At 32.8% G+C, this 58213-nt stretch overlaps 4 protein-coding genes across 5 annotated transcripts; 3 read left to right on the plus strand and 1 right to left on the minus strand.

Annotated features, from left to right (window-relative positions):
- Positions 1-28664: 28664 nt before the first annotated feature.
- LOC123670243 lies at positions 28665-35022 on the plus strand. The gene is made up of 5 exons (XM_045603753.1): positions 28665-28788; positions 28869-29318; positions 29402-29458; positions 33760-33881; positions 34754-35022. Exons 1-5 carry the CDS (start codon positions 28665-28667, stop codon positions 35015-35017), a joined length of 1017 nt encoding a protein of 338 aa, XP_045459709.1. The 3' UTR covers positions 35018-35022.
- Positions 35023-39166: 4144 nt separating this feature from the next.
- LOC123654401 (histone-lysine N-methyltransferase SETMAR-like) lies at positions 39167-39919 on the plus strand. The gene has a single exon (XM_045590314.1). The coding sequence runs from the start codon at positions 39167-39169 to the stop codon at positions 39917-39919; it is 753 nt and encodes a 250-aa protein (XP_045446270.1).
- Positions 39920-41081: 1162 nt separating this feature from the next.
- LOC123670252 (28S ribosomal protein S31, mitochondrial) lies at positions 41082-44243 on the plus strand. 2 transcript variants are annotated; one of them, XM_045603762.1, is made up of 6 exons: positions 41082-41228; positions 41288-41574; positions 41935-42058; positions 42419-42586; positions 43136-43356; positions 43932-44243. In XM_045603762.1, exons 1-6 carry the CDS (start codon positions 41218-41220, stop codon positions 44189-44191), a joined length of 1071 nt encoding a protein of 356 aa, XP_045459718.1. In that variant the 5' UTR covers positions 41082-41217; the 3' UTR covers positions 44192-44243. The 2 variants fall into 2 exon arrangements, with proteins under 2 accessions (XP_045459718.1, XP_045459725.1); XM_045603769.1 differs by having other exon boundaries at positions 41300-41574.
- A 6296-nt stretch (positions 44244-50539) lies between these two features.
- Positions 50540-54957, minus strand: LOC123657840 (glucose-6-phosphate 1-epimerase). Its single transcript, XM_045593349.1, has 5 exons — positions 54907-54957; positions 54381-54561; positions 51716-51872; positions 51186-51337; positions 50540-50706 (listed from the first exon to the last, which is right to left on the minus strand). Exons 1-5 carry the CDS (start codon positions 54942-54944, stop codon positions 50698-50700), a joined length of 537 nt encoding a protein of 178 aa, XP_045449305.1. The 5' UTR covers positions 54945-54957; the 3' UTR covers positions 50540-50697.
- Between the last annotated feature and the right edge of the window lie 3256 nt (positions 54958-58213).

A 58213-nucleotide genomic window follows, 5' to 3' on the forward strand; every position in this document is an offset into this window, starting at 1 on the left:
AAATAAACAAATGGCAACAATTACCACTAACAAAGAATAAAATACGCAAAATAAGACACTCACATGTTAAATTCCGTGATCAAAAAGTTATAAAAAAGTGGCGCGAAACAATCTGACGTGTGATTCTGCCTGACGCTTACTTGGAACTGAGCGGGGATCGTAGCATCGGCGCGGGGAACGCTTACGCCATACTCAAGCAATGCATGAGAGAGCACTAACACGGTATTTTTTAAAATATTGCGGTGACCGGCATTGTCGCCTGACCGGTAATACCCCTTTTTACCCTAATTGTTAGATATTAGGCTATTGTCACAGTGGGGCAGAGGGTGCTAAGAATCTTTTTAGAAAAGAAAAATGACAAAAGGTGTGTTGTTGTTACACGATAGCGCTTAACTTCACAAGAGCCGTGTTGCACTCGCGTTCCTGCATAAGGTGGGCTTCAATATTTTAAAACACCCACCCTACAGTCCAGATCTGGCTCCTAGTGATATTATATCTTTCTAAAAAATAAAAAAAGAACTGCCTGTTAAGAAATTTTTCGGATAAAGATAAACAATTTTTGCACGATGCTACAAATAAGTTAATTGAAAGGTCTGAAAAATATATTTTTCTTGAATATATTAAAAAGGAAAAATAGTATTATTTTTACAAAATATCTACCCCCGGGAATATAAAAACGCACCCTCGTATATTCGCCGAACAACTTAGCAGTAGACACTTACAGAAGATCATAGCTAAATAATACTGCTTTCAAGCAGTGTTGTGTTCCTGTTGGTGAGTAAGATCACCAGAGCTCCTTGGGGGGGGGGGGATCATTGGGGATAGGGTAGTCAACGCACTTGCGATGCTTCTGGTTTTGCAGGCGTATATAAGCTGCGGTAATCGCTTACCATCAGGTGAGCCGTACGCTTGTTTACCGACCCAGTTATATAAAAAAAAGTATTAACACATTGATTTATTTATAAAACCCGACCACTCTGGTGTAGTGATACTGTGTTTATACAAATATTTATTTCCGGTCTGGTTGTAAGTCCTTGTTGGTCTCCCCACCATGCCTCGGAGAGCACGTTAAGCTGTCGATCCCAGTTGTTATCTTGTACAATCTAATAGCGATTGTTACTCATTGTAGGGAATATATCCACAAACCCGCATTAGAACAGTGTGGTGGATTAAGCTCTAATCCTTCTCCTACGTGGGGAAAGAAGCTGACGTCCAGCAGTGGGATATTACAGGCTGAAGCGTTATAAAAAAACCCTTTATAAATCAATTTATTAACATCATGGATCGCACGACTATCTATAACTATCGCGCAGTTTGGCGGGTAAATAAATTGTAAAAAGATTTGTTTCAAGTAAATCAAAATCAAAATCAAAAACAGCTTTATTGAAATATGCCCCATGAGCACGTCGTCATTTTACAAATTAAAACTTTAAATTAGATTAGTAGATTCTGCAGAGAAGAATCGGCAAGAAACTCCGCAGTTACTCCGCAATTAAAGAATTTATCATTATTTTATGTAAAAAAATAAATAATAATACTTGAGTAATCTAAACTACATTAAGAAAAGAATCTCGTATTACACTATGTGAAAATATTTAGTAGGTTAAGTGAATCACATTCCGCCATATTAGAGGCTAGACTAGATCTGAAACAGGCCAAACAATGGGACTGATCGAGTGACACAGAAATTGGAGACTATGTCGCCTTGGACCACTTAAGATAGCCTTGGACTATGCACAAGCCCATAAGCACCCGTGCCGGCTCATCATCATACCCATTTAGAATTGAAAACGTAATTATTTTTATGTTTTATAATCCAAAGATTGGAATACATTAGATTTCCATACACGCTGGATTTCTATAACTTTTGAGGGGTAAGGTTTAATCTATACAAATAAATAAAATTGGAATGTCTGTTTATAATATTAAAATAGCCGCTTTTTACTAAATGCATATTCATGTATACACGGTACATATACCAAAATGACAATTTTTATAATTCAAAAATATTAAACATATCTCTACTATTAAGCAAAATTACTTCGATTCTTTAATTTCTAAGAAACCCAGACAGTATGGCACCGTAGGTAACATAATAACCTCTTAACGATTTTGCGATCAGACAATCTACGTACAAAAATACCTATTATGCAACGTCATCCGATGACAAAAACTACTAAACTAGTTTATTACTTCTGGAAAATAAAGTTCTATCATCTGAAGATTAAATCTAAATTTGTTTGGCTATTCGAGTGAATTTCCGATTGCTTAACATACGCTGACTTATTCAATGTAAAACTCAGCACAACGCTCTTAGGCTTGAAGATCGCATTTTACAAAATAATGTTACGTTGTAAAAAAATCGGTAAAACCGAAGTAAATCATAAAGTCATAAATCAACTTCAGAAAGTATTTTTCGAGTTATGAATTTCAATAAGAGTAAGTAACGATATTTACTTTTAGGCATACGCATCGTTAACCTTTTTCAGCTTAGCTTTTTTATTTATTATATTTGATGTAATATAATTTTGTTTGCAGGCAAACGAAAAAAAATCGACTTCAATTACATCGACAAGTAATACAACGTAGGTGGACGAAAAATTAGTGAAGTAAATACGCATTATCAAAGATTACTCCAAAAGTTGTAAACAGATTTCAACGCAATTTAAATGTGACCACATGACAAACATCGGCTTTCGATTAAATTAAAAATCATCAAAATAGGTACACCCAGTTAAAAGTTATGCGGATTTTCGAGTTTCCCTCGATTTCTCTAGGATCTTATCATCAGATCCTAGTTTCCTTATCATGGTACTACACCAGAGATATCTCCTTTCCAACAAAAAAAGAATTATCAAAATCGGTACATTCAGTAGAAAGTTATGCGGTATAATACAACGTAGGTCGACAAAAAAAGCGTCAAGTAAAAACGCATTATTAGATATAGATCGAAAAGTAGTTGTTAGATCTCAAATAAATTTAAATGGGACCAATTGACACACACCACCTTTCGATTTAAAAAAATTGTCGAAATCGGTCCACACGGTCAAAAGTTCTGATGTAACATACATAAAAAAAATACAGTCGAATTGAGAACCTCCTCCTTTTTTGGAAGTCGGTTAAAAATACTAATTTTCACACTGAACACTTTTAGTAATTACCGTCTCAACCGATCGAGGGGACTCACCGCAATTGTAATTTTGAATTGATAAATATTTCGGCGACGTTGCACACGTTTGAAACTACTTACCACTTATCACACGTGACCGTTCACATGCTAAGTAGTTTCAAAATGACTATTATTTATGAGTATGTATTATTTATGAGTGTTGATAATGACCGTGAACGCTTAAAAATTTATAATTTTCACACTTTTACGTTCAGACGTAACAAAGTTCCATGACAAACTCTAACTATCCAACTATTCCTTTCCGGAGGGAACACCTATCATGAACTCAATCTTAGATAAAATCTACTCCCAATCTTTTTTATTGTTGTTATTATTTCCCAGATATGCGCACAAAATTAAAAAAAATATGTATCTCAAAGATTATAGTGCTAGTGTAACGTGTAGTGTAATAGTGTAGTAGGGGGGAATTTCATATCACCTGTTTTGTGAATATATTGCTTTAAAATTTTCGTATATACCAACCTTATCCTGACAATAACAAACAAAAAAGAATTTAGAGCAATCGTTCGGAATATTCCTATTCGGAAGCTATGTTTGAAATAACGTAGCTGTTATTCATATACTTCACAATAAAAAAATACTTCAGAAATAAAAGATGAATCTTTGTAAAAATATGTAATAAAAAATATGATGATTAATTTGATAAAAATTTTATAAAAATTAATAACTTAGCTTTGGAAGTAAAACCATGATAAAATATTATTTAAGTAGTGTAGCGTAAAAATATTTTTACAAAATTTTCGACACTACAAAGTTATGTCAGTCAATTATTTCACGTGTGACGCGACCTTACAGCAGCTATACTGCAGAATGTTTATTAAAAAATGTGCTATTCAAATCGAGTCGCTATCGTGCCAGATAAAAATATCATTCAGACCACCCAACTAATATTACTACAAAATATAAGTGCCATTTTACTAAATACTCACTTACACATATACAAATTCTATATCAATATAACGTAATCGACCTTGAGTAAGTAATTAATATCTAAATAAAATAAAATTAAAATAAATAAAACTCTTGTTATGAAAAAAGTGCGTTTAATAAAAGTTAATAAAGCCTGAAAAGTAGCACTTTTATACACATAACCTTTAAATGTAATAAAACTTAAAAGCCTCGAGAATTTAAAACTTTTTTCACAAACAATGAATAATTTCCGATAATTATTACATTAATTAATTATTTATCCGTTAATAAAATACCAATGCAAATATCACCACCTTACCATACCATACTTAATAATAATAAAATAATGCTTTTAAAACAGTAGTAATCATAAATATTAATAATACTTATAAAACAGTAGTAGCCTAGTAGCACTATGGCTACGTATTGAACCTTGTTATTTCCAAAACAAGTTTTATATTGTTTAAAAAAGTAATGTAACTTGTAAGAGTTAAGACAAGACATCTGAAAATATGGTGAATACTATATTTGATATTTTATTGCTTATCATTATACATATACATACCTACTTATTTCACTTTTCGCTAAAAATACCAACACTAAGCATTCTGTCGCCAACTAAGTTCGTTATTTACAAATAATTTTCTCAAGGCTATTCTTAAACAAGTAAACATTGATCACGTTACAATTTTGCGTCGTAAATATACGTCGTAAATATTGACGCAGAACCTAAACAGTTATGACCTAGCTCTCCCGAAAAAAAACTACTGACTCTGATTTCAAGTAAGCCATGCACAGTTATGTAAACAAAGTATCGATATTACAGTGTCTTATTACATAGATATGCTACTATTTTCCAATAACTGTCAATAAATACAAACAATTAAGCGTATTCGAAGTTATGTCATACATTAGAAAATGAATTAACGTACTTTGAATATTCTTAGACAAAAGTCAACTGTAATTATTATGAAATAAATTATGTTATTCTGAGCGACACAGCTTCGTAAAAAAGAGGTGAAATATTATTGATATTATTAGTAATTAATGCGTAAGTAAAATGAAATAGTAAATAGGTATTGTGCAATCTTAACATCGGTCAGCATCCACAGCCTACGTTTGCTACGCTATCATTTCAGTAATAAATCTTATTATGTATTGGACCTTTTTTATTCTAAAAATCTTAGCGTAAAATTTTTTGACTTTTTAAATTTCAATTTTCTTGTCAAAGTGTTATTAGCTACTAAAAACAGATTAACCATTATATAATAAAAAGTTTTAATTTTGATCAAGTAAATTAACTAAAAATATTAACAATGTTATATTAACAAAAGACTAACACCCCTAACCTAATCTAAACATTAAAAAACAACTATGTCCTCAGATAAAATAAATAAATAGCATTCAGTAAAAATTTTATACATAATATTATAAAAATTACGAAACCTGAAAATATATACATATAAACAGATGGTCTTTTACCGAAAAAGAAGTTCTGGAAAAATGATCAGGTCATTTAACTGTGTTTTAATCATTAAACTACTTCTCTAAAATTATACTCGTAGAATAATGAAATGACGCCGCATCACATTAGTGGATTTTTTTGTATTAATATGAATGACGGAAACAATTTTAATTCAGGTCAGTGAACCCTTTTTAACAACGTTAAAATAAAAGGATGAATTTAAATTGTTTTAAATATTTAACTTAAACAAATTTGTTCAACATTTTCTAGTCCTAATTAACATTTCTTGCAATAAATTTCTTTTAATACTTATTTCTAAGGATGATTATACTGTAAACACACACATTTGTAGAGTGCAGATATTATGTACAAAAAAATTAAAAAAAATACAGCAAAGCTTTAAAAAGCTGTAGCGATATGAAATGCTATGTTTTTAATGGAATCTATAAACAAGTTTGATACCGTTAAATTTATTATACGTGTGGTAAAACATGCGAATTTAGCAAGAAACTGTGTGCTATGTAATCCTTATAGATTTACTACGTAATTCAAAACATATATATCGCGTGATTGGTTCCGATTAATAATAGATCAAACTCTATTTTAATTGTTTTTTGAACTTAAAACAAAATTATTATATAATGGGTGTTTGGATATAAGAGGAATATGGTGTAACATTCCTAATCCACCGTTGAAAAGGGAGGATCCTCCGACCAGACGAGTGTTGTGTCTGGTGGGCTACTGCCCCGAAGGTTTTTGTCGGGTTCTTGTATATATTGTTCAATCGCTCTCATAATTTTACCGTCGCGATGTAGGATACGTCAGTTTTTAAGTTCGTAGATAGATGTCGCTACAGGTGTATCGAGCAATAAAAAGCATTAAAAAAGCGAAAGCTTTCTGAAGAAATCTGCAAGTTTCCGGAGAGATTCTGCAGTGGATCACTTACTGACCGATATTTAACAGTACCTACTGAAGTCAACTGAACTGAACTATAGCAACTTGTAAACATACTACTGCTAAACAAAAGCCACACCTAAAGACAAGATGGCGCTTAATTTAACACACAGTCCCACTGCGATTTGGAAGATGGAGTTGCTGTAACGGCTTCATGTGTTCTCCGAGACTTCATGGAAAGACGAATAAGGACACACCTAGACCTGAACCAAATATTTGTATAAATACAAATGTCTGCTCAGAGTGGAAATCGAACTTGAGACTTTCGTAATGAAATTGACCGTATCACTCACGAGAAAGTAAAACAAATTTATTTATTTTTAATGAATACGGGTTTTTGTTAAATTCTGTTGACTTTTTCAAAAAAAAAAAGATATTACTTAACTATTTTTTATAAATATCCCTACATGTATACTATATACACAAGTATATGTAAATATCACATTTTTATTTCTTTTTGACCAAAATCATTTTCACTTTAGTAAGTACTTCGACACAACGCATTGAATTAAATACAAAAATCAACTTAAGACTATAAGTATTAATGTACATCATCTATTAATAGCTATATCTGATTGAATATAAACACAAGTAAAGCTATTCACTTTATTATAATGGTATATTAAATATTTTAAAAAACCAAATCTAACAAAGTAATATACCTACCATGGTACCGTTATATTTTTAAACTTCTATACAGGTGGGTATTTTTCGTGAAACACTTTCACCGTCCCAGTCTGACAAAGGACTATGACACTTAACGGTTTGAGACACGACATACATGTCAGGGTAACTGTAGTTAGTCAAAAATAGAGATACCTACTGAATTTCTTTAACGTTGTTACTTAAGAAAAAATTCTTTAGTTTGTGTACTTAACGCACAAACTGCTTCATACCTCGAGTAATGCCCACGAATATTTTTTAAGTAAAATTTCTTTATGCTCGCTTGACTTGGGAAGTAAGCTGGTGAACGCGTGACGAGCGCGTTGCGAAAACTGTGATCGGGCGAGGTGAACGGAAGTTGAGAGGGAGATATAAGTTAGTGAAGACAGAAAAAGAGAGTTACGTTTCGTAAGTTTTACTTCAGTCGTGTTGTCTAAAGCACACTCGTTTTTTTTATACCTCAACTGGGTAGTGTCATTTAAAATATCTTTTTTAAAAGTAATAAAACATATTCCGTAAGATGGTTCAGAGTTGTGTTAAAATTACGTCAAAGTCATCCATCAAAATCCACCATTTAAAACAAACAACCATAGAAAGTGTTTTTGTAAAAGACGAGGAGCCGGTAACATTATCTTTGTCATCGCAAACTCTTTTTTATGGTAATCGAAAGTTTTATTTGCAGAAAATAATTTTTATATAGATATATAGATAATAAAGTATCTTATATGAATGACTGCCTTACAGGATTGATGTTCTTTTTCTGGAAACCCTTTCAAGACACTTCGTTCTCGAAAAAAACAAACAATAAGAATACGAATCCTTTTGACCCTTTTCCTTTTAACATAGATTATTTCATCATTAGAATACAAACCTTCACAAAGTACAGTAACATTTTTCTCACGAACAAATATCTCAACGAACGACGAACAAATTTCTTCAATACTAATGGAACTAGAGTTCGCTAGAAAGTAGAGATGTTTTATGACTCCGCTTCAAGGTCGCTTCAGTACTGAATCCAGAGAATCTCCCTAGACTTCCATCTGTAGACTGGCGATGTGCCAGCATTTGAAAACTAAATAAATAGGTAAGGGAGAATTTCTTTGGCAGACGGCCAGCGCAAAGTTTAGGTTGTAATATAGCTGACCAGTCTATAATGACCTGGGTCGGCGGATCTATTGCCCGCACTGCACGTTCCCGAGATGGGAGGCGACCTTAATGTTCGAGGGAGCCTCTTCGGAGGCGCTCAGGGCAAACACCAAAGGGATCAAAAAAGTGCAATACCGTCCCAGTGATTCCGCCCAGGCATAACGAAGGAACACCTTAAGGATTTTAGTCGCTGCGAGTCCGATGTACCCTCCAGTTCACCCCTACTACGAGGCATCCATAACAGATTTCCCCTGGGTAAAAAAAAGGTTGTAATGTAGCTCTATAAATAATACGTCACTTCTATGATTACTAGACGTAAACGTTTTTAACTCATTCAACAAAATGTTTTTCATACTTACATATGTAGTGAAATCATTTGAAAATCACCTCCATTTGATAATCTTGACTGAAACGTGGTTAAAAAGTGATGACGAAGCCAAAAGATTTAGGATTGGTGGGTATACACATTATTACAATAACAGGACTAATGTGAGAGGTGGTGGAGTATCAATATTTGTCAACGACACTCTTAAACATATCTTAGTTGAAAGTGAATGTTTAGACGACAATCACTTTTTGTGGATCTATCTCAGGAATTTTTCGCTGAATGTGGGAGCCATCTACAGAAAACCAGACACTAACATCAAGGCCTTTCTTGATAAATATTCACACCAACTTAATAAAGTTAAAAGAGGTCTTGTTTTTGGTGACTTCAATATTAACTTACTCGCGTCGGAACAATCGACTTCAATGTACAGAGATGTTTTGGAAGAGAATGGCTATAAAATTATGAATAAAATTGATAAAGCTCACTGCACCAGAGAAACCTCTACATCAAAGACTCTCATTGACCACGTGAGTTGTAATCTAAAGGAAAACAACTACCATCTAGCTATAATAGAATCATCAATGTCAGATCACAAACAGCTTTATTTTGAATTGAAAAGGTATCAACCAAAAACTCCAGAAAAGGTACCATATGAAGCTATTGATTATGAGTTTCTTTACAAAACAATGGCTGACATTGCAGACAAAAATGAAAACAATTTATTCAATATTTTGGAAGAAAGGCTTTTTGCAAGTGTAACTAAAAGTAAAGTATTAAAATATAAACTTCTAAATTCTCCCCGACAAGACTGGATTAATAAAATAATAATAAATGAAATAAACTGCAGAAATGCTTTGTGGAAAGAACATAAACATAACCCAGAAGACAAAACAAAACATGCAGAGTTCATTACGAAAAGGAATGAAGTTACTAAAATGATTCAACAAACAAAAAGTTCATATTACCTAAAGTCATTTGCTGCCTGTAATAAAAAACCTGCCAAAATGTGGTCCCTCATCAACAGTCTTTCAAGCAACAAAATCAAAGAATCTAGTGGACCAGCTAAGCTGCATATCAACAACGACGATATAACAAGTACGCAAGAAATCTGCGAATATTTTAATGACTTTTTTTCCAAAATTGGCTTGTCTCTGGCAAGTGAAATCAAGAATAGCAATTTATCTGGTGATTCCGCAGTATGCGAAACTGGATCCACTACACATTCACTCACTGACTTTTCACCTGCAACCACAGATGAAATTAATAAAATAATAGATAATTTAAATAGTAATACCAGTTCGGGAGTCGATGGGATAAACACTAAGTCTATTAAATGTGTAAAAAATCTAATAATTTATGAGCTCACTCAATCTATAAACAACTGCTTACGATTGGGAATTTTTCCTGATAGTCTTAAGATTGCAAAAGTTACTCCAGTCTATAAAGCTGGAAGTAAAACCGACCCAGGGAACTATCGCCCCATCTCGGTTCTTCCTGTGTTATCAAAGATCTTTGAGCGGGTCATTTATAATCGCCTAGAACAGTACCTATCCTCTCAAAATTTCATTTATGAAAGGCAGTATGGCTTTAGACCTAAATCAAATACACTCTCGGCTGTGACGGACACTATAACTAAAATAAAACTAAATATTGATAAAAAGCATATTGCAGTTGGTATTTTCATCGACTTAAAAAAAGCCTTTGACACGGTAAGTCACGACATATTGCTTAATAAATTAACTAAAATTGGTATAACTGGAAACGCACATAAAATGCTTAAATCGTATCTCAGTAATCGTTGTCAAGTAGTCAAAATCGGAAATGCTCAAAGTAGTCCTAGAAATATTATCTTTGGAGTTCCCCAAGGATCCATATTGGGGCCTCTTTTATTCTTAATATACATTAATAGTATTAGTCAGATTGGATTAAAAGGTTATCTTTCTCTTTATGCTGATGACACTACTTTGTTCTACTTTGGAAGGTCAATTAAGGACATATTGTGCTGTGCTCAGAGTGATCTCGATACCTTAGAAGGGTGGTTCCACGGTAATTTGCTTACTATTAACGTATCTAAGACTAACTACATAATATTTTCCGCGAAAAATAAAAAGATTCCCGATCACGAACCGCTCAGAATAAATAACCAAATAATTAATAAGGTAGATAAAGATAAATACCTAGGTGTGGTTCTGGATAGCACTATTTCATGGAAGCCACATATGGCTAGGGTAAAACAAAAATTAACTTCTCTTACGGGTTTATTACGTGGTATTGTGCAATGTTTGCCGCGAAAGGTGAAGTACAATGTATACAATTCACTTGTGAAGCCACACCTGGATTACCTTATAGAGATTTGGGGTACAGCTGCTAAAACGAACTTAGCACTTTTGCAAATAGCGCAAAATAAACTCATAAAGGTTTTATTCCATTTTGACTTTTTAACCTCAACTGACAAAATTTATAGAGAAACTAAGATAATGGACATTTCACAAACTTATATATACAACACATGCATATTGATTCGAAAGATTCTTAATAAAGATATACATACTCACCTAACTTTCACAAAGAAATCTCAAATTAGTAAAATTAGGCTTAGGAACGCTGATCACATTGTATTACATAGACCGCGAACAAATTACGGTAAAAAAAAATATAATGTTTGAAGGCGCTCAGCGCTATAATAAACTACCTCTAGATATAAGAAATTCTAAGACGACAATAACTTTTAAAAAGCTTTTAAAATTTTATATTCTAAATAAACAAATAAAATAAAAAAAAAATAAAAAAAAATAATATATAATATATAATTAAAATAAAAAATAGATATTAAAGAAACAAATATTAATAACCACTACATACTAAATAATTACGCAATAATAATATACACAAAATTAATATATCTTTAAAGTACACACATGCCACATCCAGTTTCGCATAGTCTAAGGAATCTTTAAACATAATATTCATTTGTAAACAAACTTTATGTAACTACCTCCAATATTTTTTACATTTTTTGATTGTACGTAGCTGCCTACTATTTATGTGTTATGTTTAAACTTTAATTGTTTCTTATGAAAGTGAATTGTATTATTCTTATAAGAAATAAAGTTCTTTAACCTGACATATGTACGTATTTGTTATATTCTTATCATTGAGTTAACTACCTATATAATCAAAGCTCAACCTATGTCTCTATAGACAAAAATTAATGGACTGCACCAAACTTGATAATTCTTTTTTGGTGTTCATTATTGTCAGGAAAAGGTTTGTGTTTACAATAAAATGGAGGTACGAATTATAAGAAGCTACTTTTTCGGGTTTTATACGGGAGGTCCTCCCGTGACTTGTAAGGTTGCTGTAAAGTATCCGAAACGTCGGGCATCTTAAAAACGTAATAAACCGCGATAAAATCGGAAAAAGTTGTTTCACGATAATGATAAAATTCGCGTAAACATTAGAAAACAATATATTATGTACGAAGGTACTAAGTTCACCAGCTCAGTTGTACAAAAATTAAACAATGTTCTAAATTTTATTTTCTAATATATTTTCGCGCAACGTAACAATAATGAATCAAATATAAATAAATGAATAACGGTACGGCTCACTTGACACGTACTTCACATTAAAAATGTATCGCTTTTCACGTCTTAAGAGAAAAAAAAGTGTAGTCACAAGTTCATTCACCTATTTTAGAATGTGACTCATAAAATATTTGAAGCAATTTTTAAATATTCACAAAGCTACCTACCTCGCATTCTAATTCAAGTATAAATTTTAAGTTTAAGATTTGTTCGATATTAAAACTCAATTTTTTTTATTTTGTAATGCTTTTTTTATCTTTCTATTCTTTATTCCGCCTTTACTTCTTGCTACTCTGTTTTTTCTTGTAATAAAATTATTATTTAAACAAATAAAAAATTACAAATTTAATTAATTTAATTAGTAATTTAATTATTAAAATGTATTGACAAAGGATTTAAAAACAAATATTTTAAAAAGATAATAACAAACAAACAAAATAATTAAGCTGTATATAAATATATGTTTCATATTTCGTAACCATTTTACTATTACGCTAATTGTTATAATTGGTCTTCAAATGATTCAATCAGGAATGTAATGATTTTGCTTTCTTCGAAATCCGTGCGTGAGTACCGTCACATAACGGAAATGAAAAACAAGAACAAAACATAAGTAACTGATACTTTATTCAAACTGATAGAGTATCTATTTTTAACCGAAGTGACAATGGAAATTAATAACAAACCTTAATTTAATGTATAATAACAAGAGATAATTAAAGATAAGCAAAGGAATTTAGTATTATCTTACATAAAATACAGAAAAGACATCGGTTAAACATATTTTTCTTTTAAGAATCGTTTAATAACAATACCCCAATTTATGTTTTATGAAGGAAAAGATAATGTTATGATAATATGATGATTTCCCATTTTTGTGGATTTTTGGAACGAAGTTCCTTATGGGACGGTGCGGAGGGATAGCCGGGAAGAAACCTTCGTAACGTTAAATAAGAGCGTAAGATTCTTATGTATAGTCATGTATGGTGGTTATACAGTGTCCAATGTATAGTCTACGTGATGGCTGTTATTATTATATCATTCGATAATTATTATATGTTTTTATAAATCATTGTAAATAAAATAAAGGTGTTAAGATAATTTTGTAAAGTTGTTTTATTTTTATTATCATCGATAAAAAAATCATAATTTAAAATGTATACCCGAATAATTATTTTCTTTATACCTCGAATATTGAAATTAATATTTTTATAATAAGGAACTTCGTTATCTGGTGTCCCAGGACACCACACGGTTTTTTTTAATCAATAATAATATACATACATACATTTCTAATCGGTTTAACCTCTTTCGTCTGATAATACTAACACACAATAATGTATACACTTACATAAGAACCACACCTCAACCAAACTCTTTTAATAGTAGCTCAACCAATAACGCAAGGCGTAGAGTTCCGTAGCGATACTATTTGAAAAAAAAAAACATTGTACCCACACTACAGTGGTACACGTAAGCTATGTGTGCTTTATATGAATAAAAGTAAAAAGCCGACAAAGATACCTGTATCCCATTGTTAAAATTAATGTACATGAACATTGTGTTTGATTTTAAAACTTTATAGTATCGAGGAAAAGAATGTGCGCAGTAAAACACTTACAAGAACTTCTAAAAGTCTACATTATGAGCTCCTGTATTTCAATAAAAATACGTAATGGGCATCAAAACGATTTTTTTAACATTGTTTCAAATCCGTAGAATACACATTGCAAGATTATAAAACGACAAATTTAAACTTTTCTTTAACAATTTATTAACCGACTTCCAAAAAAGGAGGAGGTTCTCAATTCGACTGTATTTTTTTTTTTTTTTTTATGTATGTTACATCAGAACTTTTGCCCGCGTGGACCGATTTCGACAAATTTTGTTTTAATCGAAAGGTGGTGTGTGCCAATTGGTCCCATTTAAATTTATTTGAGATCTAACAACTACTTTTCGAGTTATATCTAATAATGTGTTTTTACTTGACGCTTTTTTCGTCGACCTACGTTGTATTATATCGCATAACTTTCTATTGGATGTACCGATTTTGATAATTATTTTTTTGTTGGAAAGGGGATATCCCTAGTTTGGTACCGTGATAAGGAAACTAGGATCTGATGATGGGATCCCAGAGGAATCGAGGGAAACTCTCGAAAATCCCTAATAACTTTTTACGGGGTGTACCGATTTTGATAATTTTTAATTTAATCGAAAGCTGATGTTTATCATGTGGTCACATATAAATTTCATCGAGATCTGATAACTACTTTTTGAGTAATCTTTAATAACGCGTAGTTGCTTGACTATTTTTTCGTCGATCTACGTTGTATTACTTGTCGATGTAATTGAAGTCGGTTTTTTTTTTCGTTTGCGAGCAAACACAATTATCTTTAATAACAACTTAGAAATTAAAGTTGGCAAAATGTTTTAAAAATAAGACTATGGAACCCAATAAGGATCACATATCGAAGCCGAGAAGAAACGGTAGTGTGATTAATGGATCTTATTGTACTTTATGTTACGGTGTCAGAATGAATGACCCAAAAGCAAACATCTTTAAAACGGTAAAGTGGGGCAGGGGCATTGACAGCGTTACTCATCCCGGAACACAATTAACATGTGCGTACAAGTACAAAAATAAATTATGCGCTTAGAACTTTATTCAGACCACCGATAAAAGTCTAAGGGCTGGTTTCACCAGCTTAAGATACATTTTATCCTGCACATAAGTTACGAATAGATTTTAACAGCACGAGAAAAAATAGCCCTTTGGGACCTATTTCTCCACAATTAAATTACAACTTTTAGATTCAAATTTTCCATCAAAAATATATTATAAATATAATGGAATTACAACCGATGAAACAGGTTTTAATAATAATATAAGTCTGAATATGATCAAAGCAAAAAGTGAAATTGAAGTAACTTTCTTCTTAAAACACTAAAAATGTGACACAATTTATTAAGTTAAATAATAAATTGAATCGTTGGTTCAAATATTAATAAATGTTTAGTAATTGTATTTCAGCTTTCACCAGAAATTACTGCGCTAAGTGGTTTTGGGCTCCGTATAAATTGTAGCACATTTTTAACCGACTTCCAAAAAAGGAGGAGGTTCTCAATTCGACTGTATTTTTTTTTTATGTATGTTACATCAGAACTTTTGACCGGGTAGACCGATTTCGACAAATTTTGTTTTAATCGAAAGGTGGTGTGTGCCAATTGGTCCCATTTAAATTTATTTGAGATCTAACAACTACTTTTTGAGTTATATCTAATAATGCGTTTTTACTTGACGCTTTTTTCGTCGACCTACGTTGTATTATACCGCATAACTTTCTACTGGATGTACCAATTTTGATAATTCTTTTTTTGTTGGAAAGGGGATATCCCTAGTTTGGTACCGTGATAAGGAAACCAGGATCTGATGATGGGATCCTAGAGAAATCGAGGGAAACTCTCGAAAATCCGTAATAACTTTTTACTGGGTGTACCGATTTTGATAATTTTTAATTTAATCGAAAGCTGATGTTTATCATGTGGTCACATATAAATTTTATCGAGATCTGATAACTACTTTTTGAGTAATCTTTGATAACGCGTAGTTGCTTGACTATTTTTTCGTCGATCTACGTTGTATTACTTGTCGATGTAATTGAAGTCGGTTTTTTTTTTGGTTGCGAGCAAACACAATTATTTTAGTTAAATTGTATATCCTCTCTGTAACGGCATAATATTTGGGCATGCATTTTACATCAAAAAAGTTGTAATGACGTATTTAACAATTTGCATTGTTTTAATTTATTTCTTTTTCTACTTCTAAATGATAAAAAAAAACCGGCCAAGTGCGAGTCGGACTCGTACACCAAGGGTTCCGTATAAACAATATTATTAAAGTTATCTTATACTATTAAACGAGCAATTCTTGTATATATATATATATATAATCTGGATCTCGGAAACGGCTCCAACGATTTTCATAAAATTTAGTATATAGGGGGTTCCGGGGGAGATAAATCTATCTAGCTAGGATTCATTTTCAGGAAAAGTCGTTTTATCCCTGTTTTTAGGAATTGAAAAAAATATCGTTAGAATACGAAGGTAAATTTCGCATAAGTCAATGTAGTTGCAAATAGCTCGGTGGGAAATCGGCCACTCGGCATCAACCGAGAAGATCATGGTTCAAATCCCCATGTCTCTGATCGATTATTTTTTCTTTTTCTTTTTCTAATTGCACTCGATATTTTTTATTTAAATAGACTGTTCTTATTTTTTATTATTATGTCGGTAAAATCGAAAAATATTATTCATATTTTATCAATATGTAATTCGTATTTATACTTTATGATTTCCAAAAAACACGATTTACTAAAAATACCGAGCTTAGCTCGGTCACCCGGGTACTGTTGATTATATGATGTAAGTAAAATTTATGCTTTTCACAATTTGTCCTTTATCTGTGCTATAAGACGTTGCTTCGTAAAAATAATTTTAAACTTATTATGTGTGTGTGTATATATGTCGGGAAACAAGCGTACGGCTCACCTAATGGTAAGCGATTCCGGGGCGAGGTGGCGAACGCTAGCGCGATCCCATCGCGCCCCACCCAGGCGGACGACTGCTCACACGTGTTGGTTTTTTAACCGACTTCCAAAAAGGAGGAGGTTCTCAATTCGACTGTTTTTTTTTTACATCAGAACTTTTGACCGTGTGGACCGATTTCGACAAATTTTTTTTAATCGAAAGGTGGTGTGTGCCAATTGGTCTCATTTAAATTTATTTGAGATCTAACAACTACTTTTCGAGTTATATCTAATAATGCGTTTTTACTTGACGCTTTTTTCGTCGACCTACGTTGTATTATACCGCATAACTTTCTACTAGATGTACCGATTTTGATAATTCTTTTTTTGTTGGAAAGAGGATATCCCTAGTTTGGTACCATGATAAGAAAATCAGGATCTGATGATGGGATCCCATTTATCGTTGTGTCCATTTGTTATAAGTATTCTTTGACAGTTAACAGGAAAGTGGACATAAGGTGCCAATCAAACCACTAATTGCAAATTCATGCGACATTTCGATCCTTTATTGGACCATCATCAGGCATCTACAAAATACAAACATTGAAGAAAGTTGTACAACTAATTAATCCATACAACAACAAAACAAAGAGAACCAAACCATCAGTACCTTTACATGTAGTAGTCAATAGACATCTCCTTATTAAAGTTCTTTCATTATGTAAGATTCCAAATCCAAATACATTATATATTATTTTTAAGTTATGTTTTAAGCTGTATTCTATGAATTTTGAAAATTTATACTAAAACATTTAAATTTGATAGGTAACAATATGCACAATTTTAAGTTATTAAGTTTTTTGGTTTGTACAATTTGTACAAACAAAACGTATGTCATAGATAACAATATCATAGCTTTGGCTAGTGGCTGTTGCTCTGGCGGTTGCTGGTTCGATCCCCACACATGGATAACATTGCTTTTTTTATTTATATCACTAGGTTGGCAACGACATCGGGTACGACTCATCTTATGGTAAGAGATTACCGTATCTTATGGACGCCTGTAACACCAGAAGCATCGCAAGCGCGTTGCCGACCCAATCCCCAATCCCCCCAGGAGCTCTGGTCACCTTACTCACCATCAAGAACACAAAACTGCTTGAAATCAGTATTATTTAGCTGTGATCTTCTGTAAGGAAGACTCTCTACCCCAGCCGGGTTGCTCCATATTTTGAGCAGGAAATTCCTGCTGTGCCCTACGTCAGTTGCTATTAGACATACAGACATTTGTCGTAAGCTTTAAGGCTTAAGGCGCTTGTGACATAGTACTATGTATCGGACCCCCGACACCGTTGAGTGTAAGGCATTCATTATTATTTTTACCTGTATCTTACATAAACCGATAAAAGGGCTGAAGAGCAGTGTGTTTGAGAGTGTTCTCAACGTCACTAATAATAAGAGTCAGCGTCAGCATCTGTTGTTTCACACGTGTTGAATCCCCATATAGTTTTTACAACGAATGAACTACAATAGAACATTATTCTTACTAGCCACAGCAACCATAATGAAAAATATTGAAGATTAATGCGAGTGCAAACACGAGGCACATCTAGTCTCGTGTAAGTGTCTCGTGTAATTTAATAATAACTAACGAAATATATTCTAAATATTTTTATGAAACAATAAAGTTTAGTAAAATTATTTGGAATAGGTACATTTTGTACGTGACTAATGTCACTGATGTCAGGAAACGAATGATTCAGGTACAAATGAAGACTATTTACCTTTGCTCCATAAACCCTAATATACGCATTCGTGTATTATGATTAATCCTAACAAAGAATTCATCTGTTTGGATAATATCGCGAACCGGCGCGCGGTGCGAACTCGACAATTTTTTATAGCACTGAACTGGGAAATTTTTTATAGGGTTGAAACCGTAAAGCTTTTAAAAATCAAATTATTATTATATAAAAAATGTACTCCTAAGTATTATTTTTATTAAACAAAATAAAATAAATTACAACATATCGCACCTTTGGTGGTACAAGGACGCATCTTACAAAAAATCGTAAAATGAGTTAAATATGCAGAAATGCCCAAAAAACACTCTAGTATCTAGTGGGACAAAGACTCCCCTTGGATTCACTTTAAAAGTCGCCACACGGCAATAGTGTCTTTGTCATTTTGGATCGAATTGGTGAGCGTTTTGGCGCGACATGATCTCATTGGTCAGTTGCGCCGTTGTGTCGCGCCGTTGCCCCCGCGCGCAATGTTCTTATCTTGGAGCGCCAAAGCCGCGAAGGTAAATATGCCTTTTGACATTTGATATTCCTGGAGAGACAAAGTCATATTTAGCACATTTATGCCTTTTTCGTGAGCAAGTGTTTGGAGCGACAAAGCCATTGTAACAATTTGTGACTTTGTACTGCCAAAATTTTTATTGTTTTATAGTCTTATGAACAAATGTGGTATTGTTATTCCAATAAATGTTTTATAAAATAGGCATAAAAACAATTCATACTTTCTCATTCCGAATTTCTTTCTAACTCCGAGTAATTAATAACACTGTGACAAATAATTATTTTTCTAATTTTAAAATGGTGTTGCTATTTAAACTTTGAAGCTTTATTTTAAGTTACACAGTTAAATTTTCAGGGAAAAATGGGATCCCGAAGTCGAAAAATTTTGGTGATGTTAAATGATGACAAAGACATTGAGAATATCGAAGAAATGTATGTGCCTCAAATTGATAACATTCAAGCCACCTTCGTTGAAGACCACCAGCATAAAAAAATCATCATCATATCAGCTCATGGACGCCCACTGGTCATAAGCCTCCCATAATGCTTTCGACGACGATCGGTCCTGCGTTGGTTTTGTTTTTCTGACGGTGGGTCTTGAAGAACTTAGACCCCACCGCACGGACAATTTCTACCAGCCCGTCGTTGAGCTGAGCTCGTCCACTCTACGCAGTCGGCCAGGCTTTCAAAGCGATTTTGGAGTTCGAGTTGAAAGCTAGTACAGCAGGTTGCCAGACTTGAGGGTCATCGAGTCCCCTCCCTCTCTTCGGACTTCAGATAAGCCTATAATATCCCAGCTCAACCTGCTGAGAGCTTCTTCCAGCTCAATGAGCTTCGCGTCGGTCCGCAGCGTCCTAGCGTTATATGTTGCCAGGGCCAAGTGTCGTCGTTGGGTGTGGTGGTCTGGCTTCTGCCGGATATTATGGCCCGCTGCCCCGCCGTTACCGTGGCCACCGCCGTAGCCAGGACTAGCGGGGCCGCCGAGGACTGGGGGACAATTTTTTGTCGTGTCTGCTATTTAGGGGGATTTGGCATAATCGTCACGCTTGCCAGGCGATCGCAGTTGTAACCATGTATTTAGAAGGCGCTGATGCCCACCCTCTAGTGGTTTTCTCTCTATCGCCTCTTACGATACCCACGGGATGAGATGGGGTGACACAATTTACGCCGGTCGGCGAAGAATAGAATGTGAAGACAAGCGTGAGATTACAGATACATCTTTAAGGGATAGATCTCGTGCTATGTGATTCATTTGTTTTTTATGAAAGCATTGTTGCTATTATTATTTTAGTTTCTTAGATACGTTTTCTTTTATATCGTATTTTTTTTTTTTGGTAAAGATTTACTGTAAAATGCAAAAGTACAACAATAAATATGAAGATTGTTTGTAGTTTTATGTTTGTTAGTTTTGATTTGTTTAAGTAGAGTTAGTGAGTAAGTGAGTTTGATTTGTTAGAGTAAAGTAAAAACGGACTGATTACTATGGACAAAGATTTTATAACGTTAATATTAACGCTAATTTTAGAGGCAAATTCCAAAGAGTTTCACTAGAGTTTTTTAAGATTTTTCAACAGAAGTTCCTAAAAAAGATGTATAATTATAAAATAAAACATTTTTTGCAACAAATAAACTAGTTTCTATTTTTCAAAATCTTTAAAACACAAACGATAAATATGGTCATAATTACAAGACGATTTAAATGTTGGTGGAACAAAGGCATAAATGTACACCTTATTTTGAAAAAAAAATATTAATAGCAATTAACAAAAAATATTTGACACTTGCAAAGTACATGGCCATATTCACAAATAAGTGGGTCGTATTTCATGCAAATAACAAAGACTTTGAAGCAGTACAAAGACGAATAATACGACTCGGAATGCAAAAAAAAAACTTTAAAATGGCTCTCCAGTAAAATTACAAAAAGTGCAGTTGAGCCCTTGTACCACCGAAGGTGCGAATTATGTAAAAAATTAAAACAGTTGCACAAGATAATGGTTTTAACAACTATAACACTAAATGGTGGTTTTTTTTTCGGACAACCCTCAGCCTGAAATATAAATTTATTAAAAAAAAACAGCTGTTTATAAACCTGTAAAAGTGTGCATTAAATAACAACGTCAAAATGTACATATTGAAAGCCTTACTAAAATTTAAAAAGGTTGTACTTTCGTTACTTTACTGTCCATACCCAACCGGAATATCACCGGTTACCCTTATAAAGCAGTAGTCGTAATAATTATAATCAATATAGAATCAGTATTGTAAAGGCTTTTAAAGCTTTTATAAGGATAAAATTATGAGATTAAAAATTATAAATATATTATTGTTTAAATTCTAAATTTTTCCTAATTATTTAATAAATATGACACAAAATAACATCAGTATATTCTATCTTACCCTAGTCTAATATAAAAACTCTTGTAATAGTTACAAATAGGTTATACGTATTAAAACTTAAAAAAAAATTCTTTACAGAATATTATTAGTATAAATCATACCACATGGAATGGTGGCAAAATGGGTTTCGACTTTGGATCGCAATGCTGTTCAACTGGGAAAAGAAATAGCCTGAGCAAACCCCCTCTCTTCCTCAGTCTTAACATTTACAATGTATTACACGATATTTTAAAATAACTATAAAATAGATTTATAACTTTCATTGAGTACCTACGTTAATATAACAAGTTTAAATATTTATGAACAACAAAATCACCAGCCCTGTATGATTCATTATCAGAGCTCCAATTTCTTCAGCGTATTTTAGTATGCGTTGTACGAGACACTTTCCAAGTATTAAATAATGCTTAGGTGTATACATACACGAACATGCTTGACCCTCGACGTCGGTTTATTACCTTTGTAGACATCTTTAAAAAAAAAGTCTGGCAAAACATTACAGTAAACTGAACCAAAAAGAATTAATGTGCAGGGAGGGAATTTGGACCAGATAATGTCTTTATAAAAAAATTAAACAATTTCAATTCCTATTACTTTCTCTTATTTATTCCTGTTTCATTTCTATTATTTCATTTTTAATTCCTATTAGAACTAAAAATCTATCTTTATATTAATGGTCAGCTTACAAAATAATTGTCCCTTCGTTTTAGCGTAATGATACTCTTCTATAAAGGAATTTGTATTTCATTAATAACAGTCTTTCTGTTCAAAGATAATGTTGAGAACTATTTTTAACACCTTATCACAAACATTATTTCATGATTTTTATATAATAAATCCATGATACATAATTATAAAATGTGAATAATGTTTTTTCACATAGGCAATAAATAATATTTTGTGTATTACTTTTAAAGTATATTTAAACATGTTTTTTCCTTTTTCCGAAATAACCATTCTACCGTGCACATATTATATACAAAGTTGTGGTTACTTGCAAAATAAATTAAATTTTTTATTGTTTGGGATTTACCGTACAACTTTTAAAGCACTTGACAAATAACAATGGTATCAAATCAAAGTTAGTCTCATGTCATTTATGTGTTCCTGAAATTGAAGCCTTTGAAACGTTATTTTTTTATTATTAGTAATATGTAGCTATTACATAAGTAATAAGAATATTATATTAGATATATCATTATTCTTATGACAAATACTGTAATTTAGCATTAGATTTACCAAAAACACTTGCTCATTTTAAATAGAAAAGGATTATTATAGTACTTAACAAAAATAAATTATGGTCATTATCATTTTTAGCCGATTTCAAAAAAAGGAGGAGGTTACTCAATTCGACCGTATATATATTTTTTTTAAGTGTGTTCGGGGATAACTCAGAACTCCTTTATGAACCGATTTTGATAATTCTTTTTTTTTTTAGAAAGGAGATATCCCTAGTTTGGTACCATGATAACGAAACCAGGATCTGATGATGGGATCCCAGAGAAATCGAAGGAAACTCTCGAAAATCCGCATAGCTTTTTACTGCGTGTACCGATTTCGATGATTTAGAATTTAATCGAAAGCTGATGTTTATCATGTGGTTGGTATGGTTATCACATTTAAATTTCATCAAGATCTGATTACAACTTTTGGAGTAATCTTTGATAATGTGTATTTACTTGACAATTTTTTGTCTACCTACGTTGTATTACTTGTCAATATAATTGAAGTCGGGTTTTCTTCGTTTACCTGCAAACAATTATGTTTATTTTTAATTGCAATATTATTTATGGCCAGGCTATGTATATATTAAAATATTTATTTATTAACATATAAGTATTTTATGTTTATGTAAGTCTATCATATCGTAGTTTATATCTAATTAGTTTGATAATATTACGTACTTTTATTACTAAATATGTACCCAATGTGTTTAACGTTATTTATTATTGATTTTACTTTTCTTTCCTCCTTAATATGTATGTGCACACTTCTGCTAATGTATCGTGTCCTATGCCCGAAGGTTATCTGGAAGAAATCACTCTTTAGCGATAAGATCGCCTTTGTACATGTTATATTGTATCATTTTCATATGTAACTATATTTCGGTATACATTAAGAATAAATAAAATAAAATAAATAAATAAATAATGACAGTTGATTTGTCGTTGTGTTTCTGTCTTGAACTTCAACGCATGTGAATTCAACTTTCGACTCGGACTAAGACATCGGGACAAAATTATATTTAAAAAAAAATATTTCACAGCAAGCAATCTTTGCTTTGTTTATTGTACAAGGATAACGCATTCCTTTTCTATGTAGCCCAGCAGTAAATGTCTTTGTAGTAATAGTCCTTGCAGTCCGAGCAGGTAATGTTTCTTTATTGTTTTCTGTTATTTTTTTTTTAATATGTATGGAACTTTGGAATTTACACACACAACTATGGAAGCCCGTCACAAATAACAATACTTACAATTAGTAAGAATTTCACAAAAAGTTTAGTTTAAGTCGGTATTTGCTGTTACTACTTATTTTGGTATTTTAACGTATATACTGCCAAGATTAACAAACTTTTTTAGATTGAAAATAAATAATTAGTTTATCTTAGCATGTCATACCTTTTAACGGGTACTTAATTCATTTTAACAAACAATAGAATGAAAGTATCTATACTACTAGGTACCTACTACTATACTTAAGGTGGCAAAGTGCGCCTAGCGGGCAAATGCACCTACCACGAATATCTCGAAAACTACCGATTGGATACTAGAATTGACACCTTATATCGATGCTACAAACTAAATCATATTTCTTGGTGAAAGTCACAGATGGCTCTGGTCTGAGTTTGAGATACGCGCCATCTTATTTTCACTCATGTTCAAAGTGGTGAGGAGAGATGACTATGGGGTGATCATCTTCGTATAAATCTCAAGAAATCGAGTTTTTACCGATATACGAGTGAGGTAAGTGCACAATTTAATTATTTTGCTTTATGATTCTGACTTTTATTACTCCTATCTAGTAAAATTTATATATTTTTTGCAAATTAAATATTCTAAACTCAAATTTATATAGTTGGGGAAGCGCCTCATACTGACTTTTTTTATGGCGCACTTCGCCGCAATCCAGAGGTTACAAACTTTTTAAAATGTGTGTCTTTGTTAAGTATTTATGTAACTTGCAATGTTTGTTTGCTTGTTTGTATGGTCGGGTCAAATCTTGCAAATGAATTTTAAAGCAGTTATCTTAAACCGATATAGATGTAATTTGCATATACGTTTAAAAAAGATGGCGGCTTATAAACAAGTACCCCCTCAAAACTCTCCGATGGCATTAACTAAATTGTGCCTGAACAAAATCAACTTTTCATTGAATTTAAACAAAATTCCAATCAAAACTTCAACAAGCAACATAGACTCAATAACCACTGAAAAAATACCGTTTGAAGATTTATTTCTGGAAACTATAAAACAAATTCCGACTACTGGTGTCAAATAAAAAAAAAACAAGTGAAGATTTCTGGAAGCGCTGAAGTAATAACTCATGAAGATGTTATAGCAAGACTGAAAAAAAAGGAAGATGACAAACTTAACAAAGAAATAAAAATGGAATGAAAACTCAAATGTTCTTACTTATTTTTAAAACTTACAAATATTTTAATAGTTTTATAATATTTTTATCTAATATTAGTTAGTTAAACTGACTGAAATAGGTACCTATATAGAATTACTGAATTTTGTTATATGTACCAAAGCTCAAGTGCCATTTCCAAAACATAACGTAAGCTAATTAGATATTCGCTTATTGTTTGTCAATACTTATTTCACTCGATCTCTTTCACTTTTGTTAAGTTGTAAGTGTAACAAGCCTTGCTTGATTAATGTTTTTGAATAATTACAACTAATATTATATTTTTAGAAGATGTTTCTCATTGATTTTCTTTTCGTTACCTACTTTTGTTAAGAATTTATAATAAATATTACACTTAATAATTAATTTCAATGACTAACTTCTTATTTCAGTCCCATTATAATACCAAATAAGTAGTTCCATACCATGGTATTCCCATCGTAAATAAAAGAAAAAATATATTTGACATTCGATTATTAATATTTAGAAAAAAGGTTTATAGCCTCTGACTTAAGATTGTATGGCGCACTTACCCAAAATTTGGTTTTGAATACACAGATTCCTCTAGAATGTGGCTATGAAAAAAAATTAAATGTCATTCGTTTTGTTGCTTGTTTTCTTATAATAATATATAAGGCTGTTTTTATTCTAAATGCTCCATGACTTAAACACAAGTAATATTGCACCAAAGTCAACTATGAAAAAAGTATGGCGCACTTTGCCCCCGTCACCTTATTACACAGAGAAAATTTTAACGGAAAATATGGTGCAGCCAAAATCCTGCAACCACGAGCGCGAGGCAGCGAGCGGAAATCTAGTCAGTGTATAAATGCATTATTATTAAATAAGTAAACGAAACTATTATCTTCAACATTTAAACGCTCAGATTAATAAACAAAACAAACTTTTGTTTATTAATCTGAGTTTAAACGGTTACATTTCCGGTTTACTGAATGCTAAATTTTTGTAAGATATGTAGTACTCGATAACATGCTTACTAATATATTTTTAAGTATACTCAAGTTAGAACATAAATATCTGAAGGATCGTTGTATAGTACCTACAATAGTACTTTGTTGTTCCAAATAGTTTTGTACGGTATGTCGTACATAAAACTCATTTATTACATTTTCATTGTTTTAAAACTTATTACACAGAATGGGACAGACTTTATCAATGCGAGTAACCTAAAACAACGTAAATATCGCTCTATTTACAGTGACATGTATACTTATGTAATACCTAGTATTATTATGTTCGATAAGAACATCCTACTATGGATTTGCAACTATGTAAGTATTAAAAAACGGACATTCATATAATTATGATAACTTAATAACAAACGCTTTTTACCTTATAATATACAAATTACTTAAAAATCTTACAAGCTCTACCTGACTTTAAACAAAAAAAAAAAATCTAAAATCCTTCCCAGATACGAACTAACGTTAAGTTACCTGGACTTTAGGATCAAGGTTTCTCTGGCGCCTATTTTTTGTCCCTACTGAATCAAGTTTATTTATAATATGTAAGTTGAGACAGAGAGAGACGATATAAATAGTAACGGAAATATAAAATAGAAAATGTCTACAGGAGCGCAGCCAAACGTTTACAGAGGATGCAGATCTAATATTAGTATCTATAAGGTTTTCTACGCACATGTCAAGCATTGAAATTCTTACATCTTAGCGACTAGCCCACTGCAAAATGCAAAAACATTCCGCGTGGAGCGCGCTCACGAATAGCCCAGCTATATTTGTCCACATGGGCTTAGAATTCAGATAAGGCTTTGTTTACAGTAACCAAATTCATTATCATGACATTTCCTTTAACAAACGCTATAACCTACTTTGTGTTGAAGTACAATTATGACCTTTTGACGTTTTTAATTCTCTTAACCTATTATAATGGATTGCAAATTATCCGTTTTAAAATAAAAGGTTATCATATAAATATATTTGTAAAACAATCATAATACATTTTAAAAACCCACGTTATATTACCTAATGGTTTATACAAATTAAGTTTCTAATCGAAACAAAGATACGTGCCATATCAATATCAAACTAGATAAATAAGATCTCTTTTACATCATATTTTAATTTTGAAATTTAATCAGAAACATTACATCACAAGTGATCAATCTTAATATTCCTAGAAGGATTAACGTTTATTATGTTAGTAGTATCCTCGAAACAGGTTTAGAGCATATGGAAAAAGATTGAGATTGTAAAAGTGTCTTTACCAGACATGCTATGGTAGCAGCTGGTGCATACCACACATACAGCTTTATAAATCTTAACGATTATTATTATTATTATTATACTAACAATAAATTACCTTAATAATAATTTTAAAAATACGTAACGTTTCTTTTATTTTTATCACAAATATATTCTGCTGATTAACATATAAAATTCCCAAAAATATTTTCACACTTCACGCCACAGAAATCTAAATAGGTAATAAGTATGTAAGTTGTAAGTAAGTTGACTTATTATTTAGATTTCTGTGCTTCACGGCAATGTGGTATTGCTATGAATCAAACTATATACCTAGTTATAAATATTTGAATATAAGTATTTCCTATTGTTTAAATTTTATTTTTTTTTTATTTCATCAGTAGTAATAAGTAGTTACCTACTTTTAATCTCAAGTAATTCTAAAATTTATAATATTATGTAGGTAGGTGTCGTATAACGTATTTCGCCACATATTCCCCACACAGATATTTTGATATTCACGAGTTATGTAGTATAAAATCTTCTAGTTAACAGTTTTTATTATTTCAATTTGTACAGGATAAAAATAAGCAAACCTTAGTTACACGATAAGTTTGAGTAAAAAAGTAAGAATTAATAATTTAATTGCAAATACATTTATAAAAAAAATACAAATTTATCTCAATAATTAATTGCTTATAATTACAATTAATTAATGACTAATATCTTAAACAATGGACGATCCAACTATACGTCAATTACAAAATATTTGCTGAAAGAGCAATTTCAGTGGTTTCAGAAAAAAGGAACTATTATAAGTACGATACGGCGAACCTTCGTCGTAAAACCTTCGAGTACCCAGCGCAAAACAGTCGCGAACGCGCCTCTCTTGTCGGTCGGCCTACATTCCGTTCCCATCGCGCTTGCGCTTGTCTCGGAGCAGTTCGAATTTGGCGCGTCGACAGTAGCGGTCAAGCCGCGCTCGCGCTCCAATGCCAGCTGACGCCCGAACGGACGTATTAAAAGTTTTGCTCGTGTTATTTACTTTTCTGTTTGTTTTGGTGCGGTAAATAGACTTGTTTTTAGTGGATAAAGAAAAAATCTTTAAATGTAGACGTTTTAAGTGAAATGATACTATATTTATGAATTAAAGTTAATGTTATTTTAATATTAATGCGTAAGTGTTGAATTTTTTTGTTATCAACTCGCGGTTATCGTGCAGACCGTGCGAACTTTTAAGCTTTACTTCCTTTGTTTAGGGACGGTGACGCCTACGCTGATGATTGTGTGAATGGAGTGTAGTATACTAGAGTAGTACGCGTAATCAAAATATTTACGATGGATATCGAAAGAAAAGTAAATCTTGGTGAAGGAGTCCCTTTAAACTCTTCAGGACCTAATATTTTTTTGAACACGAATAAAAATAAAGTAAACGACGGCACTGTTATTCATCTGAATACAGGTGATTTTCAGGTCCAAAAATTATCGCTATAGGTACATAAAATAGAAACTTAAAATTATCATCTTTTTTTATTATTTTAGAAAAGCCGTCGGACGTAGGTTTTCACTTCAACACGACCTTCTCGATCGCATCTTCAATGAAACTAAAGTTTATATTTGTTCTAAACTTTATACTTAGTGTCATATCTTTATTATTATGCTGCTCAATTGCGTTTTACTACTGGAACGAATCTACATCGATGAAAAGACAGCTAGACAGCTTAAAAGAACAGTTTCTCGTTCAAAATCTAAAAGAGGGAGAGCTGCTCAAAGCTGTTCAGAGCCCATTGATATCAAAGTTAAGACCAATTCAGATGAAGGGACATGAGGCCCGTGAGGGTCGTATGGACTTCGAGAATAGCGAATTATCGTCAAACGCAAGGAGATACTATGTTGAGAACCTTGGTGAAGATATGTTACTTGTAGACTCTAGTAAAAAGAACCCTAGTCATGATAAACTTCCTACATATGATTTAGCAATGTTCAAAAAAGGTAAGAAAAACCTGTCTAAATTAATGTCCCGTTATAATTGTAGAGTTTTTAAACATAATTTAATTTTTAATTAAATTTTTCAGAACCTTTAATCGCACATTTTAATGGAGCTATGAGAGAAAAATACATGGGTACTCAATGTAAGTAAAAATTACTACGTTTCTTAAGTAAGTAAAAATTACTATCTTTCTTTTTAACTGACTTACAAAAAAGGAGGAGGTTCTCAATATGACTGTATTTTTTTAATGTATGTTATAACCTAAGAACTTTTTACTGGGTGTACCGATTTTGATGATTCTGATTTAATCGAAAGCTGAGGCTAAGATCTAATAAATACTTTTTATTAATTAAAAAATTTTCTTAATTATAAATTTAAATTAACTACAAACAAAATAAACACCTGTTATATGCATTATCACAAACAATTATGGTATATAATATCCTTTGTTTAGAAAAAAAAACTCAAGTTCTAATACAAACAAATCAGTACAACAAACCAAGAATGTTGATTAAAATGTTAATTTATACCACAGTATGAGTGTATGCTGCCTTTACAATATTTGCAATGTGTGTTTATTACGCATGAATCAACTGTTTTTATGTACTCAACTGCTGTATTACAATGATATAGAGTATATTGTTGTAACAAATTAGGAGCTGTTAAGTACAGTCACATAGTAAAGTACCTAGCATATGTATGTACCTAGCATATGCATGTTATAATTAACAGTTGATCTCTAGCAACAATTAAACAACCAGACGTAGCTATGTGATTCCTTTTTTACATTCCATCCCATTAATTGGCAAGTGCAGTCATGCCAATAAAAATATGCATAGAATATCCTTAATGGATGAAATGATCAAACAGGCAACTAGCTTCACATTGTCATTCATGGCATACATTTAACACATTAGTAGCATTTTAAGAGAGTTTATCTGGAAGTAGCCATTACAACATATTTTTTTATTAGTTACAAGACTTTTCAGTAAAGCAGTTATTTTAGAAAAATGAATTGAAAAATTCAAAACATTATCTCTAAATGTATTAAATATTTAATAAAAATAAAACAAAATTACATTTTTTTTTTGTCCATAATATACTATATATATTTAATTCTCTACTCTGAAAGAATAAAGTTTTAATATTAGACCATTTTGGATAAATGACGACTAATCCTATTTAAAAACAGGTCAGATAAAAATTACATTTTGTTATGTCAACATCTAAATTTTGATACAATTATATTTGGAGGTCAGAGAATCACGATAAGAGCTCATTTTAATTTAGATATATCTGTACGCTTAATATATTTGTACATTTATACTACATTTGTACATATGTAGCGAAATTGCACAAAGCACTTACTGGAAAATAATCACCACTTGTAAATAACAAAGGCACTTTAAAAGCATTGCCTAAACCCTTCAATTATAATTATAGTTTACTAGCTGACCCAGCCACGCGTGACGGTGGCTCAGTAATTATAATTTATTAAAATGTATGTAAATTCTATATTCAAAGTCAAACACGCCATCTATAATCTAGAAAAAGGAATACGGCGCCATCTACCGGATATCTGTGAAACTTAGATACCAAACCGCCATCTATAAGAATTTTATAGAACTAACCGATAAATACACTAAAGTCGTATAATAAACAATTAATTTGCAATAACAAATATTGAGATCAATAATTGATATAAAAACTACCCTATCTCCCAAGTTGGACCAAATTACGATGCTTACAAAATTTTATAAAAATTGGTTCAGTAGATTCGGAGTTTAACTCTAACATACACCGTGACGTGAAATTTATATATATATATATATATCAGTCAGTCAGTTCAGCCTATTGAAGTCGCTTCGCGCCGGACATCCCGGTTTTCCGCAATCCTCATCCAGCCTACACCGGCAATTTTACGTAAATCGTCGGTCCAACGAGCCGGAGGACGTCCCACAGGAGGAGGAAACCCCAAGCATAGCCCGTTCCATTGCACGTTAAGCGACTTTAAACTTGTGGACCAATCCCTTCGTCAGTGTCCACGTTAAGCTATATATTAAGCTTTGCGGATTTACGCACACACACACACATCTTCTTAATATATATAAATCTCGTGTCACAATGTTTGCCCTCAATGGACTCCTAAACCACTTAACCGATTATAATAAAATTCGCACACCATGTGCAGTTCGATCCAACTTAAAAGATAGGCTATATTTTATTTTGATATATTATGTTATTATTATATTTCAGAAAAAAATATGGTGATACGAAGTTCGCCAGGTCAGCTAGTATATATATATAGACTACGGATTAAATGTTGGCGAAAACAATATTGAAAATACGCAACTGACGACTAAGTCTAGTGAACTGCCTATTGTAACGAAAGTAGGCTAATTAGGAGAATTTAGGACTTAAATTAATTTTCTATATACGAATTCTTCCGAAATAATAATTTCGGAAATTTTTTCGGATTCATAGGAGTAATAGTAATTTATTTTGTGAAAGAGGTTAGATTTAAAGTTTACAAGTATTTGGCACAATTCAAATAATTGTAAAATACAATAATAAAATACAAAAATTTTCCGCACGAAGCGGGAAACTAAAAACTGTCGATGTTTCCGAATTTAGTTATTTTCGAATATGTTATACCTATGCTGTGTAGTTGCGGCATTAAAGAATACAGCCACCCCCTCTCTTCCCGTGGGTGTCGTAAAAGGCGACTAAGAGACAACACAGTTCCACTATCTAATTGGAACTTAAAAAGCCGACCGATGGCGGGATAACCATCAACTACTGGCTTTGAAATACACAGGCCGAAGACGGGCAGCTGCCTCTTCGGTGCGACAAAGCCCTGCGGTCACCAATCCGCCTGCCCAGCGTGGTGACCGCACGTGAGTTCACGCCATTTTTGGCTCGAACTTGTGGAGGCCTATGTCCAGTAGTGGACTGCGAAAGGCTGATGTGATATACCTATATATTGCTGCAATCTATATTTGTTATATTATAATAGTATATGGTTTAATTAAAGAGTTATTAGTCATTAGTGTCAAGTAACCAACAGGTAAGCCCCTTATATTATATGGCTCAAGTCTGTCTCAAATAAATTGTTATAATTACTTGAACCTTTCCTTCTCAAAATTAACAAAATTTGGATTAATGCACGCTAATAACTTTTTATTACAATTTGCAGAGATTTAAACGATATTATGCAAAAAAAATATATTAAATAGAACAATGTAAATTATAATATTAATTATCTAAGTACTAGAGTCATCTATCTATCTAATACTATTAAGCGAGCAATTATTATTATTATATATACGACAGCGAATCATTTTAACTCTCTTCTACTACTAATCCTTCACGATTGAGCTCGGTAGCTCAGCTCGGTATTTTTAGTAACCAGTACTAATTAGTCACCCAGGTACTAATTAGTAAAAACAAAACCATTTAAAATTTAATAATACTAATAATAATAAAAAATCAATATAAATTTTGACAAGATGTTATATCTATACAAATAAATAAAATTGAAGTGTCTGTTTGAAATATTAAAATAACCGCTTTTTACAAAATGCATATATGTATCCACAACCAAAATAACATTTTTTTTTTAATTTTTGTCTGTCTGTCTGTTTGTTCCGGCTTATTTGTGAAACGGCTGGACTGATTTTAATGGGACTTTCACTGGCCGATAGCTGATATAGTAAGGAGTAACTTACGCTACTTTTATTTTAGAAATTAATTTATTTTATAACTGCAAACTGAGCAATAACTTTTTTGTTAAATTCCACGCAGACGAAGTCGCGGGCACAGCTAATTACAAATACAATTTAATTATGCAAAAAAAATCCTAGCTAGATGATTATTATTATTATTAATTTACAAAATGAATATAAAATTGTGTTCCTCTTGTATTTTTATACCCGATTTTTATGTTTTAACTTGATACGCTTTCTCATACACAGACCGACAGACGACAGTTTTGTTATTATTATCTACCGTTAAATCAAATGTGAGCTTCCTTGACTAGACGACGTTATCGCGCCAATATTTTTTACATAAACAGTCCATTATATACATATACAGCACAGCGTATAGCCGAAACTACCGGATGTGCACAAATGAAATTCGAACCATTATTTTTTTTATGACTACCACAGTAGTCGAGTAACGGAGACGACTAAAAAAAAGTTATATGTATTTAAATACATTGACACATCTGTTCATAGAGAAACCGAATAGAGCTCGAGACTACTCGAGTCGTATAGTTCAATAATACAGAATATCCAAGTGTATTACATAAATTTCATTATAACTGCTATACTATTTGCAAACTATGACGTTAATATTTGTATTACCTATTCATTTAAAGTTTTTCCTAAGGAAACATAAATTCCATTTCTTTATATACTAATTAATGAATAACCTTTTCAGCATTAATCGGGCCATGGGTCCGGGACGTTGAAGTCTCTTCGAAGAGCAGCGAGTTACAGATAGAACTAAACACTAATTATTTTACTATCAAAGAAAGTGGCGTATATTTAGTTTATGCTCAGGTATGTATCATTACTTGTATCTAAGTTTATTAACTTCTAATACTAACACTATAACAAATAAATAATTTTACTTGGTCTGGTAAACTCAATATTAGCGAATTAAGATATACAAACAAAATATCATAACATAATCAGTTGCATACGATTATAAATAAAGTTGTTTTTAAAATCAAATCCATATAAAAATTTTTGCTTATCTCTTAACGTTTTTCAGTTTATCTTATCATGTGTAACACTTACTATTTAAGTACTAAGTCTCTCTAAAGGTATATGTTGCTTTTAATACATGGATACATACCTCTTCAGTATAATTCAGTATATATATATTCAGTATAATAGATCATAAAAACAAGAAAATATTTTTTATAAATTATCTATACATATAATAAAATGGTAGGAAAGTCAAAACTGTACATTGAATATTTTTTTAAAAGAATACTTGGGGTATGATCTACAATCATTACCGAAGCCAAAAATATAGTTTTTATAATTTTTGTCTGTTTGTCTGTTTGTCTGTATGTCCGGGATAAACTCAAAAAGTACTGCATGGATTTACTTCAAATTTAGCACGAACATTATTATGAAGTCGGGTCAACATATAGGCTACATATTATCATGCTATCACCTACGGGAAACGAGCAGTGATCCTTTAGTTCTTCAACGCATTCTGTAACAACGTGTAATCTAACGACGCATATTTGAATGTTGTTGTTATTATGTTAATAACCATGTCATAAGCTAGCTTCACACTATAAATAAAGACATTCTGTAGTATATTTAGTATCAGCATTGCACCCGTGCGAAGCCGGCGCGGGTCGTTAGTATTATGATAAAATAACTTTATTAAACAACTAAAATTTTTTTTATTCCAGATAGTGTATTTAACGCATACACCAAATTGTTATTTTATATGGGCGCGACAACCATCAGGTGAACCTCGTTTGGTCACAACATGTGCAACTGGGGATGACTCGAGCACTCGGCCTCTAGACAAGTCTCAAATCTCTTGCTCAGTCCAAACTGTTACCCGACTATACAAAGGAGACACGGTAAATATTGCTCAAAGAGAACAAAACCGAACGCTATGGCTTCGACCGGGTTATACTTACTTTGGTTTTATTAAACTTAGTTCCTAATATGGCTGTGATAGTAGTAATGAAATTTAAGATAAGCCCCACATACCAAGGGATATGCAATGGACTTTTATGTATAAGTGGCTTTATATGAATAAAAAGTTGGTAAATGTGGGGCATTCGGCTAAACAAGCTGTAACTGTGCCTTAATGACCATTCCGGTGATATGAATGATAATATGAGATAAATATTCTAAGAGTGTTGTACAGTATGTGATTTATGTGTGCCATGTGTTGTACATAGCTGTTGATAATACATCACACTTAGTAATAGGATCCAGAATGAGGTGCTAATATTAGTATTACACTTGAGATGTAATAAAAATATCTATAACAAAATAAAACTGGCACACTTTTTCTAAAGAAATTATTGTATTACTCATTCAATTTATTTGCTTAGTGTTTATAATCTAATGATATGTTATCGATTTAAGCTGCCATAGAGATAATGTCAATTCAAAGATACTGAATAATAATGACAATACACACCAGTTATAGGTAGCTCATTAAAAAATGCTTCTATCTTGTACGAGACATATGAATATGGTTAGATTTAGTGGCTTTATTGACCTTCTATTAGTTAAAAAATCCCACGTTGTATACCAAAATTGTTAAGTTTGACTAAAATTTATATTGTACTCATCTTTTTTGGTATAAGGATATTATAAAAATTTGTGCTAAATAAAAGTACTGATTAAGAATCTTATCTCTACTTAATTTTGCTCAATAAAGCATTTTTCTACTTTTTAAGTAATTATTAGCAGTAATGAATAGTTATATTCATTTATAGAAACTGCTCAAGTAGCAGTTATTTTTTTTTCTTTTTTTCTCGATGTAATGCGTATAATGTTTTTATAATTTGGTGTATTTTTTATACTAAATGTATCACATAAGGTGTAGTAAGTAAACGAGTCATAGTAACTTTAATTTGTTGTTAAATTAGTCTTTAAATGGTGCTAATTTGTTATAGTATGGGTGTGTTTATATCTGTGAAAATAGTTGATATTAGGAGTACAGTTAACATACTACTTTTATATATCTTTTCATTCTTTCTGTACTATCTATGATAGTTAATAATTATAATTCAAAAAGACTCGTGGTTCCATATACAGTTATTTGTTAGCATATTTAGTAACTGCTAGATAATTTCCTCTAGCCTCTCTAGTAATATGGCACAGATATTGTATAAACTTAAAAAAACAACTTAAATAGTATTAAGTAAAATACTTAATAACCATAAAATTCTCTTATTTTAATCACATTAGAGTAACATGAATCTAGTGTGAAATTGATGTATAAGTAGTTAGCCTGATGTGATATGTATGCCTAAGTATAACGATATAATAGTTTATTTGCAAATAAAAAATTAGTCACTCATCATTTTGAGCTGAACAATGCTTCTGTCCAATTAGATCAAAGTTAATTAATGGCTTTCTGGACACTGGTCTCTGTTCATACAGACATTCTAATTTACTAGAGTTCAATTAGTCAAGTGTTGCGGCTAAGAGTGCTGAGACAGCGATGAGGCACTATTTTCGAAAAGCAAATAGACTAGGAATGATAAAGTTAGTTTTTTTTTTTAAATTAAGTTTATGGTATTTTTTGTTACCTTTAAAATATCGATGTAAAAATATGCAAAGTTCGGATCAAATATGACATAAGTTTAATGTCATCTTTGTAAATGTCATTATGTTTATTCAAAATATTTCGATACTCCCGTCCATTAATAAAATGTGTCTAAATCAAATATACGAGTGTATGTATTTTATTTTTACCTTAGCCTTACCTATCTAATATTAAAATCATATTACTACATAGTGTACCTATAGTATTAGTGCCCTTGGAGCATGGAAAGGAACCAATCACTAAAGACCCACGAGTGGCTGTTTTGACAATTGGCCAATCATTGTACCGTGTACGACATTATGAAGGTATTGAGATGACCTCAACTTAACTATGGAGGGTAAAGGGGAGAAGAATGATCTTTATATATTTGCGCCATTTCGTTCGAATTTTGAACTATAATTGCTACATTCATATCTTTTGTCTATATCAGCGCTATTGTGGAAGGCTTTTGAACTGTTATTTATAGCATACTGCTGGACACTTTCAACTTTTCTCAAATAATGAAGTATAACATTTTATACCTCCTCCCTCCTTCACTGCACAAACGTAACAAGAAGGCCACAGACAAAAAAAAATACTGTTCTCGAGTGCTGTTGTGTAATGTGTTCCTGTAGTGAGCAAGGTAGACAGACTGTGGAGGGTAGTAAATAGGGTCGGTAACGCGTTTTCGATGCTATGATGTTGCAGGTTTTTATAAGCTTATGCGCTGTATCACCATAGAATCAGCGCTCAATATCCATTATAATAAGAAAGAATAGATACTTCATCTAAATCAAGTGGCACTGACACAATAAGGGGCTTCCCCGCAACCATAACAGACAAGTTACTTGTAACAAGTACACCTTTGGTATTAGTTTTTGATTATTTTATTATCAAACCTGATTTTGATAACAATAGCATAGTGAGGGGGCAAGGGGGAGCTTCATGTCTCGGGCACTACAAAAACAAAAAAATTGCTGGACATTATATGGTTTTCGAATTGGGGGACACTAAAAAGGTATATATAGTGCCCCGAGCTCGAGTTAAGCTCGCTATGATTCTGTTTGATATGCTTAAAAGTAGGTAAACAAAACTTGTAAAGTTTTTAATACATCTCGGTCCAACATTTAAAAGAAAACGTAAGTGTTGATATAATTTACTAAATATATAAAAGGACGCCTGAATTGCAAAAATAAGGAACAACGTTATCACATGTCAGCCCATTGCAGTCGACAGCTGGACAGGCCTTCCCAAGTTCGCGATAAACATTCCGGTTTTCCGCAGTACTCGTTCAGCCTCTACCGGCAATCTTGCGTAAATCGTCGGTCCTGCGGCCCACACTGCGTTTGCCATCACACGGCCTTCACTCCAAGACATTTCTCCTCTGGCAAACATTATCCGGCGGACATCAGTCTTAAGATACAGGTGACCAGCCCGCTGATACTTCTACTTGCTATTCCTGTGGGCTATGTCGGATACTTTCCTTCTCTTGCGGATAGTCTCATTTATAATCGAAACAATCTTACATTATAATAATTTAAAAGTTTTCTCCTGAAAGTTTGGAAATCACAATACCATCCCAGTATTTTATCCTCTTATTTAGTCCTCTGCTCAAAGGTTGCCTGGGAGAGATCGCTGTATTAGCGATAAGGCCGCCTGTTGCAACTGATTCAAATTCTATTTTTAAACCTTGTATTGGTGTGCGGACGTGTAAATAAAATTAAAATAAATAAAACCACAATATAAAATGAATCATAACTATTACATATTTTAATGCTACATGGTTACTCTTGATACTTTCATTTAAAGGGGATTTACCGTGATTATCAATTGAATATGACAACATGGAAATGTAAAAAAATGCGCAATAAACACGGCTAGGCGGTAGGTAACCTCAATTATGAGGGATAGATAATTCAATTGCGTTATCAATAGAAAACAGACTAAGATAGCAAAATTAGAGAATTAATGGGACGCTATCACCGGTTCGGAGTGTTTCCTCCTTCCTATGAGAAAAATCAGGAACAAATTCAGTAGGTACTTTGTCTTTTAAGATTTTTGAAGTAAAACTTTTTGATGCACACGACTTAGGTAGTGGGCTGGTGAATGCGTCATGAGAGCGTTACGAAAAGTGTGATCGGCCGAGGTGAATGGAAGTTGAGAGGAAGATATATCCTAATATTAATTAAATTTCATAGGTCTTTACCTATGAAATTGCCGTTTCGTCGTACTGGCTATTTCAAAACTAAAAAAAAAATCGCTAAGAACTCGAATTTCAAATTATTTCTATTTTCAAAATATAGATTTTATTTTTATAATTAGTCATTTGTTTAATGGTTAACGTTCTGTTTACATCGCATTTGTACGTTTTTTGTCATCGTGGATACGTTAAAAATTCGAGTGATTATGGAGTATGAGTTCCGTCGTGGTAGCAAAGCGGCAGAAGCGGCTCGCAACATCAACAACGTTTACGGTGCAAACACTACTAACGATCGTACCATCCGTTATTGGTTTGCTCGCTTTCGTTCCGGAAATTTTGACCTAAGAAATGAACCACGTTGGTCAGCCGAAAATGTTGGTCGACACTGACGAATTAAAGGCAATTGTGGAGGCTGATGATTCTCAAACTACAGCTGAATTAGCAGCAGCTTTCGAAGTTAGCACTAAAACAATATTGGTCCATTTGCGTCAAATTGGCAAGGTAAAGAAGCTCGACAAATGGTTGCCTCACGAATTGAATGAATGCCAGCGCGAAATACGCGTCTGTGTGTCTGTCGAGACGTGCCTTGCACTGCTCAACAGACACACAAACGAAGGCATATTGAATCGCATTGCCACTTGTGACGAAAAATGGATTCTATTCGACGATAAGTGCTCAGCTAGTTGGTTAGATCCTGGTTCACTACCTAAAAAATGCCCTAAACGAAAAATTACCCCTAAGAAAGTGATAGTAACTGTTTGGTGGTCTAGCGCCGGTGTAATTCATCATAGCTTCTTACGAAACGGCATGAACATTACTGCAGATATGTACTGTGAAGAACTAAGCACAATAATGGGGAAGCTCGCACGTCTCCAACCAGCTTTGGTCAATCGCTCGGGTCCGCTGCTCCTGCACGACAACGCGCGACCTCATACTGCACAGCAAACGGTCTCCAGGTTACAAGAGCTGGGGTTTGATATTCTCCGTCATCCACCGTACTCTCCAGATCTTGCCGCTACAGACTTCCACTTTTTCCAGAATTTGGATAACTTTTTGGTGGGAAAAAAACAATACCCGAGAAGCAGTACAAAATACCTTTAAAGAGTTTATTGCCCGTTCCCGTCTAGCAGAGTTGGCAAAAAATGCATTGATTCCATAGGTTATGTTTATTCATTAGGACATAAATTACTCTGAATAATAAAAATAAGAAAACATAGAAAAAAAAAGTGTGTTAACTTATTTCATCAAAACGGCATTTTTATCATGATTCATAGGTTAATGAAGATAGAAAGAGATAGTTTTTTCTTATATTTCTGTAGAAGCTAAAGAAGTTTTACTCAAAATTGTAGCATAAAACTACATATTTTACGCGTGTTTTTAAATCTGAAAAATATTTCAAAACACATCAGGTTGTGTGGATGTGAAGAAAGCAATAAATTATTTTGTTTTCCGTGTCTGGTCTTTGTAGCTGGCGCCGGCAATTGTGATGAATGTGCATGGACGGAATGGATTTTCTATACAAATATAACAAATGGTAAGCTAGTAATGGTAGTTTTTCGTTTATTTATTTTTTTGTGAACCCTCCTCAAAAAAATTCAAGAGCCGCTTTTGCTTCTGACAGTAACGAACACAACCAAAAAACGTGTCTATCTTAGACCACACGACTGATCACTGAAGTAAAACTTTTTATCTTCACTTACTTAAATATCTCCCTCTCAACTTCCGTTCACCTTACCCGATCAAACTTCTCTTAAGTCACCCATTCGTTCATTATTTTTTCTTTTTATGTGGTATCTCATAACTTTTTCAAGATGTACCAACTTTAATGATTCTTTTTTTATTCGAAAGGTACGCAGTGTAAATTTAAGCAACTACTAACTAGAAGTTTTAAATAGTCCTTCATCATTACAGCCTATACAGTCCAGTGCTGGACATAGGCCTCCACAAGTTTACGCCAAAAATAACGTGAACTCATGTGTTTTGCCCATAGTCACCACGCTGGGCAGGCGGGTTGGTGACCGAATAGTCCTTAATACTGTGTATTGTTATTGTACGATATCATACCTGTTGATGTAATTTGAAATCGGTTTTATTCTCTTTTTCCGGCAAACACAATAATATACCAAATCATATGTTTTACTTATTAAGGACTTTTTTTATTATATACAATGTATGTAATCATTGTAATCTAGTTTTATATTTTTTAAAGAATTTATCAAATCGGTTTCTGGGTTCGATGGAACACTCAATTAAAATTGACAGTATTGACATATTTGACAGTAAGAGAGTGTTTTCTTTTACTTAGTTTTGACAGCTTTAAGTTCACTTAAATATTGCATGAATAAAAACAAGATTTTTATCAAAAAATAAAAGAAATATAAGTGTAGTAGGTTGAAACCATGCTTTCCAGGTATTATACTTTATATATTAATATTTGATCTATAATTTTATCTTGTTATTAAAATTGAGAAATATTTTTAGGTTAAGAATAAAACGAGATTTAAAATATTTTGTACGTTGTTTATCTGAAAAACCTCCTCCGGATCAAGATGCTAAGACACCAGAAGTTAAAACTAGAGAGAGCAAAGAAAAAAAAGCGTCTAACTCAAGTACTGAGAAAATTCAGGCTCTGTTGAAGATGATGATGACAGAACCAAAAATATCCGATAGCGAATACAGAGAGAAGTTCACTACAGCACCGGAAAGGCAAAAGAAACCCAAGCCTGATGTGTTAGAAGTAAAAATGGAAAAAATAGGTAATTCATATTTTTTTGAAGCTAAAAGGGTGCCAAATAAGCATATAGTCCAGTAATGTGGCTACTGTAGCCTATCAGCACTACCCCGTTCAACATCAGAAGCGCATTTTAGAACGTAACCCATGTTGATACTGCAGTTGATACTGTAAAACTAAATGCTTTACTCCTAATTAAAACACTACAATATGTGGGTGAAAGAAAACTGATGTACTTCCTCAGTCTGGCTGCTCCAGATTTTAACAGAATATTTCCTGCTATGCTCTATTTCAACCATTAAAACAACTTAGCTTAACATGTTTTTCATATATTAATTTAAAACATAATGTCAACTTTTTTACATCCTTAATTATAAAATTGTAGAGGAAAATATCACAAAAGCAGCAAGCGATGTTGCCCAAGCTATTGGAGGTGATGTCAAACAGACAGAAGCTGAACTACTTTCCAAAGTGCTTGGCAAAATAAATCAAACATCTACGTCTCTCAGGTATTTTAAATTAATTTAATTCATTATTAATATAACAATAAGTTGTTAGTTAATATAATAAATATAGGTAATATAAAAAAATTTGATAATTTGTAATTAATATAAATACTGAAACTGTGGAACCACTCAGTACACACATTGCTTTACTACCAGAGTTGTATAAATAAATAATGCAAATGTGACTGATATAATTTAAAAGAAGTAAATATAAAAAAGTTTGTGTTTCAAAACTTTGATATTCTGCACCCTGTAACAATATAATAAAACGTACAATTACAACTCATCGTTGAGGAAACATAGCTATTAATATCAAGATGGTTAATAATCAATATTTGTAGTATTTGTGATTTCTTTTTTCAGTGATTTAATTGTTGGAATGAAAGTAGACAGATCCAAGGAGAGAGACGAATCAGTACCGATGGAGACAAGAGGTCAACAGGTCAAACGTATCATTGAAAAGAGAAAATCAGAAATACAAAGTACTAGGTACTCTCAAAGGAAACAGACATCATTTCAAAATGCTAGAAGGTAAAATTATAAGCATCAATTTATTGTTTTTTATAAATATATACTAAACAATGCATGATTACATTTCATCCTGGAAATATAAAACAAATTAAATAATTTCTTTAGTCAAGAAGGCTTCAAAATTGCTTGTCATCACTGTACAAACAATATCTCTATAGTAAATTAATTACAGCTGTTGTGAAGCTAAAACCTATTTGGAATATAGATTCTGCTTAGCATTGATGTAAACTATTAATATAATATAATATTATAAATGCGAAAGTTTTTAAGGATTGAAGTATATTTCTATGTTTATTAATCTTTCAAGAAAAATCTCCTGAAACAATTTTAATTTTAGTGCCCCACTGTGCTGTAACGAACAGACCTAACTTTCAGCATTTTTGTTAAAATAGACAGTAATGAAATATGGATAAAGTAATAATTATCTTAATTCTAAACTAACCTTCTTGCTCTTGATTAAACTGTAAACAATTTAAATTTACACACCAAACTGATTTTTATATTAATTTCAGACTTTATATTTATTTATATTGTTTGTTTTATTTCTAGTGTTTCAAAAGCTATGTCAATTGACGTGTTCGGTGGTGAACCTCTTGGCATATTTACAACTAAACAGGAGAATTATGGAACTAAGTTAGATGTCTGGGATCAGCTGAGTGAGAGGGAACTTGTACTAGCTACTTCTCAACCACCCGCTAATTACTTTCAGAAAATGATACAGTGGACAGAACAGGGGAAAGTTTGGAAGTTCCCAATTAATAATGAACAAGGTGTATATCATTTTTTTATTTTGGATATTTTAAGTTATGTGCCATAGCTTTATGTCAGTAATTTGACTCTACTTTGGTCGCAATATACAATTTTGCATTTGATTGAATATATTAGGTGTAACTAATTGTATATTTTTTATCTCAAACTTTGTTAAATTGGTAATAAAAACAAAAATGTAAATAGAAAAAAACTTGTTATAGACAGTTGAAGCAGGATTACAATGTAAAATATACCCTTTTAATGGATTTTATAAAGATTTGTGTAAATTTTCAAATTAAACTATTGCGATATACTTGATACTGCGATTATGTATCATGTCATACAAGACATTTATATATAATTGGTTGTCCCATTTAATTTAATACTATGAGCATCATTTTACCCAGGCCTTAAATATATAATTAAACAATCTGACCTTGATTGAATTAATTTATCCAAATCTTACTTTACTTTTTTGTGTAATTTTAGAAATTTTCAATAACTGTAATACTGATATTAGGTATCTGTGACAAAGTTGGATTGTTTTTTTTTATTTTATTTTTAATAACTGACACATTTCTTTTAAAATTTTTAGGTATTGAGGAAGAACAAAATGTGCACTTTTCAGAACACATTTTCCTTGATGCACACTTGGAAGGTTGGTGCCCAACAAAGGGTCCAATCCGTCACTTTATGGAACTTGTATGTGTTGGTCTATCAAAGAACGCTTTCTACACAGTAAAAGAAAAACAAGATCATATCATGTGGTACAAAGAATACTTTGAATCAAAGAAAGATATCCTCACAGATATAGGTGTATGGGAAACACAACCAGCCAGTGAATCTTCTACATAAATATTTATTTTATTAGATTATAGATTAGAAATAAAATAACATGAAACAATAATAAGCCTTTCTTTATCATATTTCTCTATAGCATCTAACTTTACTTCTGTTTTACAAAAAAAAAGAGATTGAGTCTGCATAGAACTCCCAGAGGTTCCGTTGTGTTTTACCACAGCCCAATATACCAGCCGGCCTAGCATGCATACAACGAGATATCTCTTGACGAGAGAGAAAGATAATGTCTACATCGAGTATTTTCTCGATTACCCTAACATGCGCACTACGAGAGACAAAATTCTCTTCCGAAGACTTCGCCTTGTCGAGTAGAGAAACATTATCAACCATAATCACAACTGAATATCATTCTTATTTCTTATGTCGTAAAGTTGAATTTACAAGGTTATTGACCAATTTCAAACGAGTGACACATGTTTTATTTAAAAATGTTCTCGGCCTTTTGGCTAAGATAAAAAGTGTATATCTAATTTAAAAAACTCTAATATGGAAAATAAAACGGCGTAAGTAAATGAATTTAATTATATATGTAAAACAATATGCTCGTGTTGTGCTTTATATCTTGTCGCACATTAGATAATTGTAATTCTATCACGCATTGTTTGTTTGTTTTTTTTTTTTTTTTAATTTTTAAAATTTTTTGAATTTTTGAATTTTTTTTTGATTATTGATTTTACTTTTATTCTATTTAATTTTATTTTTAGTTATTGATTTTTTTAATATAATTTTGTTTTGTTTTTTATTCTGAATGTTGTCTTGTCTTGTTGTACTAACCCAATATGGACTTATACTTTGGTCTAAAATAAAGTATTATTATTATTATTATTATTTAGAATAAGAAGCAACAGGGCGCAAATACGTTTTTTGTGTCATTATATGGCACACTTCACTCGACTTTTCGCATTTCCCGCTCTTCGTATACCGAAATTATATAATTATAATAGGGAAACGCCATGGTATACAAAAAATAGGCACCCGGTTTTATTTATTTTTTATTTATCGTCTTTCTCGTCGATAATATTGAAGACGAGAAGTTTCTCTTCCTAAAACGACAAAATTCGACAAAATTACGATGTCATGTTAGCTTCCGTAGAGATAAATATCACAGATCACTAAAATTTAATGATTATCTCTTCTTGACGTAACGAGAAGAGTATCGCGTGCACGCATGTTAGCTACTGTAGACATAGAGAGATAATACGAGAAAAGGGGTCGACAAAATTTTGTCGTGGCGTGCATGCTAGGCCTGCAGGAGGTTATTCTCAAAACCTGTCACCTTCACTGTTCCATCCACCTGTAACATACTATGTTGAAGTAATCACTTTTGTAATTTTATTTTTATTTTTTATTAATAGGGAGAAATTATTACGAGGGTAATTTGAAAAGTTCTTAGCATAACATGGTAGCATAAGTCCTTGTTTTTTTTTTAATAACTATCCTCATTTTGTAGTTACATTATTTAGCAACAAGTATGCACAGTTTAGGTTATTGACAGTAACTAATTGTTCGATTACACGTGATACCGTAAGTCAAGTCAGAGCTATTTTTGAAAATGGATAAAATTGAACATCGTGCAGTGATAAAATACGTGAATTTGAAAGGTTTAACTCCAAAAGCTATACATAAAGACATGTCTGCTACTTTGGGTGAGTCCGCTCCTTCGTATGCGACAGTTAAAAACTGGGTGGCAGAGTTAAAACGTGGTTGTGAGACCATGGTTCAAGATGAGCCCCGTAGTGGCCGGCCTTCGACTGCTTCCACTGATCAAAACAAAGAAAAAAATCTGTGATTTAATTTTATCTGATCGAAGATTGACTGTCAAGGAGATAGCTAAGACTGTAGGCATCTCATCTGAGCGAACACATCATATAATTACTACTGAACTTGGATTCTCTGTGTCTGCGCGGTGGGTACCGCGACTGCTTCCAGTGGAACAACAACGCAACCGACCCACAACTTCTCGTTACTGTTTAGAGTTATACGAAGCTGACCCAATAGAATTTGTTGAAAGATTTGTAACCATGGATGAAACTTGGGTTCACCACAATACACCCGAGACAAAAGAACAGTCGAAACAATGGAAAAGAGCAGGATCGCCCACCCCAAAGAAGGCAAAGATGGTTTTATCGGCGGGCAAAGTCATGGTATCCGTTTTTTGGGATGCGAAGGGTATAATTCTCGTGGATTATTTAAAAAAGGGTGAAACAATAAACTCCGATTACCATTGCAACCTGTTGCGTCGTTTGAGAGAAGAAATCAAAGAAAAACTTCCAGGTTTATTGAGAAGAAAAGTCTTGTTTCATCAGGACAATGCGCGCGTTCACACCTCTGTGCAATCCATGGCAGAAATCCATCAATGTGGCTTCGAATTGTTACCTCATCCCCCATATTCACCGGCTTTAGCACCGTCCGACTTTTATCTGTTCCCAAAGCTAAAAATTTTTTAGGTGGTAAACGTTTTTATACAAATGAAGAGGTCATTGCCGCCGTGGACGCTTATTTTGAGGAGTTAGACAAAGATTTTTTTAAAACGGGTATCGAAGCCTTACCGGGTCGATGGAAAGTGTTTTGAGCTCGGAAGAGAGTATGTTGAAAAATAAAAATAAACTCAAAATCGTGTGGTTTCATTAACTATGTTAGGCTAAGAACTTTCAAATGACCCTCGTATTTTTTATTTGCTGCAATATCAAACTCGTGATTGTAACGCCAGAATTGCGTAGACCTCATCGAATTATTTATATTCCACTGTGTATTGCTTGCTTATAATAGGAGTTTTCTATATTTACGACATGAATCTTTTTACAGACACTGAAATATCTTCATAAGTATTTTATATATCTTTTGCTCAGAATTGTAACTCAGCATGTATGTGTGACAGAATCTTAAACAGTAGATTACGGTTAATTATTCCAATAAATAATTTTTAATGCTTAATTGTCGAAGATAAATAGCAAAATACTAGGCAGGCTAGGAAATAGGTAGTAATACATTAAAACACCAGATTTTCTAATTCGCTTTATTGCACCTATGGAAGTACACTTAGTTGCTAAATGTCGATGTTTAAAAATCACCATTATTATACTGAATATGATCTAATTTTACGAGAAGAATAAAAAATTCAATGCACCTAGTGTTTCTTCGATTATTCATCGTTTACACGATGTCAATTATTACACATTATAATACATTTTCGAACCATCAAGAGACAAGTTTTGAAGAAAGCATCGAAACAATACATACTTAACAAGTATAACAAAGAAATGATAATAATTAACATCATACTTTGTAATAGGTACCAAAGTAATTGAATATTAGTCTTAAAAAACAAGGAACTCATTACATCTAAGTACATATTCTTATAATATTTGTCGTATACTTTAAAAGCCTCCAAAACATCAAAAAAATAGAAAAATAATGTAGTCAAAAAAGAATCACCATTTATACAAATTATGTGGCTGTATGTACATTAACAATTTGTCAAATATCCTTAAAAAAACCGACAATTTTACTTCAATACCGTTACAAAAATAGATATAGCAGAATATTTTGAAAATTCATCTATTACGTAACTACCCTTTATAAATTATAATCATTAACAGCTAACAATTATAAAAATAAGTTTAAACAAAAAGCTGTCATGAGTATTTTTCACTGTGAGTAAAAATTGGACATTATTATGCGTGCTTGCAGTGACTGTAAAGAGTTTGATTTTAACCAGTGCACATATTTTATAGATACATAGAACAAGAAAATTAACAAAGAATTATTAGTAACAAATATAAACTACAAAAGCGGAATGACAGGAAGACAAGAAGGAAGTAAGTCTTAGTGACGATTCTATTGAACAATATTCTTATTTACTTAGTTGCATTACAGTACAACATTGTATGTTTATTATTGTGTCATTGATTATCATTTACAATTATTTTTTCTTTTCGTACTTCATTGGTACACCTAAGCTTAGGTTGGGCCTTACGAGGATAGGAACATAATTATGGAATGTTACCTTAAAAATGTCGAATGCTAAAGAGATATCATGTCGTAGCATAAATAAAATTAAGAAGTAAAAAAATGATGAAACAGAAGTAGTAAACGTTGCTCTGTAGTTTTTACCTGCTATAGAGCTCAACCATTTTGTTATTTAGTTATTTAAGGCCAGTTTCACCGGTTGCAGCAGACAGGTACAACAGCAGAAGGTAGAATAGGCGATTAGGAGTGTTTCTCCAAAATTAACTAACCAACTTTTAGATTCTTACTTGGGAATAGAAATATCTCATAAATATAGTTGAATTTGATGACGGTTGCTACCAAAAACTTATATCTGTCATCCGTCAAATAGCATTTTCCATAACCTGAAGCGCGGTAAATTAATAATATAATTAAAATTCATAATGAAACTTGAGAGATGTTCAACTTATATAGTTTTATTCTGTGTGTGTCCTTTTATTGTTTTGATAATAATTAGAATTAAGTTAGTGGAACTTAAACTTATGGTACTTAAAAAATAATAATAAGAGACAGAAAAACATTCCAAATACCTTTATAAATACTTAGCGCAGGCCTTAACTACTACAGGTATTTCCCAATTTTTTTTTATCAATGCTTCAACAGAAGTTTAGGTTCTACGAGCGTATAATACGACTACAAATAATTGACTTTATTTTCAAGTCACAAATCAATACAATTAAGTTTTGTAGGTTATTAAGAGATACACTGATATAGTTCGCGTCATGTAAAAAGAACGCTGAAAGAAACTGGAGGGGGTGCGTTTGCGCACGGGTATACTCGCGCACAAGTACTACTGTTTTATTTTTTAATTAGGCTTTCACTCGCGGCTTCGTATAATGGTTATTGGTAGGTACATTAAAAAATACTAGAAATACAAGTGCGAATAATTCGGACTAAATAAGTATTATAATTATCACTTTACAAAATCACAAATTTTTTTTTAAACAAAAGCAATAACAAATTTTTTAGTTATTGAAATGTATTATTCAAAAATATTAATTATCTGTACTCTCGATATTCGTATCTTAATAGTTTTTTAGTGTTTAAAATGATAAATTGATATTTGTTTTTTAGTGAAATAAATAGTAAATGGAGAATTTTGTAATTTAAAACTTTTGTGCGTGATAATATTTTGAGTCGACGTCGAACTGTCCAACCAATAACACACCGGCAAGCATGCGACACGTGATAAACACGCCCGCCCCCTGCCCCGTACCACCAAATAGACCGATAAATCGCTTCTGCGCAGCTTCAAGGCCAGCGTTCTTTTTACACGACGCGAACTATACCTAAGAATCATTCTCTTTCATTTTTAATAAGTAAATGTTATATCCTATACGATACTTTAGGCTGATTTTCAAATCGCACAACGACTTTCGAAGTAGAGGATCAGTGCGAGACATTTAAATTTCGAGCTGATCACCACAGACTACAATTCAAAAAACAGTCGAATTAATGGGGATAAATAGCGAATAATGTAGAATAAATATATAAATATAAACGCATGTGACAGTCAGTACTGACAGCTATGCGTTAAATAACGTACCCATTACTACGTGACCCATTTTTTACCCCCCTCTTAACCATCCGTAGTATTTACTAAGACCACTTTCCCCCGAGTTTTCACGTATTAATTCAGAATTATGTTTTTAAATATTTTTTTGCAAACAGAAATATTAAAAAAAAAAAACATCTTATCTGAGTCTCAATAAAACGTGAGATTATTCTAGAGGATATTGACAACGCAACAAAAACCTAGAACTAGGGACACGGTATCGAATACAAAGTATCGATACTGTACTCATGAGTAGTATTGAAAAACAGCAGGCGTCGCTTCAAATTATCGTACAAATATCACTCAACAAAAAAAAAACCTGCCAAAAAGTACACATTGAGTAAAAGTATCGAATGCAAAGTATCGGCATCGATACTTTTTTCCTAGAACCAACCTCCCTACTCCGTCACAGTGACCAAGCGTAGTATTTTTGAAGACCCTCTCGTACCTACACTACAAGTACTACGTGATACGTTCAAGGAGAATATGTTAATAAGTTCATACATTTCGGCCCTCACAGCAGTCAGTTAGGGCAACTTTAAAATCAGCCTTAAGCATTTATTTGTACTCCCGAATTTTGACTTTTTAAACGTAAACCTGTCGTAATAGGGGTAGGTGAATTTTAAAATCATTATCGAAATTAATTATATTTAATTATAAAATGTAAAATTTTATAAACGAAGCTAACGCTTCTGAAAATCTATCAGCTGTTTTCAAAAACATTTAAAAGATATTTCATAGTTGTCGTTATTAAAAGGGTAATAAATTTTAGAACTTTCTTAAATAAAATAAAAGTGTTTTGTAATTAAAATAGTATTTTACATATTTATGGTTTAAGGAACGCTTCCTGGAACCAACAATATTGTCATTATATTAAAATATTCACGCAAATTGACCTCGCTCACTGGACGGCTGGATAGCTTACGGCGTGTCACCCTTACATCACCTAAAAATGAAATTATTTATTATTTTCTAACTGTCTGAGCTAGTTTTTTTACAATTTAATACTTATGTATATAAATAAAAAGAATCTGAAATTTTTAAGTATGCTCATAACTTCTGAACGACTGCTGCAAATTGTACTTTTTTTAATTCGTTATTGTCAGGTATGTATTTACAAATTATGAAAATAAATCGATATTCACGAGAAAAAAATATGGCGCTACAAGATGCACCGAATAAGTTAGTAGAATTTTTTTTTTAGTTATAATTCCGTAATGCGGTAGTATGACAGTGCAGTAGTGTGACAATGCGGTGGTGTGACAGTGCAGTAGTGTGACAATACAGTAGTGTGACAATGTCGTAGTTATGAGTGTGGTCGTGTTATAATAAGATATCATGGAAGTGTTATAGTGCGGTAGTGCTATAGTGCGGTAGTGTGACAGTGCTGTAGTGGTAGTGCGGTAGTGCGGTAGTCGGCAGTACCTGCAGGATCTGGCTGGCCTCGAAGGCAGTCCCGGGCAGCAGCACGATGGGCGCGGCGACGCGCCCCGCCTCTACGCAAACCATGTTCGGGAACTCATCGTCACCGAAGTCAGGTATCTCCTTCGCGAACTCCGCCCACGGATTCCAAATCACTGCAAACGAGTTATAAGTTCAATATTATAAAGTCTGTTTAGAAATAACGTTCAATATGTTTAAAATATCATCTGAAGTTTTTGTGAAACATCATCAAAAGTGTTGAAGGATTTTAAAAAATTAAAAAATTATGTGGTCCTACGGAAGTATGGAAGCAACACAATTTAAAAAAATGTATTTTATATATATTAAAGTAAGGAACTTCGTTCCAATATAAATGTCCTTTACTCTCGCAAGATAGTTAAACCTAAAGAGACATACTGCGTAATTACTAACTGAGGCACAGAAGGAACATTCCTGCCCAAAATTTGGAGCCACCCGACTGGGGAAGTACCTCGACCTTACAGGAGATCAATAGCTGTATAAAAAAAACTCACCAGTGTCGGGGAAGTTATACTTCTGTATCCTCATCTTGCGGCCACTGACCACGTTGGTGATGATGTGCTCTTGCATAGTGTTCTGGTAGATGCGGTCGGTCCACTCGTTGATGGTCACCACCTCGCGCGTCTCCTGGTACACCGCGCCTTCTCTGGTCTGCGCAGATATAGAACATATATTAACACACGAATTGATAACTCATACATTGTTCTGTTCTTTTATATCTCAGAGGAATTGTCAAGGAGCGTTTTCGATGACAGTTTCTAGCCAGCTTTGAAATTGCATGAAAAAACATGTACTAATTTTTAAGTTTTTCTTGAAAATAAAGAATGACGCGACGTGAGACATTTTTAATAATATGCAGTGACAATGATAACTTAGTTTGATTTAATGAATATAATTTTATTACTACGTATTTAAAATTTCAGAAGGTACTCCCACCATCTTTATCACAGACTAGCAGTGCTCGCGACTTCGCCCGCATGGAATTTAACAAAATAATTATTGTTTAGTTCGCAGTTATAAAATAAAAATCTTAAATAAAAATAGCCAAAGTAATTCTTGATTACATCTGCTATCTGCCAGCGAAAATCTCGTTAAAATCGGTCCAACCGTTTCATAGATTAGCCGGAACAAGCTGACAGACTGACAGACAGAAACAAAAATTATAAAAAATGTTATTTTGGTATATGTACTGTGAATACATACAAATCCATTTAGTTAAAAGCGGTTATTTTAATATTACAAACAAACACTCCAAATTTATTTATTTGTATGTATATCTATGAAACAATATACAAACTTTCAGAATGTAAGTAAAATATAGCACAAACACTTGATGACACATTGATGGAAATCAATAACAAAATCCTTTTTCATATTTTGTATCTGATAAAAGCATAAACAACACCGATCAAATATACCCCTTATTAAGTTATCATCTTTCGCAAACATTGTCTAATAGTACATATCACAATAGTGTCTAACGGACATAGTTATTTTTCTCGTGTATTTAGGTGCTTATTTTCTATACACGTGCTATTGTAAATAGATCACAGAGAATACAGTAAAAGCTTTTTATTTACTGAGGATAATTTTCGTAAATATATCCTGAATTGAAGAAAACTACAGTAATACCCCGACTTACGCTACCTCGACTTACGCGAATTCGGAGTTACGCGATTTAATTTTCTCGTCTATTCGTTTTTTGTTTGACTCCCCCCACCCGCATTATTATTCGTTCAGTTTACAACAGGCACAGACGTTTAGTGCGGAATCGGCGCGTAGGTACATAAGTTACGACTTTGTGTTTTTTGGGAATCGACAGTCAGATCAATTACGAAAAGTACCCCGCAAAACTGTACCCCGACTTACGCGAATTCGACTTACGCGGATAGCGCTCAGTCCCACCTATCGCGTAAGTCCGGGGTATTACTGTATATGACAAAGAAAATACACGTGAAAGTAACAAACACGTTTGATGAAAAGTTTCAATAGTATGATTATATAATTTATATCAAGCACAAGTTCGATCATGCATGGAGTACTGCTCTCATCTTTGGGATGGCTCAGCCAAGTACCAGCTGGAGCTTCTTGAATCAATTGAGAGACGAGCCAAGAGGCTCATCGGTGACGATGCACTGGTCGCCACAAAGCTGCAAAGCTTACATCATCGGCGTAGGGTGGCCGGCCTGTCGGTTTTTTATCGGATACACTTCGGAGAGTGTGCGCAAGAACTCCATGACCTGATTCCTCCCTCCCCCTTCCATCATCGTACAACCAGACGCTCTGCGTTTCGTCACCCTTATATGGTTGACATTCCCCCTATAGGCACTAAGCGATTCGCTAGTACATTCTTGATCCGTACGGCCAAGGAATGGAACTCTCTACCAGCGTCTGTGTTTCCTGAAAGCTATGACCTGGGGATCTTTAAGTCGCGAGTGAATAGGCTACTTCTAGGCAAGCGTGCTCCATCTTAGACCGCATTTTCACTTATCATCAGGTGAAATAGCGGTCAAACGCCAGCCTATCTATGTATAAAAAAAAAATTAAAAAGTATTGTCAGACTTAACAGAAAAGTAATTTTTGACGTTTTTACAGTGTATCTTCTAAAATATTTAGATATATGATTCAACCCCAAAATTAACAGCATAGTATTCGATAGCTGAAATCTGTCAATTTAAAATACGACTTTCTTTGTGAAATCAGCTGCATCCTTTTTTTATACGACCACGGCGGCGTATCTGATGGTAAACACCTACCGTAGCTTATAAATGCCTGCGACATCAGAAGTATCGCAAGCGCACTGCTGACACTACCCTCAAACAGGAGTTCTGCTCACCATACTCACAACAGGAACACAACACTGCTAGGAAGCAGTATTATTTAGTTGTGTTATCTTCTGCAAGATGTACTTCCCGATATGGGCTAGCTCGATTGCGAGCAGAATATTTTCTACTGTCCTGAAGAATTCAGATCTTAAACATTCATCAGATTCTCTTGTATAGGCCACTGCACCCGAGTAGCAGTATAACCTTACCTACTGAAGACTTGAAGAGCTATAGAGAATTTTGTTCTGATTATTATGAACGTACCAGCTACTTTAGCGATAAGACCAGCTGTATCTGTATATGTATGGGTCTGTATTTGTATTTATATTTGTACCTTATCAATAAACATGCACCCATGCATGCCAGTGATCTGGCAGCGGCGCACGTCCGGCACCTTGAAGTAGGTGTGCAGGAGGAGCTGGCAGCTGAACGTTAGCTCCTTACTCGGGTTGTACACGCCGATGTTGAAGTGGAGCTCCTTTTCCCGGAGGATCAGTCTATACGTCAATCTGAACCTACGACGAAATTTTGTATCTAAGTACATAATTTCCTGATAAACTTAGAATAAAAAACATTTCTTTAAGAAAGACTAATTATAAATATTTAATTATAAGATTTTTTTATAACTCAGAAATAAAATCTTCTTCTACGTAATCTGCAACTTTATTTTTTATTACTTATAATAAAAAACACTAGCACCTACTGGATTATCTCATGTCTGTTATGGGAATCCCTAATCAAGTAACGTTTGAAGGGTCTATACAAATATTCCCGGAAATCAAAACCACAACCATCATCGCAGTAGTCAATTATCGTGAAAGTTGCACTGAGTCACTAAAGCTAAAACGCAAGATTCTTACTGAAAGTGCCACATAGACCGCGTGAAGTCGTCGTCCATGAGACTGAAAACAGCCTCGACGTCGCCGCTGGGCAGACGCTCCGGCATTTTTTCGACATGCCAACGAGCCACCCGCGCGAACCCGTGCTGTGGACCGAACGCCCATTGTCCGAACTGAGCTGTGTATAACACAACGTAACAACAAATTAACACACATTATTTATAAATACATCTTTTTAAAAAGAGTAACTGTGGAGTTTCTTGCAGATTCTCCTCTGTAGAATCTACATTCCGAATCGAAGGTAGCTTCACTCTTTTTAAATTTTAATTTGTAAGATGACTATTCCAAGTTCGTTTTGAAGCCGAAATTTCAATTCGAATGTTTTTCACGACAAGTTTTGTATGAACGAAAATTTAAAAATAATATATTATTCACGAAAAAAGATAAGGTTGTACGAAGTTTGCCGGATTAATTATTAACTATATTAGTATAATATAATAATAATTACAAACTCAAAAAAAATGAGGTAGAAGACCGCTAGAAATTTCATGGTCGAAATGTAGAGCAGCCCGACCGAGGAAACATCTCAAACTAGCACGAAAATCACAACCAAATATTAAGTGTTATCAAGAAGTCGTGTGTTCATGTGGCGAATAAGGTAGCCGGAGCTGATATGGCTGGCAGCTGGCAGGTAGATAGGATCGATAACGCGTCTGTGGTGCTCTTGGTACTGCAGCCAGGATGACCGCTTACCATCCGGACCGTCTACGATTGTTTGCAAGCCCAGTGGTATGAAAAATACTAATCTGACAGACATTGTCTTTAAGAAGTTGCTTGAAAATAATATTTGATCCACCCTTTTAAATTTAGAAACGGGTTAAAAATCTTTATTTAAAACTCGAAACGATTGCAAAACAGTATCAATTTGTTAAACCGTATTAAAACGATGAACTCAACATTTTTTTTTTGATACATCTATTATTTTACTTAAAAATAAAAACTACATACAAACAAAACGTTATTGATTGATACATTTAAAACTTATTAATATTATGTATGGAAATGTTGGCGTATTTCATTTAAATCCATTATTGGTCATAATTTATTACACATTCGCTTAAATATGTCAAAATCATTACCACGTTAGAGAAAAAGCTGTATGTGGATCGAACCATCTTTTAGTAAAATTCGCTCGTATAAACAGCTTCATGCCCATAACGAGCATGTTGCTTTAACACTGTATTATGTTAATATTCAGTCACAGAAATTCAAGTTTTTCAATGACGAGGAACTGGCTTCAAACAATAAACATACCACATTAATAAACGTTCAGAATATTATGTATGGCATGCTTTACCTTTGACTAATAAAATTAGTTAATGGCCTCCAATGGAAGTTCACTAATATATTTTCTTTTTTCTATGAACTATTTCTATACATAAAGAACACCTTGTAAGAAATATTCAATTAGTGTTTCATATTTTACTTATTATTTATTGTGTAACGAGTGAGTTTTTATTTTTAACAGTAAAAATATAAACTGTCACTCATTGTTTATAAGTTATATAAAAATTCCATAATACCTGTAGGTACGAATCCCAATTTAATTGATCTGTTTTCACTGCTAAAATAAATAAAAAAATACTTACGAAATACAAATGGTATTCCTCCTCGTATCGCCCTCTTGCCGTCAAACACTGCCTGTTTACTGAAACAAAAAAAAAAATTTTTTTAAAGAAAGCTTCGATTCACAAACAGGAAAACTTTACAGAATTGGTCGTTTGTAGGTACTCGCGCAGTTCATAAGGTTCAAAGGAGATGGCTGGAATACCAGCATTAAGTTTCATCTAAGAAAAACTTGGAAATTTTTTCATGTACAAAGCTTTATTATCGGTACGAAGACTGCAAAAGTTTTAACTTTCCCGCAATGCTGAAATATTTATTTCTTCTTAAAAATATTTCACAATACCAATTGTTTATGTAAAAAAACAACTTTGTCTAAATATACTTTATGAAGCTATTAAAACGTTAACCCATAATTTTTTGATAAAAAATTAATTCAAATCGTGCAAAACAGATTCATCAAACAATGAACGAAATTTAAAAAAAAAAAAAGCGAATTGATTCAATTTGTCCGCTCGCTTGATTATTGATTATATATAAGTTATTACAGCTTGCGAAGGGCGAAAAATTCATACAGATATTTCGAGTGTCGCCCTGTAAGATGAAGATAATGCGATGAGAATGGCGACAGTTGACTTAAACTTGACATGCGGAGACAGCTCCAGCATTACCTTCCAACTCACGTTTTGAACAAGATCAATTTTAGCGGTCGCATTCCAACGCGGCCGGGGGACATTGCAAAAAGCACCCTTATATTATAAATGCATCAGTGGTCAGGTCGGCGTCGCGACAAAAACGGAGTCGAGCAAGCCGCGTATAAATTATTTATGCCATTTTTAGCATTTCGGAGTTTGGACGGATGCTTCGATTCTCGGCAGATGTCGCAGTCGACTAAAGTAATTATTCTTATTGCTGGATAATCTTGCAAATTTTTACACTAGTATGCTACACATGCCTTTTAATTAAGGGATGAACGCATTTGCAACAAAACGATGTAATTTTGTTGTCTTCTGTAAACTATGGGAAATCATTTTTAGGAATCAAAATACCAAATAGAACAAATATTAAAGTGCTTAGTAAATTTCATTTTTTTTTCTTTGTATCTTTTACCTTTCTCGAATATAATTTGTGTAGAATATAATATTGTGTATAATAGTGATGACAATATTGTGAAATGTATTGCAAACCCAAGATAAATAAATCAATAACGCCCACGAGTTCAAAACATGTTCTTATATCCATTGGATTTAAATTTTCAACATTAGGAGTCATAATTTAATATCATACAACCTAATATTATAAAGTCAGTTAAGATGACAATATATAAAGCATATAACTTTATATATAATTTTTTCTCGTATTTGTCAGAAATTTACAAGAAAAAGTCGAAGAAACGTTAGCAGCTGCTCCGATAAAAAAAAGTAAAGTTAATAATTTTTGCGGATGAACAATTAATTTTATTATCAACGACAATGCTTAAGCAGCTATTTAATATTCTATCCGTCTCCACTCGTTAACTATGGACGACTAAGTCATTAGCGAAGACTGTTTTTAAAAAAAAACAATTACCGACCAATGATGATACAAATTATGCTAAGGAGCAATTATTGTATTAACAGCTACGCCATATAAAAGCTTAGGATATGGGTCGCACACAGATCAAACAAAATTTATTTTGTTACTTTAAAGATACTTCATTTCCTGG

Source organism: Melitaea cinxia, chromosome 1 (assembly GCF_905220565.1).
Source record: "Melitaea cinxia chromosome 1, ilMelCinx1.1, whole genome shotgun sequence".
Taxonomy (NCBI): Eukaryota; Metazoa; Arthropoda; class Insecta; order Lepidoptera; family Nymphalidae; genus Melitaea; species Melitaea cinxia.

What these genes read in the sequence shown, in the direction of transcription:
- LOC123654401 (XM_045590314.1), top strand. Translation starts at nt 39,167, where the DNA reads ATGAACCACGTTGGTCAGCCGAAAATGTTGGTCGACACTGACGAATTA.
- LOC123670243 (XM_045603753.1), top strand. Translation starts at nt 28,665, where the DNA reads ATGGATATCGAAAGAAAAGTAAATCTTGGTGAAGGAGTCCCTTTAAAC. An exon ending in AAAATACATGGGTACTCAAT is followed by an intron (nt 29,459 to 33,759) that starts GTAAGTAAAAAT and finishes TAACCTTTTCAG; the next exon opens with CATTAATCGGGCCATGGGTC. An exon ending in TATATTTAGTTTATGCTCAG is followed by an intron (nt 33,882 to 34,753) that starts GTATGTATCATT and finishes TTTTTATTCCAG; the next exon opens with ATAGTGTATTTAACGCATAC.
- LOC123670252 (XM_045603762.1), top strand. An exon ending in AGTAAAAATGGAAAAAATAG is followed by an intron (nt 41,575 to 41,934) that starts GTAATTCATATT and finishes ATAAAATTGTAG; the next exon opens with AGGAAAATATCACAAAAGCA. An exon ending in CAAACATCTACGTCTCTCAG is followed by an intron (nt 42,059 to 42,418) that starts GTATTTTAAATT and finishes TTCTTTTTTCAG; the next exon opens with TGATTTAATTGTTGGAATGA.
- LOC123657840 (XM_045593349.1), bottom strand. Translation starts at nt 54,944, where the DNA reads ATGGACGACGACTTCACGCGGTCTATGTGGCACTTTCA. An exon ending in GGTGCATGTTTATTGATAAG is followed by an intron (nt 51,873 to 54,380) that starts GTACAAATATAA and finishes ATATCTGCGCAG; the next exon opens with ACCAGAGAAGGCGCGGTGTA. An exon ending in GTATAACTTCCCCGACACTG is followed by an intron (nt 51,338 to 51,715) that starts GTGAGTTTTTTT and finishes ACTCGTTTGCAG; the next exon opens with TGATTTGGAATCCGTGGGCG.